At 39.5% G+C, this 72,089-nt stretch overlaps 1 protein-coding gene across 1 annotated transcript; it reads left to right on the top strand.

Annotated features, from left to right (window-relative positions):
• Positions 1-23,715: 23,715 nt before the first annotated feature.
• RNF19B (ring finger protein 19B) lies at positions 23,716-50,439 on the top strand. The gene is made up of 9 exons (XM_053707281.1): positions 23,716-24,261; positions 26,552-26,757; positions 28,033-28,177; positions 28,293-28,455; positions 29,124-29,238; positions 29,320-29,457; positions 46,778-46,985; positions 47,286-47,417; positions 49,671-50,439. Exons 1-9 carry the CDS (start codon positions 23,768-23,770, stop codon positions 50,059-50,061), a joined length of 1,992 nt encoding a protein of 663 aa, XP_053563256.1. The 5' UTR covers positions 23,716-23,767; the 3' UTR covers positions 50,062-50,439.
• The last annotated feature ends 21,650 nt before the right edge of the window (positions 50,440-72,089 follow it).

Genomic DNA, 72,089 nt, shown 5'->3' with positions numbered 1-72,089 from the left:
CGAATATTTATTGCTCTATTTATGCAGGATATTCAAGTGTTCAATTTTCTATATATTTATCTTTTTAGCTATATGTATATGTTGGCTGGGAAACGCGTTGCTGTGTTTTAACTGGATTTAATTAAACTCGTTTTATCTTATCCTCCTTTGCTCTGCGCAATATTTCTTTTTGGCTGGTGTGGAGCCTGTTGTGTAACATTGCACATACGAGAGAGGTAGCCTAGCCTTCCTACACACCTCCTTCCTTGATCCTGCCGATTGGGTCAGACGGACAAAGGCGTTGGTGGCCTGAAGCTCCCGGATTGGCGAGACCCTCCCACGTGACCGGGTTTCGGAGATCGATAGTGAGTCTGCCAGGCGACTAAGAGGTCCCGGCCTGCTGTTGATGGCACTTTTCGTACCGCTCTCTATGTGAGTTGCCATCTGTTTGTTTTAATTGTATCCTGTCCAGACGATATTGTCCGATGTGGCGCCCCCTCTTCTGTTTTTTCAGGACTTACATCTTATTTTTATTGACAATATGGGGATGGATCAAGATTCCCTTCCTTGTGAATGCAATTTTGTGCTTCTTGTTTAGCTATAGAGTGTAAAAATAAATTTTGCTCACTGAGGCTAATGTCTCTCAGGATGAGGCTGTTCAGGCAATGCCACAGCCTTCTCCTTAGATTATTATTATTCTTTATTTATAAAGCGCCAACAGATTCCGCAGCAAGTCCGTGGGTAACAAAGATAATAGGACAATACAATATGAGACACCAGACAAAATTTAACAAACAAATACAGGGGGAATTAGGAGCCCTGTTCCCGTGGGAACTTACAATCTAAATGGGTAGGAGGGTGAGAAACAGGAGGTGGGGACTGCAAAGGTGGGAATGATGTTAGTGTGGAGTTAGATGAGGGCAACTATTAGGCAAGTGGAATTCATTAGTTACTGATTTGGTGATAGGCTTCCCTGAACAAGAAGGTCTTTAGGGAGCGTTTAAAGGAGGAGAGGTTGGGGGAAAGTCTGACAGCTTGAGGAAGTGCATTCCAGAGGGTTGGTGCCGCACGAGAGAAGTCTTATAGTCTAGCATGGGAGGAGGTGATGGTAGAAGAGGCAAGGCGTAGATTGTTGTTGGATCTTAGGGGATGGGCTGGAATATATTTGTTGATGAGTGAGGACAAGTAGGGGTGCTGCATTGGTAAGGCTTTGTAGGTCAGAATGAGAATTTTTGAATTTAATTCTGCTGCAAATGGGGAGCCAGTGAAGGGACTCACAGAGAGGTGCAGCGGATACAGTGCGTCGGGAGAGGTGGATTAGCCTAGCAGAGGCATTCAGGATGGATTGAAGGGGGGAGAGGCGGAAGAGAGGAAGGCCAGTTAGTAGGTTATTACAGTAGTCAAACCAGGAAATTAATAGAGAATGAATTAGCTGTTTAGTAGTTTCAGCAATCAGAAAAGGACGAATTTTGGAGATATTGCGTAGGTGGTCACGACAGGATGAAAAAAGTGATTGGATCTGGGGTATGAAGGACAGATTGGAGTCAAGTGTAACTCCTAGGCAGCGGACTTGGGGTGATGGGGAGATAGTGGTGTCACCAACAGTAATAGTAAAGTTAGAAACTGGAGTAGAATTAGATGGGGGGGATTAGGAAAATCTCAGTCTTGCACAAGTTGATTTTTAGGTGGTGAGAAGCCATCCAGGAAGAAATGCCAGATAAGCAGTTGCTTATGTGGGAAAGGACAGGAGAGAGTTAGATCCAATGACAGAACGACGCGGAGGCTTCCGGTGGGAGGAGTATCGTGAGTGCGAGAGGCTCACGCTGCACCAACGCCATTGCACTTGCAATCGTGCAAACGCCTAAATTTCCATAGGCTGTGAACACTCGCCACAGCCCGGATCCCTGAGAGTGGTTACTGGACCACAGGCGTCTTCAGAAGCCTTCCTCCAGCAAGAGACCGGTTAGCTGCGGTCACATTGAAATCAGCCCATAATTCAGGAGAGGTCGCAAGCCGCACTGCCCGATATCATCTGGGGGCAGGACAGAGTATCCAGTTCGTGACGGCTTTTCCCCGTGTGAGAGGCGTGAAGTCCCATTCTGTGCGCGGTGGTCATTACCGCCGCCCGCCCTGCCGGAGGTCATCGGCTCCACCTGGTTGGAGTGGCCCGTGATGCGCCTGTGATGTGATGACACATCCCTCCCTGGCAAGTTCTGAACACGGTCGGTTGGAACCGCTACTGTGCGCGCATAAGTCCTGGTAGGCTACCGGGTGAAGGTAAGAGGAGGAGGAGAGAAGGCTGGGTAGCAATCCCAAGGTTTAAAGGGTGGTGCGTTATAAAACCCCACTTTTTCATCACAGTATTTAACTGCCTGGCTTGCTATGTTGGTATTTGTACACGGAGCTAATGAGCATATTTGACTTGATATTATCACTATCTGGAAACTAATAAAAGGCTGAGGGAGCAAGAGACTGTGTGATTGCCTTGATCAAGACTTGATTACCTATGACCTCAATTTTTTCTATCACATATCGGCATTAGATGGAACAGTCAAGGGCTATTTAGCTCTACTATCCCTGCCATTACTACTACTAATGTTATCACTAATTTCCATGCTAAGTATTTAAAAGGTATCAAATGCTTGGGACTGGCTGGATGGTGAGACTGTTATAAACGGGTATAGCCCCCCCCCTTGTTTGGGATCTGTCTGTTAATTTTCAGCATCAATTGGAATATTTGACTGATATTTATACTGCTGGTAATCGGAGGTGGTCAGTCTTGGAACATGGTTAATTTCCTACACATCGTCTTTGGTCTCTCCCCTTAATGTACACAAGCATGTTATATGACATCACAAGGGGAGCCTGCTAGTAAAATAATTGTTGATGAAACACATATAAATTCATTTTGTCTAAGCTGCTCAAAAACGGATTGAGAGTCTGCAGCATAGAGCACTTCACGATATCACATTGTAACTATCATACTCCATGCATATGTTTGTATAGGTGTTAACAGCAGCGCCCTGGATCTGAATATCTGAGTGCTAACTGAGGAGATGCTATATATAGATTCTGTGTTATAATAATTTGTTAAGAGTTAACCCAGACTTATTTTAGGTAGTCAGTTTTTTATATGTGTATTGATAACAACTTGATCTACTGTGGTTAAAAAACACTGACTCCCACATAAAATATTGTTTCTGAGTGTAAATACTGCCTAAACTGGGTAAACCAGTGTTACTGGGGCAAGAGGGGTTATAACTGCCTTAAGAGTGCCTGTTACTGATATGTGCACTGCAGAAAAGTGTTCATTGGATATATCTGCTTTATATACACAATTGTAACAGAATCTATATCTTATAAAAGTTAATTAGGGGATTGTACAGCACAGAACAGTGATATTATCCTGTCTGAGGGGCGCTATCCTAGTAACTGATAGCTACTAACAACATCTTCCCAACTATGGTTTATTTTCTAGAAAGTCCTACGAGTTAAATTTGGTACTAGTATTATTCAATGTGTAATCTGACTATAATACCAATGTAAATTACTCATCTAGGTCCAAACGTGCTTCTTTTGCGCCATGAGCTGTAGTGTGGCAAAGAACTAAACCTGATAGACAAGCGGCTTGTCAAACTCTAAAACTCATGACCCACAGAGGGTAGATTGGCTTATTGTCATTGTAGCAGTAGGTTTAGGTATTAAAGAGTGGGCCAAAAAATTTTTTTTCTATTTTTTTTTTGCATCTAGGTGGACCTTCGGTTCTTCACTTTTGCTTAAGCTACTCATTGACAAACACCGCGGTGTGGTTTTCGTATTTTCTTATCACAATATCGGATAGACTATTGGACGGCACTCGCACTTTCACGTGGGATCTTTTCCCCTTAATTAACTTTTCTTATCTCTCACATACTTTTCACTCACCAGAATAATTGTAATCAGTATTCATATACGGTGCACGCACCCCTTCCCTCTTCTTCACTTGGGGTGGTTGTTTTTTTTTTTTTTTCTCTCACTTCACGTTTTTTGCATGTAGGTGATCTCATTATATGGATAAATTTCTCTCACCCAAATCGCACGTAATGCCAGCTAAGATGAAGGATCGGAGGCCCAGGAATAGTTTGGATCCCAACTCTGATCCCAGGCCTGAGATAAGTAATATAAACATAAATAAAGCTGATATTGAAGAAATATCAAAACAAGTCGCACACCTACTTCTACCACAATTTGATCTCATTAAAACGGAGATTTCCAACTTGTCCTCAGAAATGAAAAATTTTACTGCACGGCTGTCAGAAGCCGAGGCTAGAATCTCAGACATAGAGGACTCTGCGTTTAAATCTGATCAACTTTGTCAACAGAACTACACAAGAATTAATGAGCTTAACGAAAAAATTGAAGATCTAGAAGACAGATCGCGTAGAAATAATTTAAAAATTATTGGTCTTCCAGAAAGCATTGAATATAAAGATCTAAATCATTTTGCTGCTACTACGCTTCCACAACTTTTGGGCATTAACCAACAAAATCAGGGTATTGTTGTAGAGAGGGCTCACAGGATAGGTGCTATCAGGCAGTTATCAGAAAATTCTATTCAGAAGAGGCCAGTCATGGTAAAAAACCTAAATTTCCAGGACAAATTTAACATTCTAAGGGCTTACAGAAAGATACAAAACCTGGAAATAGATCAGCATAGAATCTTACTGTTTCAGGATTACTCAGTTCAGACCGCTAATAAGCGCAAGGCAATGGCACCATTCTGTACTGAGCTCATAAATTTTGATCTCCCCGCTAGACTAATCTACCCTGCTAAGATTAAGCTGTTTTTAGATAATGAGTTAATTACACTAAACACACCCCAAGATGCTAAGTCATTTGTAGACAAATACAAAGAGAGGCACTAGCTCAGGAGGATAAGGAGTTTAGTGTATTATACAACTACCGTTCTCTTCTTTTTTTCTTGTTTATGTTCTTATTTCTTCTTTCTCTTATTATCAGGTTCGAATCAGATCTCTGTGTTCTATATAGACTGATGCTTAAGCTGCTCATTTGGTTTTTAAAGATTTATGTATTAGGATCTATGAATTACAGAGGCGACTCAGCGCCTACGGTGCTGGGAAGCTCGAAAGGGGAGTGGGTGGCCGAGGGGGGTCTATTTTTCTCCTTTTTTTTTTTCTCCTCTCTTTTTTTTCTTACAATAACACCAATTAATAATAGTAAATGTCGAATTTAAAGGTTATCTCATGGAATATTGGGGGTATCACTAGCCCGATCAAACGTAAAAGAATATTAGCCCAACTCAATAAATCTAAAGCAGACATAGCTCTTTTACAAGAGACACATCTGTCTGAGCAAGAGCATAGGAAATTGCGAGTGAATTGGGTACAGGAAGTTATTTTTACCCCCTGCGCATCTCGTAAGCGAGGGGTGGCAATTCTATTTCGGAAAAATCTTGAATATCAAATCATGGCTCAAGAAACGGATTCAAATGAGCGCTATATTATTCTGAAATTAAAACTGGGATCATCCATCTACACTATTTGTAATGTGTATGGCCCAAATCACATGGATGAATCATTTTGGGTTAATCTGAAAGTCAGATTATTTAATTATGTAGACACTAACTTGTTAGTGGTAGGTGACTTCAATTTAGTCTTTAATAATATAGATAGATTACAACCTAATCAGCTTGCACCTCCCAGAATCTCGCACAAGGCAACAAGAGTTCTCAAAACCTTTTGCAGTGCACTTAAAATAAAGGATATTTGGAGGCATCGGTTTCCTAGCACCCGCGCATTCACATGTGAATCCAAACAGTACAAGTCATACTCGCGTATATATTTTTTTCTGGGTTCAGATAGAATATTGAGGAATACTAATAAAGTTGAGATTGGAGATTTTACTATCTCTGACCACGCTCCCATATCCCTTGTAATTGGATTAGGTGGCCCCACCTTTGACCCTGTTAGAGGATATACTTTTCCACGCTATCTAACTAACAATGCCGGATTTATAAGTCACATTCGCAATAGCTGGCTCGAATATGCGCTGCAAAACAAACAGTCCACCCATAACTCAGAAATCTTCTGGGAAGCCGCCAAGGCGGTGATCAGAGGAGAAGTGAAACAGTATACTTGTAAACTTAGAAATAAACGACGTCTTAAGGAAACTGAGCTATCTAACTACTTGAGAAATTCCTATAATAGGTACATATCAATTCCTAATGATAAGAACTGGCAAACCTACCTTAAAGCTAAACAAGAATGGGAAAATATTTCACTACAGAAGGCCACTGCTCAGGAACTTCGTTCCAGAGCCAAATTTTATAGATTTGGCAATAAGGTGGGCAAACTATTAGCAAACTGCGTGAATAGCTACCAGGCTCATAAAATCATCCATGCTATAAAGATAGACGGGACAAGAACAACGGATCCTGCTGACATAAAAGCAGGTTTCTATGATTTCTTCAGAAAACTTTACGCCACACCACAGATTGATGTGTTTAACAAAGAGAGGTTCTGGGAATCAATTCGGCTCCCGGTGTTGTCTGTACAAGAGGCTGAAAGTCTTAATCAACCTATTACTAGCGCGGAAGTAAGTCAAGCTATCGACAAATTGAGGGTGGGTAAAGCAGCTGGCCCAGACTTACTCCCGGCTGAACTATACAAAATTCTCAGAGATGAGTTGAACATATATTTGGTAAATATCTTTAATGATTATCTATGTACGGGTAAAACACCATCAAAATACTTTGCAGAATCTAAAATTATTTTGATTCCAAAAAAGGGCAAAGATCCTGAGTTAGTTGATTCATATCGACCCATTTCATTGCTAAACTCAGATTACAAGATATTTACTTCTATCTTGGCACACAGACTTAATTCAATTATGGGACCACTGATCCATGGTGACCAGGTCGGCTTTATGACACATCGAAATGCTGAGGCTAGTATTCGTAAAATCTTTTTACTTATAGATTTTTTCCATACAACATGTTCAGATGGACAGGCAGATCCCGCTATTTTATCGCTTGACTCCCAAAAGGCTTTCGACTCTATCACATGGGATCACTTATTCCATGTCATGAATCAATTTGGATTCAGCGGGCAGTTCTCTAATTGTATTCGGGCCTTATATGCGAATGCGTCATCCGTATTATTGGTGAATGGTTCACCATCAGACCATTTCCCGATTCGGACCGGTACCCATCAAGGATGCCCGATTTCACCCTTGTTGTTTAACTTGGCAATCGAACCCCTTGCGGTCAGGCTAAAAAATCATCTTAACGGGATTCGTTTAGGAGATATCTATTTTAAATTACTACTTTATGCTGATGACCTGCTGCTCTTTCTTAATAATCCACAATCGGAGATTCCTGGAATTTTAGAGATTATTGGCAAGTTTGGGTCATTTTCGGGCTACAAAATTAACGTTTCCAAATCTGATTTGCTCTGGTTAAACCCAGTAGCTCATTTAGACTACGTACCCCCGTTTAATGTGGCAGAACAATACATTACCTATTTAGGCATTAATATCAGCAGAAATCCTGCGGAATGGTACACCCTTAACTATACCCCTTTATTAACTAAGATAGAAGCCGACTTCAGGAAATGGGCACATATACCACTATCACTCACTGCTAAAATTAACTTGATAAAGATGACTATTCTACCAAAAGTGTTGTACATTATGCAGAATATTCCTAATATGCTATCAAATTCAGATTTGAAATTATTGGACAGTTATATTAGGACTTTTATCTGGGGTAACGGTCGGAAACGTATTTCGCTACTTAAGCTGGCTCAACTTAAACGATTCGGTGGATTAGCTCTACCGATATTTTCAATTTACAATAAAATCTGTCTGGCTAAAGTAGCCATGGATTGGCTGACCGGTGGTTCACATGTGGCATCCTTCGATCTGGAACAAAAACTATCCACCCCTTTTCGCTTTGTGCTTTATTACACACCCCCCGTAAAAGTATACCAAGTAAGTTCAAGAAGAAGTATACACTGATAAATGTTATCACAGCCTGGCCATTTATTCGGTCCAGTATGGACGATAATCCTCTTATCTCTGAGGCTGTTCCCATTACGATGAACCCATGCTTTACTCCAGGTCTAAATAATAAATTGTTTAATAGATGGACGGCACAGGGTCTATCCCATCTAATTCAGTTACGAGATCCTGAGAGTACTTCCATATTTCCCTTTTCAGTTCTTAAAAACCGTTATCAACTCAATAACGCAGACTTTTATGCATATTTACAACTTCGACATTGGTATAATGCCTCCATTCAAAACCACACTAGAATATGGACCAATGCTGCCATCAGAATGGGCTTGTCGTTATATAAACTAGGAAAACACTCGAGTAGTTATTGGTATAGAATGGTGCTAACACCAATGGGGGAACGAAACCTCGAAGACATAGGCGCTAAGTGGTCCAATGCTAATCTAGTTGTGGACAGCTTTAAGTTGAAATCAAGTATAATTGCGGCCAAACGGGCAACCCTCTCTGCGTCATGGCGGGAATCACACTTTAAAATACTGAACCGTGTATACACGCCGCCAGCAAGTCTGAATAGTTGGTTTGGCAATCTATTAAACCTATGCCCACGATGCTGTTCTGATAGGGCCGACCTGGTCCACATGTTTTGGAGCTGTCCGAAAGTTTTACAATTTTGGTGCCGTGTGCAATTTTGGCTGAATAAGATACTAAGATCACAAATAGTACTCCACTTGGAGCAAATACTTTTACTGACTGAAGCCTCTGATCACATACAAAATGTCTCCTTTGTTAACACCGCAATTCTGGCGGCTAGATATTTAATTCTGAAAAATTGGAAGGATAAACAAGCACCCACGATTAATAACCTATCATATTTATTACACTCACAATATATCATAGAACAGATGGATAATGTGGACAATGGCCCTAGTCACCAGGGAAGATTTGCTAACAAGTGGTTAGAGTTTATTAATTGGTACAGAATTACCACATAGACTCGCAGGAAATTTCTTCTCAATCTTTTCTCCCTTTTATTTATTTATTTATTTATTTTTTTCTGTTTCGTTGTATTCCCCTGGCCGGCCCCCCCTCTCATACGGACCTTCAGGGCCAGTTATACATCCCAAAACTAATGGACATACTGGTCTAGAGTCTAGAAACTGGTCTGTTTAGTTTCAGCATAGATTGTATTACCAATGCTGTACACTTTCATCCTTGTTCTTTCTTTTCTTTATTATTATCACCTGTAGTGATGTTGATTTTTGGTAAAACTGATTGTGACTGCCATGTTCATGAAACTCTATTGATATACTTTGATAAAATGAGGTTAACAAAGAAATGTGTAATGTAGTAGAACAGACGCTATACGTATACTGCTCTTTAAGTGAAGAATTATGTTGATATGCTATTGCTTTGGCTTTCTGTTTTCCTGTTTTGTTATTATAACCTCAATAAAAATTAAAAAAAAACAGTAATAGTAAAGTTAGAAACTGGAGTAGAATTAGATGGGGGGGATTAGGAAAATCTCAGTCTTGCACAAGTTGATTTTTAGGTGGTGAGAAGCCATCCAGGAAGAAATGCCAGATAAGCAGTTGCTTATGTGGGAAAGGACAGGAGAGAGTGCAGGGGTGGATAGGTAGATCTGAGTATCATCAGCATAGAGGTGATAGTTGAAGCCATGGCTACTGATAAGTATACCCAGTGAGGAAGTATAAATAGAGAAGAGTAGAGGGCCTAGAACAGAGCCTTGAGGTACTCCAACAGACAAAGGCAATGAAGAGGAGGAGTTGCCAGCAAATGAGACAGAAAAGGACCTATTAGAGAGATAAGAGTGGATCCATGAGAGGGCAATATCACAGAGCCCAAGGGAGCTTAGAGTCTGTAGGAGGAGGGAATGGTCAACAGTATCAAAGGCAGCAGACAGGTCAAGTAAGATAAGCATAGAATAGTGGCCATTGTTTTTAGCAGAAAAAAGATTGTTAGTCTTAGTTGAGTGTTGGGGACGGATGCCAGATAGCAGGGGGTCAAGCAATGAGTTGGAGGATAGGAAGTGGGTTAGGCGATCGAAAAACTATTTTTTCCAGGACTTTTGAAGCTAGCGGAAGCAGTGATATGGGGTGGTAGTTTGCAGGAGAATTGGAGAAGAGGGAGGGTTTTTTGAGGATGGGGGTGACCTTTGCATGTTTGAAGGATGATGGAAATGAACCAGTAGTAAGGGAGCGGTTGAATATGTGAGTAAGAGCTGGGGTGAGGGTAAAGAAGGTATTAGATGTTAGAAGGTATTAGATGTGAAGGGATAGGGTCAAGTGGGCAGGTAGTGAGGTGTGAGGAAGACATTAGGGAAACTCACTTCCTTCTCAGTGGTTAGGGGGAAGGTACCTGAAATGTGGTGGAGGGGTGACCGGGGGCGGAGATGGAAGGTTGCAGTCTTGTGGTGGGATGTTACTTTGGGATGGTAAGTGTTTCATTCTAATGACACAATGAGTGCACGGATCATCTAATTACTATTGGGATATTCACCTCCTGGCCCGCAGGAGGCCGGCAAAGAGCACCCACAGCAAATCTGTTCAATATCACCTCCTTCTATCCAACCCCAGTCATTCCTCTTCACCTACGTTAGTGTAAGGAAGTGGTAAAGTTAGGTGTCTGAAAAGATTCTTCAATCAAGTGTTTATTATTTTATTTGCAGTACTAGTATGTGCTATTTTTACTCCAGGGTTGTAGCCGTAGTCCATTTCAGTCTCTTCATTAGAGCATTGGTGGCTTTTAAGCAAAGGGAACTTGTGGGAATAATTCTCACTGCGCCTCCACTCGTATTCAAATAAAAGTTGCTGCCCTTATTATTATTTTCAAAGGTCAATGTGAGAGAAAGGACCTCTCCAAACCTAGTGAGCTGCCCTCTGCTGCCAGGCAGATTTATAGAGATTAAGTGATAATTTATTTTCTAAAGCAGCCTTTAAGGAAAAAGACATGGCACTTTACTATTTCCCCTACAGGGATATTTAATACATTACTCCTAGTGTTGTAAGGGGATTATGTATTGGCTAGTATTGCAGGCACTGGGGGACTTGAGGAGAACTTGGCTCATTTTGGTGGTTTTATTAACGTTTTTGCCTTACGATGTCTGCTGAGACGTTATTTTTGACACGCCCACGATGGGATGGGCTTTGTGTGAGGTAAAAAATTATCTATTGCGCATTTGTTTTTCTCTCACTTCCTGTGTATGGAGGAGAGGTATCTGCATCTTATTGTTTTTCAAGTTTAACTGTCATTTGTTAGCCTGTCATTACTGAAACGCTCCAGTTTGGATTCAGGTTTTAAAAAAATAAAGCAGTTTCTTCTTAAAATAGGCACCTCAGCAAAGCTATTGCTGAGGTGTAGAGGCCTGTTTGATGGTGTTATTAAGAGTGTTTTTATTACGCAATATCTTGTAAAATAAAGCGTTTCGTTTTTGTATTTGTTAAAAAAATAAGCAGTTTCGTTTTTGCATTGCATCAAAAATAAAGCAGTTTCGTTTTAAAATTTAACAGTAACATTTTTTTCTTTATTTAAATGTTCATTAATTTAATTAATTTAATTATTTATTATTTATTCTGTAAAATGGACCAAGACTCTGTTACAGATTTATGTCTTGAATGCTAATACTTGAACCACCAGATACCTTTTTTTCCTCATGTGTTGAGAGAACATTAAATCTTAAGGATAGATTTTTTGAGCCCTTATGTTGTCTAAGACGGATGCTGTCCAGGAGTCTTCTGACAATGTGCAAGATATGCCGCATTTTTCTCTTTAGGTGTCCCCAAAATTTTAGTATCCATTAATTCAGTTCTCTGCGCTTCCTCTCAAGCTCGGCTGGGGTCTCCTTGCAAGACATTGCTTCCCCTCTTGTCTTCTGCAGTTTCTGATGCGTTCGTCTGCTTTTCCCATGCTACAGGGAAAGCGCAAGAGGAAGTCTAAAGAATCAGTGCGTAAGGTATCTGACTCGGTCGTAGGCCTATTACGAATGTTTCCTCTCATAAATTTGATGAGGAGGATTTTTCCGGGTAGCATCCTGAGAGTGAAATCTCAGATTCTGACAGTGTAATTCCTTCCTTGATGCTGAAGTTGTATCCTTCAGGTTTAAGCTGGAACACCTCTGTTTACTACTCAATGAGGTTTTGGCTACTCTGGACAACCTCTGACTCTACTGTCATTGTCAACCCTAAAAAGTATTATGATGTACCTTCCATGCTGGAATGTTTTCCCGTACCAGTTCAGGCTTCAGAAATTATTGTTAAGGAATGGGAGAAGACGGGTATTCCTTTTCTCCTTCTCCTATTTTTAAGAAGTTGTTTCCCATTGATGATTCTATCAAGGAGTCTTGGCAAATGGTTCCCTCCAAGGTGGAAGGGGCAATTTCCACTTTAGCTAAGAGAACTAATATTCCCATAGACGGATAGCTGTTCTTTCTAAGGGACCCTATGGATAAGAAACTGGAGGGTTTTCTTAAGAAAATGTATGTTCACCAGGGTTTACAATTGGCAATCTGCGGTGTGTATTGCTACCGTTTATAGCGCGGCGGCATAATGGTTTGATGCGTTGTCTGATTGCTTCTCAAACAAACATTCCCCTTGAAGAGATCTACAACAGGATCAGGGCTCTTAAATTGGCCCAATTATTTCCATTTCTGATGCTTCCCTTCAAGTTATCAAGTAGATTTCTAGTTTTGCCATTCTGGCTCGAAGAGTTTTATGGCTGAAATCTTGGTCTGCAGATGTGTCATCTAAGTCTAAGCTTTTGTCTATTCCTTACAAGGGTAAGACCTTGTTTGGCCCAGCTTTGGCTGAGATTATATCTGACATTACAGGAGGAAGGGTTATTTCCTTCCTCATGATAAGAATCTAAGCAGAAGGGATGTCAGAGTAATTTTCGTTCACTTTCAAAACTTCAAGGGTACACCTTCCTCTCCCTCTACAAAACATTCCAAGACCTTTCCCCCCAGGGGCAGATTTCTTCTCTCCAAGATTATCTGTAGACAGATAAAAAAAGAGAGGCGTTTCTTACGTTGTGTTCAGGATCTATCCGAAATGGGGAGTGATAGTTCTGTTCCAGTATAGGAGCAGGGTCTGGGATTTTACCCAATCTGTTTGTCGGTTCCCTAAGAAAGAGGGAACCTTCAGACCAATCTTGGATCTCAAGAGTCTAAACAAATTCCTCAGGTACCCGTCCTTCAAAATGGAAACTATTCGTTCCATTCTTCCCTTAGTTCAAGAGAGTCAATTTATGACAACAGTAGATTTAAAGGATGCGCATCTTCATGTTCCCATCCTCAGTGATCATCACAAGTTTCTGAGATTTGCTTTTCTCCACAAACACTTCCAGTTTGTGGCTCTTCCTTTCGGACTAGCTACAGCTCACAGAATTTTTTTCTAAGGTTTCTGGGATCTCTGTTGGCAGTGCTCCCGGTTACAGGGTATTGCAGTGGCACCTTATCTGGACGACATTTGGTTCAGGCCCAGTCTTTTCATCTAGCAGATCCCCACACGGAGATGCTTCTATCCTCTCCTGCTCTCTCACGGTTGGAAGATGAATCTGGAAAAGAGTTCCTTAATTACACCTACAAGGGTAGTCTTTTTGGGAACCATAATATATTCCGTTTTAATGAAAATATTTCTGACGGTGGTCAGAAAATCCAAGATTTTCGAATCTTGTCTGTCTCTTCAGTCCTCTCCTCAGCCATCAGTGGATCAATGTATGGAGGTAATCGGTCTCATGGTAGCCGCCATGGATATTATTCCTTTTGCTCGTTTCCATCTCAGACCTCTGCAGTTATGCATGCTCAGTCAGTGGAACAGGGATTACGCAGATCTGTCTCCGCGAATTAATTTGGATCAGATGACACGATATTCTCTTCCTTGGTGGTTGTCTCAGGATCATCTCTCCCAGGGAACCTGTCTTTCGCAGACCTATCTGGGTGATAGTTACTATGGACGTCAGCCCTGACAGGTTGGGGAGCAGTCTGGGGCCTTCTAAGAGCTCAGGGGACATGGATTTAGGAAGAATCTGTTCTCCCCATAAACATTCTAGAGCTAAGAGAAATCTTCAATGCTCTTCTGGCCTGGCCTCAGTTAGCTTCTGCCCGGTTTATCAGATTTCATTCAGACAACATAACCTCAGTGGCTTACATCAACCATCAGGGTTGAAACTCAGAGTTCTTTGGCCATGAAAGAGGTGTCCAAGATTACTTCAGTAGACAGAGACCCACAACTGTTGTCTATCTGCGATCCACATTCCAGGAGTGGACAATTGGGAAGCGGATTTTCAGAGCTTGATTCTCAAATGGGGACAGCCGGATCTAGATCTCATGGCATCTCGTCAGAATGCCAAGCTCCTGAGGTACGGGTCGAGGTCCAGGGACCCTCAGGCGGTTCTGATAGATGCTCTGGCAGTTCCTTGCAATTTCAATCTTGCATACCTATTTCCTCCGTTCGCTCTCCTTCCTCGGGTCATTGCTTGGATCAAGCAAGAGAGGGCGTCGGTAAATCTCATTGCTCCGGCGTGGCCTCGCAGGATTTGGTATGCAGACCTAGTGGAGATGTCATCTCTCCCTCCTTGGAAACTTCCTCTAAGAAAGGACCTTCTACTTCAAGGGCCCTTTCTTCCTCCAAATCTAGTTTATCTGAAGCTGACTGCTTGGAAATTGAACGCTTAATTTTATCTAAACGTGGTTTTTCAGATCAGGTCATTGAGACTATGATTCAGACTCGCAAGCCTGTTACCAGGAAAATGTACCATAAAATTTGGCATAAATATCAGTATTGGTGAGATTCCAAAGGCTACTCTTGGAGTAGAGCACGGATTCCTAGGATTTTATCTTTTCTCCAAGAGGGTTTGGAGAAAGGGTTATCAGCAAGCTCCTTGAAAGGTCAAATTTCTGCCTTATCTATTTTGTTACATAAACGTCTGGCAGAGGTACCAGATGTTCAATCGTTCTGTCAGGCCTTGGTCAGAATCAGGCCTGTGTTCAAACCTGTTACTCCTCCCTGAAGTCTTAATCTTGTTCTTAAGGTTCTTCAGTAGGCTCCTTTTGAACCTATGCATTCCTTAGATATTAAGTTGTTATCTTGGAAGGTTTTGTTTCTTGTTGCTATTTCTTCTGCTCGTAGAGTCTCTGATCTCTCGGCTTTACAGCATGAGTCTCCCTATCTTATCTTTCACTTGGATAAGGTTGTTTTACGTTCTAAATTGGGTTTTCTTCCTAAAGTAGTTTCATATCGGAACATTAATCAGGAGATTGTTGTTCCTTCTTTATGTCCTAATCCTTCTTCTCATAAGGAACGTCTTCTGCACAACCTAGACGTGGTTTGTGCTCTGAAATTCTATTTACAGGTGACTAAGGATTTTCGTCAGTCTTCTACTCTGTTTGTAGTTTTTTCTGGGAAACGTAAGGGGCAGAAAGCTATGGTTACTTCTCTTTCTTTGTGGCTGAAGAGTATAATTTGCTTCGCCTATGAAACTGCTGGACAGCAGCCTCCTGAGAAGGTTACGGCTCATTCTACAAGGGCTTTTTCCTCTTCCTGGGCATTCAAAAATGAAGCTTCTGTAGAACAGATTTGCAAGGCTGCAACTTGGTCCTCTCTAAATACTTTTTCAAAATTCCATAAGTTTGATACTTTTGCCTTGGCTGAGGCTTCCTTTGGGAGAAAGGTTCTTCAAGCAGTGGTGCCTTCTGTTTAGGTTCCCTGTCTTGTCCCTCCCTTATCTGTGTCCTCTAGCTTGGAGTATTGATTCCCAATAGTAATTAGATGATCCATAGAATCATCGTGTCATTAGAAAGAAAACAAAATTTATGCTTACCTGATAAATGTATTTCTTTCTTGACACGAGTCCATGGCCCGCCCTGTTTTTGATGACAGGATATTTTTTGTTATGTCATAAAGCTCAGGCACCTTGCTGCTTCCTTTCTCTCCTTTACTTTGTCGAATTACTGGGGTTGGATAGAAGGGATGTGATATTGAACAGCTTTGCTGTGGTGCTCTTTGCCGCCTCCTGCTGGCCAGTAAGTGAATATCCCAATAGTAATTAGATGATCCGTGAACTAAGCGTGTCAAGAAAGAAATTTATCAGGTAAGCATAAATTTTGTTTTTGTTGAAAAAGTAGTCTGCCAAGTCTTGAGCACTAAAGGCAGATGAAGGGGGTGGTGCAGGTGGATAGAGGAGAGTGTTGAAAATGGAGAAGAGACGTTTAGGGTTTGAGGAGTGAGAATATATGAGAGAAGTAGTTTTGCTTGGCTAAGTGAAGGGCAGAGGAGTAAGAATAAAGACTGAACTTATAGTGTAGGAAATCGGGTTCAGAGCGGGATTTCCTCCTGGCACATTCAGCAGCACGGGAGCATTTTTGTAGATAGCGTGTTTGCCAGGGCTGGAGCCGACGTGGGTTTTTGCGTATTTGTGGAGGAGCAAGGGTGTCAGGTGCAGAGGAGAGAGTATTGTTATAGTGGTTTGTAACAAAGGTCAGGATACTATGGAAGTGTGGGGGAGGCGTTTTTGAATAAGGTTAAAAACTCTGAGAGGATCCACAGTGTGCAGATTTCTGCAGGTGCTGGGGCGGAGAAATAGGTTTAGCATGTACATTGAGATTATAGGTGAGCAGATGGTGGTCTGAGATGGGAAATGGGTGACAGGTGATATCAGAAAAGGAGCAGATGTAGGAGAATACCAGATCGATAGAGTGTCCATCAGGGGTGAGTAGGGAATAGGGTGGATTGTGAGAGACCAAAGGAGTTGTGAGTGAGAGAAGTTTAGAGGCAGCAGGGGCAGATGGGTTATCAGTGGGGATGTTGAAGTGCCCTAGGATTAGAGCAGGTGTATTTGTAGAGAGAAAGTGAGAAAGCCAGGCAGCAAAGTTGTCAAGGAATTGGGAGGTTGGTCCAGGGGGTGATAGATAACTGCCACCTTGAGGGAGAGGGGGAGAAAATTTGGATGCAGTGGACTTCAAAGGAGGAGAAGGAGAGAGAGATGGATGAGGATGCAGGTGCTGATAGGAGCATGAGGGGTATAGTAAGATTCCAACACCGCCACCATGTCTCTCTGGCCTAGGTGTGTGGCTAAAATGGAGACTGCTGTGCGTGAGAGCAGCAATAGAAGCAGTGTCAGAGGAAGATAGCCAGGTTTCAGTAATTGCTAGAAGATTGAAAGTTTTAGAAACAAACAGGTCGTGAACAGTTGTAAGTTTGTTACAGACAGAGTGAGCATTCCAGAGGGCACAAGAGAGGGGATAAGCGCCATGGGTTAATGGAGATGAGATTGTTAGGATTGCGTGACCTGGAGTTTGTATTGTGATGAGACTGAGCGAGAGTGTAAAAAAAGTGTGGTGATTGCTGCAGGGCCAGGGTTAGGAGAGATGTCACCAGCAGCAAGCAGTAGTAGGAGTGTGAGTGACAGAAGGAGAGAGTGAGACTTGTAGGAGCGTGTTTGATTAGAGACAGGAGAGTTAGATGGGGGAAGTATTTCTAAGGAGGACAGAGTAGTTCATGAGAGGACAGCATAGAGGATGAGAGAAGGGAGGGAGAGATAAGGATAGTGTGGGGATTATTAATGTTATAAGGGCATGCAGTGAGTTTAAGGAAAATGGCAGACAGAAAGGACATAGAGAGCATTGTGCAGGTGTATAGTTAGTAAGGATTACCTGTTAGTGGGGTCTGCAGTTCCCCCTCCAGTTTCTGATCTCCAGTTCTTAACTCTGCCACTAATCCAGAGCCACTTTGAAGCTCAGAGCCAAGGCTTCACAGAGCCAGTACTCAGCTGTATATAGTAGTGAAATTAGAGTTGGAATGATTTGATTCAAGGTAGCTGTGTTACAAGTAGACTAGTTAGGTAGACTGGAGTTACACACTTGTAAATTAGATGGGGGGGGGGGGTAAGAAAATGGCTGGGGGGTGCACACAGAAATTGTACAAAGGGGCTGGTAACAAATATACAGAAAAGTCATAAATTCAGACATCAGAGGAAATGCATACCAGGGTATTGAAAACACATTAAAGGGACGTGGAATGGCAACCAGGGCAAAAAATGCAGAGGAGGAAATGCATACCAGGGTATTGAAAACACATTAAAGGGACTTGGAATGGCAACCAGGGCAAAAAATGCAGAGAAGGAAATGCTTACGGAGGGTATTGAAAACACATTAAAGGGACTTGGAATGGCAACCAGGGAAAAAATGCAGAGGAGGAAATGCATACCTGTAGAGAGATGAGATGACGAAAAGTTAGAACAATGCTTCATTAACTCCAGTTATAATCCAGAGCCACTTTGAAGCTCAGAGCCAAGGCTTCACAGAGCAGTGCTCAGATGTATATAGTAGTTAAATTAGAGTTGGAATGAATGTCCCCAAACCCTCTATGGCATCACATACAGTGCCCTGCAGTTCCTCTCAGACTCCTGGAGAAGTTTATTTGCCTGCAGAAATTGCTGCTCATGTATCTTCTGTGGTATTTGCGGCATTATCTGTTTTTTCCTATGCTAAAGGGAAAAGGCAAGAGGAAAATTTAAAAGATTCAGATAGTAAGGTTTCTGCTTCTCCTTCTGCTACACAGGTTGATATACCCCATAAGTCTAATGAGGAGGATACGTTGGTAGCCTCTGAGGGTGAGATCTCAGATTCTGACAGTATAATTCCTTTATCTGATACTGAAGACGTAAACTTCAGGTTTAAGCTTAAACATCTTTGTGTATTGTTAAAGGAGGTATTGGCTACTTTGGACGACTCCAATACTCCTGTCGCTGTCAACCCTAAGAAATCTAGTAAACGTAATAAATACTATGATGTTCCTTCCTCTGTGGAGGTGTTTCCTGTTCCTGACCGTAGGAGATTATTTCACAAGATGGGAGAATTATTTCACAAGATGGGAGAAGCCAGGAATTCCTTTTTCCCCGTCTCCCGTTTTTTGAAAAGATGTTTCCTGTCGCTGACTCCACTGTGCATGGTGCCTAAAGTAGAAGGGGCCATTTCTACTCTGGCTAAGAGAACTATGATCCATATAGAGGATAGTTGCTCTTTTAAGGATCCCTTAGACAAAAAGCTGGAGGCTTATTTAAAGAAAATGTATGTTCATCAAGGTCTTCAATGGCAACCTGAAGTTTGTATTGCCACTGTGTCTAGTGCGGCATCTTATTAGTGCAACGCCTTGTCTGAATTAAATTTGGTAGAGACTCTTTTGGAGGAGATCAACACAAGATTAAGGCTCTCAAACTAGCCAATTCCTTTTATTTCTGTTGTTACCATGCAAGGACTGGGAGCCAAGATATCTGGCTTCACTGTCCTAGCCCGCAGGGCGTTGTGGCTAAAATCTTGGTCAGCTGATGTTACCTCTAAGTCCAAACTTCTGGCGTGTCCTTACAAGGGTAAGACCTTGTTTGGACCTGGTCTGGCAGAAATAATTTCTGATATTTTGGGTGGAAAAGGGTCTTTAATACCACAAGACAAGAAGAACAGACCTAAAGGTCGTCAAAGTAATTTTCGTTCCTTTCATAACTTCAAAGGAAAGTCTTCCTCTCCCTCTTCCAAGCAGGAACAGTCCAAGTCTTCTTGGAAACCCAGTCAGTCTTGGAACAAGGGGAAGCAATCATAGAAACCTGCAGCTGAGTCTAAGTCAGAATGAAGGGGTTACCCCCAGCCTGGGATTGGATCAAGTAGGGGGCAGACTTTCTCTGTTTTATCAGGCATGGATATGAGACTGTGGACATTATAGTATCCCAGAGTTACAAGATAGAATTCAAGACTCTCCCTCCCAGGGGCAGATTCCATCTCTCAAGATTATCTGCAAACCAATTAAAAGGGACACATTCTTGAACTACGTTCAGGACCTTTCTTTCCTGGGAGTAATAGTTCCAGTTCCAGTAAGGGAACAGGGCCTAGGATTCTATTCAAATCTGTTTGTGGTTCCCAAAAAAAAGAGTGAATCTTTTGACCCATTCTAGACCTAATGTTTTTCGACAAGTACTGTCATTCAAAATGGAAACCATTTGTTCCATTCTTCCTTTGGCCCAGGAGAGTCAGTTCATGACAATTGTAGACTTGAAGGATGTGTATCTTCATGTTCCCATCCACAGGGATAATCACAAGTTTCTGAGATTCGCCTTTCTTGACAAACACTTTCAGTTTGTGGCCTTGTACCAGCTACAAGGGTAGTCTTCTTAGGAACCATAATAGATTCCCTATCTTTGAAGATTTTTCTGTGAGGTCAGAAAATCCAAAATTTTCTCCTCTTGCCTCTCTCTACAGTCTACTGTTTGACCATAAGTAGCGCAATGTATGGCGGTAATTGGTCTGGTGGTCTCTTCCATGGACATCATTCCCTTTGCTTGAATCCATTTGAGAGCTCTGCAGTTATTCATGTTCAGACAATGTAAGGGAAACCATTCGGATCTGTCTCAGAGGATAGATCTAGACCAGTCAACAAGAGACTCTCTCCCATGGTGGATTTCTCAGGAGAATCTGTCTTAGGGCACATGCTTCTGGAGACCTTCCTGGGTGATTGTGACCACGGACGCCAGCCTGCTAGGCTGGGTAGCAGTCTGGGACTGAACACGGGAGTATGCTCTCTCCATAAACATCTTGGAGTTAGGAGCGATTTACAATGCTCTGATGGCTTGGCCTCAGTTGTCCTTAGCCCGGTTTATCAGGTTCCAGTCAGACAATATTACCTCAGTGGCTTACATCAACCACCAGAGTTCCTTAGCCATGAAGGAGGTAGCTCGGAATTATTCAGTGGACACAAGCTCACAATTGTAGTCTGTCTGCCATCCACATTCCAGGAGTGGACAACTGGGAAGTGGATTTCCTGAACAGACAGACATTTCTTCCCGGGGAGTGGGCTCTTCATCTGGAGGTGTTCTCCAGGTCAACCCTCAAGTAGGGGGGGTACCGGAGTTGGATCTGATGGCGTCTTGGCAGAACACCAAATATCCAAGGTAGGGTTCAAGGTCAAGACATCCGCAGGCCGCCCTGATAAATGTTCTGGCGGTTCCTTGGGATTTCGATCTAGCATTCCTGTTTCCTCTGTGTTGGCTCCTTCCACGAGTCATTGCTTGTATAAAACAAGAGAGAACGTCTGTAATTCTAATAGCTCCTGCATGGCCTTGCAGAATCTGGTATACAGACCTAGTAAAGATGTCATCTCTTCCTCCTTGGAGGTTGCCTCTGAGGAAGGACCTTCTAACTCAGGGTCCATTCCTTCATCCAAATCTCGTTTTCTCTGAAACTGACGGCTTGGAGATTGAAAGCTTAGTCGGTTTTTGAGACTATGATCCAGGCTCACAAGCCTGTTACTAGAAAAATGTACCATAAGGTATGGCGTAAATACCTTTATTGGTGTGAATCCAAAGGCTACTCTTGGAGTAGGGTCAGGATTTCTAGGATTTTTTTCCTTTCTCCAGGAAGGTCTGGAGAAAGGATTATCAGTCAGTTCTCTTTAGGATCAGATTTCTGCATTATCTATTTTGTTACACAAGCATCTGGCAGATGTGCCAGATGTTCTATCGTTTTGTCAGGCCCTGGTCAGAATCATGCCTGTTTTTATATCTGTTGCTCCTCCTTGGAGCCTTGGAACCCAATTTTTTTATTCAGATAGAGCATGCAATTTTAAGCAACTTTCTAATTTACTCTTATTATCAATTTTTCTTTGTTCTTTTGCTATCTTTACTTGAAAAGGAAGGCATCTAAGCTAAGAAGCCAGAAATTTTTTGTTAAAAACCCTGGACAACACTGGTTTATTGGTGGGTGAATTTATCCACCAATCAGCAAGAACAACCCAGGTTGTTCACCAAAAATGGGCCGGCATCTAAACTTACATTCTTACTTTTTAAATAAAGATACCAAGAGAATGAAGAAAATTTGATAATAGGAGTAAATTAGATTCTTAAAATAGCATGTTCTATCTGAATCACAAAAGAAAAAATGTGGGTTCATTGTCCCTTTAACCTTGTTCTTAAAGTTTTACAACAGAAACCATTTGAGTCATTGTATTCCATAGATATTGAGTTATCTTGGAAGGTTTTGTTTCTTGTTGCTATCTCCTCTGCTCGGAGAGTCTCGGAACTCTCGGCTTTGCAGTGTGATTTGCCTTACTTATCTTTCTTGTTGATAAGGCGGGTTCTTCGTACTAAGTTGGGTTTTCTTCCTAAAGTGGTTTTCTGACAGAAATATTTATCAGAAAATTGTTGTTCCTTCTCTATGTCCTAATCCTTCATCTCATAAGGAATGTTTGTTGCACAACTTGGATGTTGTGCATGCTCTATCTTCCTACAGGAGACTAAAGATTTTCGCCTGTCCTGTGTGTTTGTTTCTCTGGAAAGCGTAAAGGTCAGAAGGCTACAGCTACTTCTCTTTCTCTCTGGTTGAGAAGTATAATTTGGATGTTTATGAGACTGCTGGTCAGCAGCCTCCTGAGAGAATTACAGCTCATTCCACGAGGGCTGTCTCCTCTTCTTGGGCTTTCAAAAGTGAAGCTTCTATGGAACAGATTTGCAAGGCTGCAACTTGGTCCTCTATGCGTACTTCTTCCAAATTTGATACTTTTGCCTCAGCTGAGGTCTCTTTTGGGAGAAAGGTTCTTCAAGCGGTGGTGCCTTCTGTTTAGGTCTGCCTGTCTTGTTCTCCCTCCCTAGTCCTCTGTGTCCTCTAGCTTGGGTATTGGTTCCTACTATTAATTGATGACGTTGTGGACTCTCCATATCTTAGGAAAGAAAACAAAATTTATGCATACCTGATAAATGTATTTCTTTCTTTCCGGATATGGAGACTCCAGATATGGAGAGTCCACGACCCCACTCTTAATTTAAGAAAGTTATTTTTTACTAAACCTCAGGCACCTTTGTGTTATTCCTTTTTCCATTTCCCTTTGGTTGAATGACTGGGGATTGTGGGTAGGGGAGTGACACTTAACAGCTTTGCTGGGTGCTCTTTGCCTCCTCCTGCTGGCCAGAAGTGATATTCCCACTAGTAATTGATGATGTCATGGACTCTCCATATCTGGAAATAAATTTATCAGGTAAGCATAAATTTTGTTATTACAACTACTCTTGAGAAAGGTGGTTGATCCACGGAAACCAGTTGAGTTCTTTACTTTTAGTGAGCTTTTTAACTAAGTGATTTTATTAAAGTGGAATCTTATCAATGCAAAACAAGATTCTGTCTTTTAATAAAAGCCTGAAAAATGTACACACCTGTTTTTTACCTATCTATATTGGCACTATGTCTTCATTGAGGTTCGATTGACTGAGGATTTCACCTGGAAATTCCATCCCAGAGTCTGAAGTAAACTGCGCTGCCATACCTGAGCAACTTCAAGTACATACATATTACATATACAATTCGCAGACTATCTATATATCATTATTTTATATATTTTGTTATATATAGCGCCATCTACTTTTTCTTTATCCCCCAAAAAACTTGTCTGATAGCATCATGATCATGACCACTGATTTGGAACTGTCTGATCGCTTGACTCCGTCACTCCAGTAATTCCCTTCGAGCAGTCTCAGAAAGAAATTAGAAACCTCTCCGCCCTCACTTCCTGCCCTTACTGAAGTGGGTTTGTTTTGAAACCTAACTTACTTTAGTTAGCGCATGCATTTTTTACTCTAAGGGCAGTGATTTCATCTAGTACCGTGTGCGCATGCTCCGTTCTCACACAAACCGGTGTTCTGCCTCCTGTTGACGTACAATACGCGCAAGCGCAGCAAACAATCCCTGCCTCTGCTTACTTCCTGGTTCGGTGCCTTTGGGGTTCCAGCCATGACGGAGGGCTCCGCGGAGCCACCTCCATGCCCTGGGGCCCGGCGTCGTCGCCTTCTCTTGTCCCTGCCAAATGTGTTCCCTGGCCGTTCGCGCTCCGTGCCAGAGCCCTCTGTTCCATCTCCTCCCCCGTCACCTCCGCCTCCACCCCCGGTAGTGGCCTCAGTTCCTCCGCCACCTTCTTCTCCCGGAGGCCCAGATTCGTATCTGGAGTGCCCACTGTGCCTAGTCCGCCAGCCCCCTGAAGAGCTGCCCGAGTTGTTGAGCTGTCGCCACCGCTCGTGCCTGCGCTGCCTCCGCCAATATCTGCGCATCGAAATCACCGAAAGCCGAGTGAACCTACGCTGCCCTGAGTGTGCCGAACGCTTGAGCCCCCAGCATGTACGGGCTATCCTACGGGACCCTCCGCTCACCCGCAAGTACGAAGAGTTCCTTCTTCGACGATGTCTTGCCTCTGATCCGGACTGCAGATGGTGCCCAGCGCCTGACTGCGGGTGAGACACATAATCAGGGTTTGTAACTGTATTTATATATCTGTGTGCCTAGAGAGGACATTTTAAAAATCTAAATGTAAAAAAAAAACAGGGCTTTAGCACTCACTGCATATCTATCAGGATTGGAACATATATAAAGCTTGCTAATTAAAAGCCACGATTTGTTCATCCAAATATGAGATACATTTCGGATACAACGTTTGCAACCTGTATATAGAAATTAAATCCCTAAATGTATTAAATCAGTGATAGTAACTGTCAGGGAGAAAAGTGTGACAGTGCTATAATAAAATGTTGTAATGTATTATTAGCATATTTTATTATTGCATATATGCACAAGCATCAGTTGGCAGCTATGTGGGTATATCACTCCTCAGTCTTCTCCCAAGACCTATTTAAGGGGCACACCCTGCTGATTTTACTGACCACATGGCTAAAATTAGCCAATGTGAATTTTTTTCAGTGTTTGTTACACAAATTATAATTAAATCAATTTATGTTGAATTATGCAATTAATTTGTGCTTTGGATAGCTTTTAGTAACTTTTATAATTAACATAAATTGTTATATTTCAAAGTATAACACAGTCTCCATCCAACTGCTTCATTATGCCACCCATCTGGCAAAAGTTTCTGTGAGGAACACTGCTCGTGGGTGACTTATCAGCAGACTCAGGAACAGCAATACATTTATTATGGCTCCAAACTGCACTTTAACTCTGTGTTAAACAACTTGTTGTGGGTAGTTGCACACAGACATTTGTGAAATATTGCATTAGCGTATTGTGTTTTATGATTGCATTAAATCACTTTAATAGTAAATATGTATATTAGGAACTGGGCATTCATGAAACATTGATATTGCTAGGCCGTATACTTAGCTATAACATAATTAGGTATCAGTAGTGCTTGTCTCCGTAATAAAGCTTTTACATGGCAAGAATATTCAGAGTTTAAAGGGACACTGAACCTTAAATGTTTTCTTTTGTGATTTAGATAGAGCATGACATTTTAAGCAACTTTCTAATTTACTCCTATTATCAAATGTTATTCATTCTCTTGGTATCTTTATTTGAAATGCAAGAATTTAAGTTTAAATGCCAGCCCATTTTTGGTGAGCAACCTGGGTTGTTCTTGCTGATTGGTAGATAAATTCATCCACCAATAAAAAAGTGCTTTCCAGAGTTCTGATCCAAACAAAAAGCTTAGATGCCTTATTTTTCAAATAAAGATAGCAAGAGAACGAAAAAAATTGATAATGGGAGTAAATTAGAAAGTTGCTTAAAATCGCATGCTCTATCTAATTCACAAAATAAAAATGTTGGGTTCAGTGTCCCTTTAAGCAACCGTTTTGGTAACCTTAAAAAAAAAAAAGAGTGGAAAGAATGCCATTATAATGTGCACACTCATTACATAACCAATGTCACTATATGCCAGTAAACGTTACTTGACTATTTCTTCCCAAATGTATTGCTCTAGCAATTTTTTTTATATATAATTAAGAGGTCAAGGGGATTAAAAAACATTCTTTATTGATGTTGAATGGCCATATTTGTAGTTAACATCAAGAATATCCTTTCAACAGTTCTCTTTAAATATTCTTTTTGCTGTAAAACACGTCATCATTAAAGGGGTGGTAAACCCACTTTGTTTGTTTTTTTCCTCATAAAATGTTTAATGATGCATAACTTAACCCCTTGACAATGGCAACATAGCCTGTGTGTCAGCTGACTGTATTGCTGTTTATTAAGTGCATGATCATTTTTTTATTTTGCATGTTTTTCCTGAAATTTAACTCTCTTAATTGTAGTGTTTTCCGTTTCCTGAATTAGAAAACTCACAATTTTCAGATTAAAATTAGAAACAGGGACAAAATAGAAAATGAGAGTGGTAATGCAAGTTGTCTTACTACATACAGTTAGAAATGGTATATTACAATATCAAAGAGCTTCACGTCTTTTTATGTTTGATACTTTGTCCATAGCCATACATAAATCTCTGTCTCAAGCATAGATATGTGTATATAATCTATAGATCTGTGCTAGTATCTTAGTGGTTGTAACTCTGTACCTTTTTATGATTGTGTACATTTCTTTTCTGGATTCCTGGAACAAAGGTAATGAAACTTGACTGTAACATGTAACTTCAATTTAGTTAAGATGAGTGAAAGAAGCACAGTCCGTATGAGACACTGAAATGCATTTCTTTTTGAGAGAGCTTTTTCTACACCTTTTAATATTTTACTGTATCAGAACATTAAAGGTTGCTGGCTGACATTTACTGTCTTCCAGTTATGCTGTGATCGCCTATGGCTGTGCAAGCTGCCCCAGACTTACCTGTGAAAGAGAAGGTTGTGGAACGGAGTTCTGCTACCACTGTAAACATGTGTGGCACCCCAACCAGACCTGTGACATGGCTCGCCAGCAGCGTGCACCTTCACTGGGGGTGCGCAGGAAGCACCCTTCAGGAATCAGCTATGGGCAGGAGTCTGGATCAGGTATGTTGATAGACTGTGACGTGAGAGGAATTATTTTAACTTAAATAATATGAAACACAAATTTTTATATTTTGTGAATCAGTCAGAGCATAACATTTAAAAAAAATATTTCCAATTTACTTTTATTATCAAAATTGCTTTCTTCTCATGGCAGCATTGTTGCTGAAGAGACACCTAGGTAGGTATTGCGCGTGTTTCAGGAGCGCAATGTGACAGGAAACACTGCCATATAGTGTTCTTAAGTAATGGTAAATCCAAGCTTATAAAAAAAGCTAGGATTTACCATCACTAAAAATAAACATTAGTTTTTTTCTCATCGCGTCCTAAAAAAAAAACCAAAGAAAGTTGCTAAACTCACCCTATCTGTGCAGTAAGTATATCGCTAACTCGGCGCCTCCGGCTGCCCATGGCACAGCGCTCTTCTTCAGTGAAGCTGTGTGTGTGTCAGCTGACATCCTTGCACAGCTGGAGGTGGAAACTTCACCTCATTAGAGAAGTGTTGTGCCATGGGCGGCCGGAGGCGTAGAGTGAGCAATGTATTTGCCGCACAGATAGGGTGAGTGTAGCAACCTCCCCCTTTTTTTTTTTTTTTTTTTTTTTTTTTTTTTTTTTTTTTTAAAAAAGTGATGACAAAAACTAACCATAACTTTACCATCACTTTAACATTGTTAAAAGTATTCTTGCAAAACTGCCATATAGTGCTCCAGATTCGTGCACATGCCTCAGTCTAAATAGCTGCTTTTTAACAAAAGATACCAAGAGAATTAAGTAAATTTGATCATTTAAGGAAGTATGTAATAGTGTAATGGGAATTTAAAGGGATATTAAACCCTTTCATGATTTGTAAAGAGCACGCAGTTTTAAACAACTTTCTAATTTACTTCTATTATCTAATTTGCTTCATTCCCTTGATATCCTTTGCTGAAAAGCATATTTAGATAGGCTCTGTAGCTACTGATTGGTGGCTGCACATAGATGCCTTGTGTGATTGGCTCACCCATGTGCATTGCTATTTCTTCAGCAAAGGATATCTAAAGAATGAATCAAATTAAGTAATAGAAGTAAACTGGAATGTTGTTTAAAATTGTATTCTCTACCTAAATCATGAAAGAAAAAATGTGGGTTTAGTGTCCCTTTAAGAAGGAACGCAAGGAAGTATTTTTTATTTATTTAAAGTTTACACACTTATCTGAATCATGAAATAAATTTTGGTTTTGTCTCCCTTTTTAAATAGGCTGCTTCCATTGATTTGTATGTGTTTTGTTCCTTCCACAGCTGATGACATGAAGTCCTGCCCTCGTTGCAGTGCTTATATCATAAAGATGAATGATGGTAGCTGTAATCATATGACCTGTGCTGTGTGTGGCTGTGAGTTCTGCTGGCTGTGTATGAAGGAAATATCTGACCTGCATTATCTTAGGTAAGTGTGAACTCCCCGTTTAGAAAGTAGTTTTCCAAATTCAATTTTTCTCAATTTTTGGAACCTTTTACCAGTATTTTTATTATAACTTCCTTGTTTCTCCCTTCTTCAAAAGTCCATCTGGGTGCACATTCTGGGGTAAGAAACCATGGAGCAAGAAGAAGAAGATAATTTGGCAGCTAGGCACACTAATTGGAGCTCCAGTCGGCATCTCTCTAATTGCTGGAATTGCCATTCCTGCCATGGTGATAGGGATACCTGTCTATGTTGGAAGGAAGGTAACAATAATTATCATGGGTAGTTTATTTTACTTGTAGGCCCAAACAAACTAAAACATAGAAACTGCTGTAAAGAGAGAACTCTTAGGCTTGATACATATCCAAAATTAGAGCATAGTTGTACCCATGCTCTTGTTTATCTGGGTAAGCCCATTGTTCTTGCCAGTTCATGGATTCTTTAAAGGGGCATAAAAGTTGAAAAAGAAAATGCTCTTGTATTCGAAAATGTCATTATTGCACTATTGCTTTCATATAGCTATATGGTTTACTGTATGTGTAACCCCTTTGAAAGGTTTAGTCAGCTCCAGAGCATCAATGTACTACTGGGAGTTAGCAGAACGCATCTGGTGAGCCATTGACAAGAGACACGTGTGCCTAGTTTGCTGACACCAGCTAGCTCACAGTGCTTTGCTGCCCCTGAGCCTACCTTGGTATTGTTTTCAACATATGATGCCAAGAGAATATGAAGTCAGTTAGATAATAAAAGTAAATTGTGCAGTGTCTTAAAGTTACAAATTCTACCTGAATTATGAAAGTTACATTTTGACTTTCATATCCTTTTGTTTGAGTACCTAGTTGGAAGCCATAATAGAATCCACTAGCCTTTTCGATTTAGAATCATTTTATATTATCCTCACAAACTACATATAAGATTCTACTCTCCACAGATCCATGGTCGCTTTGAAAATAAGAAGACATCCAAACACAAGAAAAACCTTGCAGTAACTGGAGGGGTTATCCTGTCAGTGATCGCATCCCCAGTGGTGGCAGCAGTTAGTGTGGGTAAGTGTAAGAAAATAAACATTTTTACAGGTTATGCTCTGTGCTTTGGCACCCACGTCACCATCTTTTACTTATCCACAGGTATTGGTGTTCCCATTATGCTGGCATATGTGTATGGTGTGGTACCAGTGTCTTTGTGTCGTGGGGGTGGCTGTGGAGTCAGCACAGCCAATGGCAAGGGAGTGAAGATTGACTTTGAGGAGGATGGACCTATTACAGGTATAAGTTTGAACTCTTCAGAAGATTGATGCTCAGCCTATCTGTAAGACTGTATGAGAGCCTAAATATTTCCCTTTACTTGTTACCCTTATAACATATTTGTGTCAGAGGTGGTTGAATACTTTAATTTCTGAAGTTGATGCTGCTATTTTTAGAGCTGGCAGATATTTAAGAGGAGATATAAAATGCACAGAATGGGAGATATCCTATATATTTTGTTTTGTCTGTCAGCTCTTATAGTTTTTACATTAGAGAGAAGAATGAGTGTTGGTTTTGGGAGGTATTTGAAAAAGTTATAATTTGAGTAGGATGAAAAAACAATGTCAGAAGTAGGTTGTGGTTTTCCATTGATCTGAGATTGCAACTGTTTGGCATTAAAGGGACAGTAAACCTTAAAAATAATGTTATATAATTCTGCACATAGTGCAGAATTATATAACATTATTTAAGTGCTATAGTTCTAAAAGCCTTTTTTACCTTTTAATATGTAAAAATTATGGCGCTTTTACAGACCCACTCTCTGCTGAGCGGGTCTGTAATATTTAGTCAGCGCATCGGGCCAGCTGTATAGTCACAGCCCGGCCCGACCGCGCCATAGCACTAAGTGCAGCTCGCTCCTGTGACAGCGCCATAATTTTTACATATTAAAAAGTAAAAAAGGCTTTTAGAACTATAGCACTTAAATAATGTTATATAATTCTGCACTATGTGCAGAATTATATAACATTATTTTTAAGGTTTACTGTCCCTTTTAATAAGCAGGACTCCACAAAAGATTTTTGTCAAAGTTTTTTTTTTTTCTTCTGATACCTAGATTTGCCATAAACTGTATGGAACCACTAAATAATGTAATGTGTTGACATAAAAGCAATTATATCAGGGTTTGATATGTTTAACTTTAAAATCTCCCACCAGTGTCATTATTGGGTGATTGTTTTATATGAATCACCTACCTAATGAACTTACTGTATGGAGGGCATTGGCTCTAAAGGAGCCACTGTACAAGATAGCATGCAACACACACACACACACACACACACAATACCCCATTTGAAAAACAATATTACCCTTTTTTTTTAATTTTATTTAAATGAGGTGTCTTATACTCCACTATTAAAGGGACATTAAACACTAAATACATGCTAGCTAAAATGAAGCAGTCAAAGAAAAGATTAGTATGAGAATAACATGTAGATGTATTTTTTAAAGTTGCATTAGTTAAAATGTTGAGAAAATAAGTATAAAGTTTTACTGTCTATAAAACAATAGGAGCTGCCATGTTGTAACTTAGGTTACCTTCTCTGTTGTGGCCAATTAGGGACAGTTACAAATAGGTCACTAGAGTGTGCAGCCAATGGCTGTGTGGAATATAACAGTGTTCTGCTATTCCATTTCTAACAGGAACTGAAAAGTTAACCATTTCAGAATGGAATTACATGAAAAGGGGACAAAATAAACATTTACTGTCAAGTTTTTTTTTTTTATATATATGTGTGTGTGTGTGATTTATCGTTTTATATTACCATCTCAAAGTGTTTAATGCCCCTTTTAAGGGTGAATAACCCGAAACATTGCATTTGTTGTTGTTGTGTGCCTTGATGCTTTTACTAAGCAAAGAATAAAACAAAGAATTTCTTCTTAAATTTGGTGCTGTGGACGTTTGCTCCTTTTTTCTTTTTTTTTTTTCTTTTTTTTTTCTTCCAACTATGTAGTAGGTGCTCAAGAAATCACCTGTATACTGTTAGTTTTAGGGTGCTCTCGGCTATATCAGGGACCCCTAGCACCCCAAAATAAGCAGTTAAAAGGTACAAGTGACTCCACTGGATAGAGGAGGAGAGGCCTGTCTTTTAACGGATGTGTCGCTTGCTAGGGGGCTATTAGCGATCAACCCAACAGAGCCATAGGGATATGGTACAAAATTTGGAGCTGATTTATTCCCCACAACATAGACACAGCGATATTAGACCCTTTATTTGAATTTTATTTTGAAAGAGGATAGCTTATTTGATGTGAGTTTCCATGTGTCTGTCTAGCTGTCAGGTGGTGATTGTCATAATAATGAAAAACATTTTAGGGGCTTCTGGTTATTCTGAAGGAACCTTTTTATCACTGTTCACAAAAGGGGTGTCATGTCCTTATTGCTGTGAAATAATCTTTCTAACAATCGCCTTCCTCAAGCCTCATTTTCAAATAAATGAAAGAACAGGGCGAGTGTAAAAATGTATCGTTGGTTTTTTATAAATTTCCAATGATTTTTGGTTCAAGTATTTTATTTTAAGCTTGTAGTAACTGTACGTATACACTAAATTAGTGCCTTTATTTATAACATTTGATTGGTAAGCATCTTGTTCCTCAGATGTGTGTGTGTAAATAATAATAATAAAAAAAAAAAATATATATATATATATATATATATATAAAATAAACTTTCATGATTCAGATAGAGCATGCCATTTTAAGCAACTTTCTAATTTACTCCTATTATCAATTTTTCTTTATTCTCTTGCTTTCTTTATTTGAAAAAGAAGGCATCTAAGCTTTTTTTTGGTTCAGAACCATTGAAAGCACTTGTTTATTGGTGGATGAATTTATCCACCAATCAGCAAGTACAACCCAGTTTGTTCACCAAAAATGGGCCGGCATCTAAACTTACATTCTTGCATTTCAAATAAAGATACCAAGAGAATGAAGACAATTTGGTAATAGGAGTCAATTAGAAAGTTGCTTAAAATTGCATGCTCGATCTGAGTCACAAAAGAAAGAAAATTGGGTTCAGTGTCCCTTTAAGCTATTCAAAGCACAAATGAATTGCATAATTTAACATACCTTGATTAAAAGAACATTTGTACAACAAACATTGAAAAACCTTAATAAAGGACCAGTAAATGCAGTAGATTTGCATAATAAAGAAATGCACTCTAAAGACATTGGAACAGCCCTTAGCCTGAACTTCAAATGAGTAGTAGATTTTATTTTTCTGACAAATTTGTTCTGTTATTTCCACTCCTCCTGTATCATGTGACATACATATATGCATTTGTGATAGGCTGATGGCTATTTTGTAACTTCTTGCACATGCTCAGTAGGAGCTGGTGATTCAAAAAGTGTAAATATAAAAATACAGTGCATATTTTGTTAATGGAAGTACATTGGAAAGTTGTTTAAAATTGCTGCTCTGTCTGAATCATGAAAGTTTAATTTTGACTTGAGTGTGCATTTCACTTGTTTTCGCTTAAGTGTCTTAAGTTTTAGCCGGGGTGGTTGGTAAAATAAGCTGAGGGGGGTGTGCCCCATTACATATAGGTTCTGGGTAGAACACTGCCCTCTACCTCCCTTCAGAGTGTCTATACTAAATATGAAGGATGTAGCGGACAACTGCTTTTCCTCCATATTCAGTCTTGCTGACGGTTGGTGTTTCTTAGCTGTGGTCTAGAAGGAGGAAGGCTGTCAGACATGTATGCAGGCAGATTAAATGGAATATAACACACATTTGCAAGCTATTGGCAAAAATTATTGCAATCAACAATTATCATGGACAGTAAGCGGTTAATCTAGCCACCGCTATAGAAGGGGGCTTAAGCAGACAGAATCTATTAAACTGAACATCTGTTCTAAAGTTAAAGGACTTTCTAATTACAGATAGAGTATTAGCTAGATAGCTTTAATCTCGTAATCTGACATCCCACATATTAACAGGTACTCTTGTTATGTTATTTCTGAATCTGTTAATAGCCGGCTACAAGATATTGTTTGTATCCGACTGCTTTATATTATACAAACCACTTACAATGTTTCACATCTAGATACGTGATTCTCAGAGGAATTATTCACACACCTGTGCTATATATTGATATCTAGAGAGTTTTTAAACATGTATCGTTTAATAGTTAAACCAATAAAGATAAAGTAGGAATGGTTAAACAATTATTCCTGTATTATTCAGTGAGAATGTTTTCCTATATAATTGTAGGGGTAAAACACTTTTTTTTTTTTTTTTTGTTACAGACTTTGTAACTCATTTTTCTATGAGCCTCCTTAGTGCTATATTGCCCCCCTAACAGGTGCTTGTTGTCTGCAAAAATATTTGGCACCTATAGGTACTTACCATTTAGTACTACTGTACCTACTATTTTGTTACTATAGTATGCATTTTAGCCAGTCAGTGCTGACCCATAAATAACTCGATGGAAGTGAGCACAATGTTATATATACTGTATGACACTCATGAACTAATGCCCTCTAGTTGTAAAAATGCACTGAGATAAGAGGATACCTTCAATGTCCAAATTAGCATATGGGCCTACCTAGGTTTACCTTTTGACAAAGAATACCAAGAGAATGTGTTGATAAAAGTAAAGTGGAAAGTTGTTTAAAATTGCATGCCCTATCTGAATCATGAAAGTTGAATATTTGTTGACTAGACTGTCTCTTTTTAAATACATTGATACAGTATACCTGAGACATAGTTTTGCAAGCATGGGAAAAGCCCTGGTTTCACAATGTGTGGTCTGCTGAGATCTGATCTACCAGAAGCATTACTATAGCTTTACCAAATGGGTTGGGCCGGTAATTAAGTGTTGCAATTTATTTTCACTGTGCAAGGTTATTTGCTCATTTAGGCTGCAGCCTTCTTTGCAAGCATGTAAATAAATAATTTCTTCCTGTTTTCTGTATAAAGTGTAACAGTGACCAAGGTTTTGTGAAGAGTTCTGTTGATATTCTTTTGGTTTACAAACTATAAATTGTGTCTGTACCATCTGTATGAAAGTGCTTATTTAAATGGTTATTACAAATATATTTCAAAGGGAAAAAGAGGGTGATCTAATAAAATGGTCCCTCTTTCAAATTAGATGTCACTTGTCCCCATAAAATTTCACCATGAAAATGACCTATTAACTTTTATTGCATGTGAGGATCATGGCTCCAGGGAACCCATATCACCTAAAGGCAGCATGAAAAATGCCCATAAGGGCTGTCATGTACTGCCAGGTAGCAGACGATCCCTATAGCAGATTTTGCAATAAATAAACAAGTTTTCCTCAATGGCCTAGTACAATCACAAAAGATCCAATAAGATTCAGATAGAGGGTACTCACAAACAATAAGCACATCCAGGTGCTATAAAGGCTGACTGGAACCTCACAGTTGTCCAGGAAACTGATCTCAGCAATCAGAGATTAGAGGCGGCTTTCAAGGGCTTAGAAATTAACACATGAGCCTACCTAGGTTTAGCTTTCAACAAAACATACCAAGAGAACAAAGCAAATTTGATGATAGAAAGGAAATTGGAAAGTTTCTGAATCATGAAAGTTTAATTTTGACTAGACTTGTCCCTTTTAAAGAGCAGTACACACAAAGGTGTGATGAAACTTTTTTTTTTTTTTTTTAAGGATCCATAATTAACTATGTGTGTATTTTAAAAAAATAAAAAATGAAGATTTTGTTCTATAGAGCCTTCTATACAGGGGGGTCATATTGAGTCTATTCTTGTTTATTCACCAACACCTTAACTGTCAGTACCGTGATAGTGCTCTCTACAATCGATGCGGTTTGTTTGTTTATCGTCGTTCCTCTTATGGGAAGATTGACCACACCCTGAAAAGACATGTTGTTATAACAGAGGGCCTATGGTGTGGTTTGTTTGCTAGCCACGCTAGGTGTTGGTAATTAGAAGACTGCTAATTACCGCTGTTCACCACACTTCTATTATTCCCGTCAGTGAAGGGGTTAATTAGGAATCTTGTAAGGTTTAATTTTAGCTTTAGTGTAGAGATTACCCTCCCACCTGACACTTCCCACCCCCTGATCCCAGTGTAGGATACCCCCTGATTTCTCCCAAACAGCTCTCTAACCCTCCCCCCTCTAACAAGTGCATCTTAGGTACTAGCAGCTGTCTGCCAGTACCAAAAACAAACAAACAAACAAAAAACCTTTTTTATGTAATTTTTACATTTTATTTATTTTAGTAGTGGTCCTACCACCTCCCCTGCCCCCCCCCCCTGCAAGTTAAGGACCGCCCACACCCCTTTTTCTGTAGTGTAGCTGCCCTTTCCCTTCCTGTCACTTTTAATTTTTTTCTGTAGCGTAGGGCCCACACCTCCCGCCGGCACCTGCAATGATAGTTACCGGCAGTAACACACACCATGTCCCCATCTGTAACAATCAGGCATCTGCTCTCATATGGAACCGGAGCACCAATCGCACTCTTGTTCCATATGCGGGCAGATGCCTGGAGCTTAGAAACTTCAGCTGTAACTTAAAGGGACACTGAACCCATTTTTTTTTCTTTCATGATTCAGATAGAGCATGACATTTTAAGCAACTTTCTAATTTACTCCTATTATCAATTTTTCTTCGTTCTCTTGCTATCTTTATTTTTAAAGCAGGAATGTAAATCTTAGCATCCAGCTCATTTTAGATTCAGCACCATGGATAGCTTGCTTATTGGAGGATTACATTTACCCACCAATAAGCAAGCATAACCCAGGTTCTCAAGCAAAAATGGGCCGGCTCCTATGCATCACATTCCTGCTTATTAAATAAAGATAGCAAGAGAGAATGAAGAAAAATTGATAGGAGTAAATTAGAAAGTTGCTTAAATATGCATGCTCTGAATCATGAAAGAATAAAAATGGGTTCAGTGTCCCTTTAACAGCTGAGACTGATGGAGCTTCCTGAAGCTCCAGCGTATATGTAGTTATACGTTGTGCGGTACGATAGGCAAAGTACTGCTTGACATATATTTGTCTTTTTGGGTGAAGGAGTTGATAAAATCAATTAAATTGCAGTGGACTCGTTTCTTAGTCTCCCAAGGGCTGTTTCATCAGGCCTACAAGAATAAAAATATATACCTTTATTAAGACTAACATATTTTCATCCTTAAATCCCTAAATGACATCAAGTGCTCATAAAACAATACCCCAATAACACCTTAATTTAAACGTGTTGAAGTCTCTGCAAAATAACAAAAATAAATTCCAGCATTTAATCACCAATCAGCAAGTACAACCTAGGTTGTGAACCAAAAAATGGGCCGGCTTCTAAACTTACATTCTTTTCAAATAAAGATAGCAAAAGTGAAGAAAAATTGATAATAGGAATACATTAGAGCATGCAATTTGAAGCAACTATCTGAATCATGAAAGATAACATTTGGGTTCAGTGTCCCTTTAACCCCTTAACCGGCGACCCTGTACGTCTACAGGTAATCTGAGCGCTGGAAGCGATCGAGATCGCTTCCAGGAGCTCTAACAGTATTGCAGCGATACCTCTATGTCGAGGCATCCTGCAATACTGTTCCCGACTGCCGGGCCCCGGATTTATTACTCCCCACGAGTGATCACTTCCGGTTTTGCTGCACGTGGAGCCCAACAGTCTAGCAGAGCATCAGAAGTGATCGGACAGGCTTCCGATGCTTTGCTTGTGTGCGGAGTGCCTTGGTGGCTCGAGGCACTCTGTATCTATTAAAATAATATAAAAAATGTAATACATTTTTGTGTGTGTGTATATATGTATATGTGTGTGTGTGTGTGTATGTATATCTATATCTATATCTCTCGTGTAGTTCATTAACAAATGTAGACAGGCCCAGAGGCTTGTTTACCCACAGAAAACCTCTGAATTACATTGTTTCCAATGCAGCAAAGGATTCTGGGTAAGATATGCAAATTAAGTACACAATGACACACCTTTTTACTTCAGTCTACTTTTCAGCAGGTTCCATTTATGCCAAAGTATTGCTGTTCACACAGCTTATAAACTTAGCTAGGGTTAGTGCAGTGATTCATAACCATCCCAGGACAGCTGTTTCGTGGTTATTGCCACTCATCAGCTGGGAGAAGGTTAGAATCACTGCTGGGTGAAGTTGATTCCGGGCAGAAAACAACAACATTTTAAATTAAGGGGAGATAAAAGGTGAGTTTAAAATCCTCCACTACGCACAAAATATAGAAAAAATAACTCATTGTGTAGTTCATTAACAAATCTAGACGGGCCCAGAAAACCTCTGAATTACATTGTTTCCAATGCAGCAAAGGATTCTGTGTAAGATATGCAAATTAAGTATGTTATGAATCACTGCGCTAACCCTAGCTAAGTTTATAAGCTGTGTGAACAGCGATACTTTGGCGTAAAGGGAACCTGCTGAAAAGCAGACTGAAGTAAAAAGGTGTGTCATTGTGTACTTAATTTGCATATCTTACCCAGAATCCTTTGCTGCATTGGAAACAATGAGTTATTTTTTCTATATGTTGTGCGTAGTGGAGGATTTTAAACTCGCCTTTTATCTCCCCCTAATTTAAAATGTGTTTATATATATATATATATATATATATATATATATATATATATATATATATATATATATATATATATATATATATATATATATATATATATATATATATATATTATAAGCCCCATATAGCTCCCCCACCCCCATGAGGCTTCAAAGATGGCAATGCCCAGTGCACCATGGGGCTTCTGGGGGGTGTCCCTAACCTGCCTCATCATAGGGGCAGGTTAGGCTAATCCAATCTGAGCTTTCTCTATAATTTATTTTTTAGTAATAAAATATACATTTCTCTGATCATGTTAATATTTGTAAATATCTATTCTGATCAGTGTGGATCTCCCTCCCTCTCCTTACTTACTTGCGTTTTTGTGGGAGAGAGAGAGAGATCTTTGTTTAGGAGAGAGAGATTTATCTAACATATTTGTTAAAAGTTGTGAGACCCAAAGGTTCTTTTCAGAGCCATTAACCCCTAGCTTGCCAGTGATCACTATAAATCACTGGCAGTAACAGAACTGCACTTTTTTGCTGTCTGCATTTTTTTAGGGGTCATTTTTTTTGTGAGACTCAACGGCTCTTTTCAGAGCCATTTTAGTTAATTTTAATTTTTATGTTAATTTTTTTTCTTTTCTGTGAAAGATAAAATAAATGTCACAGAAAATATATAGTGCTGAGCAGGCATATGCCATCCTTGCATCAGAGTTAGACGCCTCTGTCTGACTCAGACCCCAATTTTGACCCTGCCATATCCTCAGAAACATCATTAGATACAGTTTCAAGATAAAGATGTATCTGTGGTTGCTAGCCCCCCTGCCAGAAGGAGATGTGTTGCTGCCATTGCTGCTGAAGAGTAACGCATCATTACCAGAAGCCAGATATCCCACCCTTCACAGCAAATTCTGGCATCAATATGGATGTTGCAGGATTTACAGGAGGTGTTTCTGGGCGATGATGTATTGGAGAACCCTGTCGCCCAAACTAATTTTATATGCCCATCAGTTCCGTGCTGCAAAGCCGGACTCCTATTTGGCATAACAGCAATGGCCCCCATCAATGTCCCAAAATTAAAAAAAAATCTGGGCATTGGCTATGCTGATGGGCATAATAAAGAAACCCTCCATTCGCTCCTACTGGAGCAGTAGCCCCATCTGCTCTACCCCCATTTTTCCCAGTGTATGTCGAGGAAGAGGTATGAAATGATTCTACATTTCATGCACTTCAGCAACAACAGCCTGTGGCCCCCCAATTTGACAGGCTGTATAAAATCCGCCCCCTTATTACCCACTTTGCTGCCAGGTTTGCAGAGGCTTATACACCTGGAAGGCATATATGCGTGGATGAATCCCTGATTAAAGGGACAGTCTAGTATAAATTAAACTTTCATTATTCAAATAGGACTTTTAATTTTAATCAACTTTCCAATTTACTTTTATCATCAAATTTGCTTTTTTCTCTTGGTATTCTTAGTTGAAACTAAACATAGGTAGGCTCATATGCTAATTTCTAAGCCTTTGAGGGCTGCCTTTTATCACAGGCTTTTTAAATCTCTTTTCAACACAAAGAGACAGAAAGTACACATGGGCCATATAGATAACACTGTGTTCAGGCACAGTGGGTTATTTAAGATTTTGCACAAAACAATGCTAAATTTAAGACAATAGATAATAAACAGTTACAGTCATGTGATCGGGGGCTGGAAGAAGGTTCCTAGATACAAGGTAATCACAGAGGTAAAAAGTATATTAATATAACTGTGTTGGTTGTGCAAAACTGGGGAATGGGTAATAAAGGGATTATCTATCTTTTAAAACAATAACAATTCTATGGTAGACTGTCCCTTTAAAGGGACACTCAGGTTTTATTAAATTTTCATGATTCAGATACAGCATGTAATTTTAAAAAAAATTCCAATTTACTTCCATTAAAAAAAAAAATGTGCACAGTTTTTTATATTTACACTTTTTGAGTCACCAGCTCCTACTGAGCATGTGCAAGAAGACTATACGTATATGCATTTGTGATTGGCTGATTGCTATCACATGGTACAGGGGGAGTGGAAATATAAATAACTTAGAAATGTGTTAGAAAAGAATCTACTACTCATTTGAAATTCAGACTAAATGCTATTGTTTTGTCTTGTTATCTTGCATTTGTTGATTATGCAAATCTACTGTATTTACTGGTCCTTTAAGTATAAGGGAAGGCTGGGATTCAAGCAGTATATTCCTTCCAAGGTGTATAAGCTCTGTGAGAGCGAGACTGAGTATACTCAGGCCTTCCGGGTGTATGAGGGAAAGGATAGCCACCTTGACCTTCTAGGTTGCCCAGAACATATGGGAACCACTGGCAAGATTGTCTGGAACCTGATATTACCCCTGATGAACAAAGGGTACCACTTGTATTTAGATCATTTCTATACAAGTGTCCTTTTGTTCAAGCTACTGTATTGCTTTGATACAGTAGCTTGCGGTACAATTAAAAAGAACCTCACAGGAGCTTTTGGCAGTTAAAGGGACAGTATACACTCATTTTCATATAATTGCATGTAATATACACTACTATAAAGAATAAGATACACAGATACTGATATAAAAATCTAGTATAAAAATGTTTAAAAACTTACTTAGAACCTCTTAGTTTAGCTCTGTTGAAAAGGTAGCTGGAAAGCCCACTGCAAGTGGGAAATAAGACACTCCCCCCCTCCCCCTTCTTTTGCATATGAAAAGACCCTTTACACAAACAGGAGCAAGCTGGAGAAGGTAGCTGACGGTATTCAAATAAAACTTTGGGGCTTGGTTAGGAGTCTGAAAATCAGAGCAATGCTATTTAAAAATAAGCAAAACTATACATTTTAAAAAAGAAACTTTTTTGGGCTATATAAATAGATCATCTACAAAACATGTATGCAAAGAAAAAATGAGTGTATAATGTCCATTTAAGTACAGAGACAAGAAGGATGTATACCTTCTTACCACCATCCACACAGAGAGGACTGTGGAGGTCTCTTTACGTGGCAGAGCTGAGAGCATAATGAAGCCAGTGTGCATCAAGGCGCTTAACTGGCATATGGGTGGGGTTGATCTGGCAGATCAGCTGCTGCAGCCCTACCTAATTATGCGGAAGACAAGGGCCTGGTACAAAAAGGTTGCAATTTACTTAAGGCAACCCACAATGCTTTTTTTGTTTAAAAAAACAACAACAAAAAAACGCAAACCCCGGAATGAAACCTCAAAAAAAAAAATGCAGAGTCTGTACCAAGAGGGGGCAGAGAAAGGACACCATATATTACTGTCCTGATTGCCCTGGACAGCCTGGACTCTGCATTGGGGACTGCTTCAAGTGGTATCATACAATGGTCCATTTTTTAGTTTAGTGGGGGGTTTTTTTAATTGCCAGGTTTTTGTTTGGTTATGTTTACTGTTTGTTTAGTTTTTTTACTTTTATTGTGCCAGATTTTTACATTTTACTACTCCTATTTTTTTTATGAGTTCTAAAATTGGTGCTGTATTTTACCAAATCCCCTGTCTAACCTATGCATGGAGGCATGAGTGTACTCATAGGCCTTGCAGAAAACAACCTGGAGTGTTTTCTTGCAGTAAGCGACAACAGGCTCTCCTAAATTATAGTCAATAAGCAATGTGTGTGTAAAAGTGAAAATTGAAAAATTACCTCTATACACGTTCTCCAATTTTTTTTGGATAAAACGGTTGCATCAAAGTCATCAAAGCACTCCATATACAATAGCTTGAGATGTCAACATTTCAAATATATACACTTTCATGGCAGTAAATAAAAATGGGGTATGCGATAGGCCTATCTTTCTTTTGGGGCCTATCAGAAGAAATACTCTCACTTTTAACTAAAATTACAATTGTAATAGAACCTCCCTAAAATCCTGGCAAACCTATGCATGGGAGCATAGGTGTACTCAGGAGGTCTTGCAGTAAACAACTTTGGCTCTCCTAAATCCATAGCCAAAAAGCAATGTGTGTGTGTGTACAAATAAAAAATACCACCACACGCTTTCTCCAATTTTTTGGGCTAAAACCGTTGCATCAATATGCATGTTCATGGCGATCAAATAAATTGGGGTATATAAAAAGGCCCCTCAAAAGATAGTCAAAGAAGATATGTGAAATTTGAAAAAATCACAAACGCATGTCAGAAGTTTGGCATTGCAAACCCTAAACAACCCAACAAACCTATGCATAGGTGGTATCACTGTACTCAGGAGATGTTGCTGAACAAATATTGGGGTGTTCTTTGGCAGTAACACATAACAGGAACTGAGAATCCATGCCTAAAGTACAATGTGTGTGAAAAATAACACAAAAGTTTGACAAAGACTGGTGGTTGAATTAGTGCATGGAACGTACATGGAATATGGTTTGATGGGGGTAAATTATATTGGCCGGCTTCAGAAATGACCCAAATAGGACATGGGTGCGTGATGACAGATGTGAAAATTCCAAGTTGGGAAAACTGGAATCGGCTCCCTAAAAATAAGGCCTTTTAGGCCCCAGAGAACCCAACAAACCTATACATGGGTGGTATCACTGTACTCGGGATATGTTGCTGAACACATATTGGGGTGTTATTTGGCAGTAACCCTCAACATTCTCAGTAAATGTATTCTTAAATTGCTATTTTGTTTGTTTTTTCCTTCAAACTTTGGCATAGATTGGTGGTAAAATGGTTGCATGAAAAGGAGTAAAAAAAATATATATATGTGAAGGGTTATTCATGGATTCCTGGCAGATATCAGTGTTCCAATGTAACTATCTCTAATTTTGGGGGAAAAAATGGTTTGGAAATAGCAAAGTGCTACTTGTACGTATTGCTCTATAACTTACATCTACAACTTGGTGGTTGTAGATGTGTAACAGATTTTGGGGGTCAAAGTTAGAAAAAGTGTTTTTCCCATTTTTTCATCATTTTATAAAAAGAAGTTATAGTAAATTATAAGATGATTAAAATAATGGTATCGTTAGAAAGTCCATTTAATGGCGAGAAAAACAGTATATAATATGTGTGGGTACAGTAAATGAGTAAGAGGAAAATTACAGATAAACACAAACACCACAGAATTGTAAAAATAGCCCTGGTCCCAACTGGTCAGAAAATTGAAAAGTGCTGTGGTCACTAAGGGGTTAAGACACGAAAAAATGGCATTAAATAGGGGAGGTGGAAAGTCAGCATGATGATGTAGTCAAAAACCCGCCCAGCACAGGATTTGATTGTACAATAGCGATTTACATCTTTAAAAAGCATTCCCATCAGTATTAGTGAGACTAATAAAGTGAGAAACTAGAAAATAACAGTAATAATATAAAAATATATAGTAAATAATAATGGGTATTTGACAATAATAGTTCAAAATCGATACTAAATGTGATAACAATTAACATAACATACAAAACAACTTAAAGGGGCACTGAACCCAATTTTTTTCTTTTGTAATTCAGATAGATCATGCAAGTTTAAGCAACTTTCTAATTTACTCCTATAATCAATTTTTCTTCGTTCTCTTGCTATCTTTATTTGAAAAAGAAAGTCCAGAACCTTGGACAGTACTTGTTTATTGGTGGATGAATGTATCCATCAATCAGCAAGAACAACCCAGGTTGTTCACCAAAATGGGCCAGCATCTAAACTTACATTCTTGCTTTTCAAATAAAGAAACTAAGAGAATTAAGAACATTTGCTAATGCATGCTCTACCTGAATCACAAAAGAAAAAAAATTGGGTTCAGTGTCCCTTTTAAGGTGGATTAACAATGAGAAAACAAATTAAAGGGACAGGAAAACCCCCAATTTTTTCATGATTTGGATGAAACATACAATTTTAAACAACTTTCCAATTTACTACCATTATCAAATTTGCTTCATTCTCTTGTTATCCTTTGCTGAAGGAACATCATTGCACTACTGGCAGCAAGATGAACACATCTAGTTAGCCAATCACATAAGACAAAAATGTGTGCAGGCACCAATTAGCAGCAGCTCCCACTAGTGTAGTGTGTGTGTGTTATTTTTCAACAAGGGTTACCAACAGAACAAATTACATTTGAAAATAGAAACGAATTTAAAAATGTCTTAAAATGCCATGCTCTCTATCGGAATCATGCAAGTTTCATTTTGACTTTCCTATCCCTTTTAAGGGGACACAAGAAATTAAATTGCCAGTCTATTTATTGACTTTATTGGTGCTCTGGGCTGTAAAGGGGATCTCTGCACCCCATCTAAGCACTTATGTTCCTTTCATTCCTTACTAAATTAAAAAAAAAAGAGAGTAAACAGTGTTTATGTATTACAGCACTTTCTTTGCAATTTAAAGGGACAATCTTAATTATGTCTTTACAAACGGTGTATAAATATATCCTTAATTTGTAATTTTATCCTGTTTCTGGTTAGATTAAAGATGCTTGATAGATTATAGACCATTGTATAACCTGTAGACAGATAACCTAAATGTCCAGTGGTTTCCACTGGACTCTGGGTAAGAATATGCAAATGGACCATAAAAATCCCCACATTGCTTTTTTTTTTTTTTGGGGGGGGGGGGTTCCTAATATGTTTGAACCACAGAATTTTTTGTTTCATGGGTTTCTTTGACACTTTTTTTTGTAAAGGCACGTTAAGCTCCAAATTAAACCTTATTCTATGCAAAATAAATGGTTTATGCTTTTGTTTTGCAATAACTTTAAAATTTGTGCTCATACCATTTCCCTTCAGAGTTCAGAGGCATTAGTGTACTGTAAAATTGGTTTCCCCTTAAAGAGACATTGAACCCATTTTTTTTTTCTTTCGTGATTCAGTTAGAGCATGCATTTTTTTTATATATATATCATTTTATTTACATCCAACAATGAGTACAATTCCATAATCACATGAAAACATAATATTAAAATTTATTAGACCAAGGTAACAACAAGAAAATAATAAGGAAGAGAAGACAGTAACAGTCAATCAAAAATAAAGTATATGTTACATATCATATACCCAATTGGCTGTACTAAGCAGTCTGTCTATCTTTTAATAACTCATTGTTGGAATATGGGTTTTTTTCTTTTATTTTTTTCTCCCTTCCCCCTTAGAGCATGCAATTTTAAGCAACTTTCTAATTTACTCCTTTTTATCAAAAATTTCTTCATTCTTCTGGTATCTTTATTTGAAAAGCTAGAATGTAAGTTTTGATGCCGGCCCATTTTTGGTGGATAAATTCACCCACCAATAGTCAAGTGCTGTCCAGAGGTCTGAACCAAAAAATGGCTGGCTCTTTAGCTTATATGCCTTCTTTTTCAAACAAAGATAACAAGAGAACGAAGAAAAATTGATAATAGGAGTAAATTAGAAAGTTGCTTAAAATTGCATGCTCTATCTGAATCACAAAAGAAAATGTTGGGTTCAATGTCCCTTTAATGTGTTACCTGTGACTTCTTATACCAGCTGCAGAGTATAAAATATCTGGGAAATCACTACTTTCAGTCTATTTTCATATATGAAATAGTTTGTTTTTCCGAATTAAAACCACAACCTAATGAAATGGCCTGAACTTGCAGGGAGAGAGACCTCCTTGTGATTACTTATGCTGCTTCTTATTTACATACATTTTCTATTGAGAATACTGCAGTGCTGACATTTTCATTATAGGTGGCAATTTCAACTAATAAAACGGCTATTTCAAATGGAAAGATAGAGGAGCTATTTATAAACCATTTAATACACTTTAGCAGGTAAGATGGATTGTTGAGAACACAGTACACTGTCCCTCATTTATATCGGTTGCTATTTGGCCACAGCAAAAGTGACAACATAAACCTGTTTAAAGGTGAGCTTCTTGAAACTTAGTATGGGTTGATTCTGTGTACATAGATTGCAGGGAAGCAATGGCATTAAAAAAAGATTGTAAAGTAAAAATTACACTTTCATGATTCAGAAAGAACATACCATTTTTAACAATTTTTTTTTTTTTCAAATTTACTTCTCTTATCTATAATGCTTCATTCTCTTGGTATCATTGTTGAAAAGCATACATAGGTAAGCTCAGAAGCAAAGCAGTACTGTGAGCTAGCTGCTTTACACTGTTTCACCCAATGTGTTCAGCTAGGCCCCAGTAGAGCATTTCTCTCCTACAACAAAGGATACAAAGAGAATGAAGCAAATTTGATAAGAAGTAATTTTGAAACTTGTATGTTGTATCAGAGACCCAAAAGCTTTTATTCATGATTGTGGTTCTTTAAGGTCTATTTCTCAACTCTGTGTGTTTATTTTATAAAATGTTTGCCGTAAAGAAGGTGCATGTTATTTCTGCAGACACAAATTCACTGTTTTGAGAACTACAAAACCAATAATATTTGATAACATATTTAAGATTGAAAAATTGCGCAAAATGTTACAGAAACCTTGTATCAGAGCATGACATTGTGAATGGATTAATGGAATTAATTTACTCATTTTTTTTATCTACGAATATACAGCATGTTGCTATATAACTAAAAAAAAATCTATATTTCATGATGAATATCCTGTAGAATGTTTTTTTTAAATAGAAACTATTTTTAGATAGATTTTTTTTTCCCCTCAAAAAGCATTTTATTTATTTAAAAAATAAATAAAAAATGAAATCACAAAAATCAAATTTTTAAAGTAAAAAACAAAACAAATACTTTATTAATTTAAATCACAAAAATCAGATTTAAATAAAACAAAATTGATTTGTATCCATACTGGTTGTTTATCTCCTTTTGTGGGGCTTAAACAAATGGTTCTATTGAAGCAATAGTTCAGTAATATGCTCTTGCATATTAGAGCATTTTATAATTGCTTTGCTATTTTCCTTTAGGTATTGAAGGATAGAGATATGTATAAGTCTTTATAGAAAGAAAAGGGAAATAAGTTAATGTGATGTCATATAGTAGTGGTGGGATTGCTGAAGTCTCAGAAGCAGGCGATCAAGTAAAGCCAAATCTCTTTATGAACAAAATAGCCGATTACCTTTGTGTGATTTTAGATTTCTCTCTCTCCCCAGTGGCAGATGCATGGCGTGCATTGAAGAACCCTAGTATTGGCGAGAGCAGCATGGAAGGTCTGACCAGCGTGCTGAGTACCAGTGGAAGTCCCACAGATGGACTGAGTGTTTTGCAGGGCAATTACAGTGAGACTGCAAGCTTTGCTGCTCTCTCGGGTGGTACCCTGACTGGCGGCATGCTGAGTGGAAGCAGAGCCAAATACTGCAGGTACCTAGACTTAGTACTGTAAAGCTTTATTCTGCGCGTCTCTCCGATTCCTCGGTATAACTCAAGTGTTCTGGGATGGTCTGCACTGCTGAATCATGCTGGAGAAGGAAGTGCACAAGAAGTTATGGTTTATCATTCACTGACTTGGTCTTCAACATAGTTTGTTCATTCTACTGAAGAGCAAATGTTGACCTGATCTGCTACTTACCTACTTGTTGTACAACTATGTGTGGGCTACAAAGAGAGAATATATCAGCCCTCTAACACATGCCCCTTATGCCACATCTGTGTTTGTTGCAGGCTAGAGGTCCAGGCAGATGTACAGAAAGAGACCTGTCAGAAAGACTCTGTAAGCCTTGGAGCTGTAAGTGACAGTGCCAGCACCAGAGCTATGGCTGGCTCCATCATCAGCTCATACAATCCACTAGAGAGGTGAGTGGCATAACCTACTTATTATTATTATTATTATTATTATTATTATTGTACCCAAATTCTAAGTTGGTTTTAAGAATCTTTTATTTCCATTTTGCCAGTTGCGTGTTGGGGATTGTGATTTCATTTTATAATTAACTGTAAGATATTTCAGCCTGCTATTGCATTGTTTTACATAATAACTAAGGGTGTGTAGTGAGATTGTGCTCAGATTAAAACACAAATACAATCAAGAAATGGTGCAAGCTAGGTCAGACTGATCTGTACTGTGAAATGTTATCCCCTTTTAATATGTTCCCAGCGAGTCAGAAATCAACCTCCCAGTAACTGTGATGCAGAGAACAAAGCCCATTTGAAATTGTGTTTTTGCAGCTGCTTGGCAGGCAATTCATTTTTATTGGCTACTTGCCTGAGTCCCATTGTCCATGTAATGTTAATCATTGTTCTTGCTATTCCATTAATTTAGCATTAAGGGGTCGATTTATCAAAGGCTTTCGCCAGCCTTTGAGCCCCTACGCCTGCAGGTTTTCACACAAGAATCTGCACGCCGTATTTAACAAGCAGCGGTCATTCTAACCGGGGAGATTAACAGCTCCTGCCCACGCGTGATTGGCTGTGCGCGTGCAGGGGGCGGGATTGCTCACAAGCGCAGAAAATAGCGCTCGTGTGCAGTGCTGAATTCCTCCAGGAGAATTCAGACCGTCAGAGGCTGCCTCAGCTTGATAAATCGACCCCTAAATGTATTGGAAATTGCACCTTTTTAGTTTTATTTAACAATTTGAAATGAAAATTTTAGTACTTAAAGGGACAGTCTAGGCCAAAATAAACTTTCATGATTCAGATAGGGCATCTAATTTTAAACAATTTTCCAATTTACTATTATCACCAATTTTGCTTTGTTCTCTTGGTATTCTTAGTTGAAAACTTAACCTAGGAGGTTCATATGCTAATTTCTTAGACCTTGAAGGCCACCTCCTTTTCAGAATGCATTTTAACATTTTTTCACCACTAGAGGGTGTTAGTTCATGTGTTTCATATAGATAATACTGTGCTCAAGCACGTGAAGTTATCTGGGAGCAGGCACTGATTGGCAAAACTGCAAGTCTGTCAAAAGAACTGAAATAAAGGGGCAGTTTGCAGAGGCTTAGATACAAGATAATCACAGAGGTTAAAAGTGTATTAATATAACTGTTGGTTATGCATAACTGGGGAATGGGTAATAAAGGGATTATCTATCTTTTAAAACAATAAAAATTCTGGTGTAGACTGTCCCTTTAAGCATTGGCCTTTGTGTATAGAGGGCAATATAGGGATCTGCTCTTCCCACCAGCTCAGCCCATTTGAATGTACATGTGGTTTCAGTGAGCAAATACTACTCATCTAAAACAATAAATATAAAGGAGCAATTTCCTTTGTGTTTAATACCCTGGAGCTAGTATAACAAATCATTGAGAATACATTAAAGGGACAGTCTACGCCAGAATATTTTTTGTTTAAAAAGATAGATAATCCCTTTATTACCCATTCCCCAGTTTTTCAGAACCAACAGTTATATTAATACACTTTTTACATCTGTGATTACCTGGTATCTAATACTCTGCAGACTGCCTGCCCCTTATCTGTCTTTGTTTGTTTGTTTGTTGTTTTTTTTTGGGGGGGGGGTTTATACTTGCATTTTACCCAATCAGTGCTAAATCTTAAATAGCTCCATGGGAGTGAGCACTTTGTTTACAAGGCACACTAGCACTGTCTAACTGTGAAAAAATGGTCAAAATGCACTGAGATAAGAGGTGTTTTTTAACAGTTTAGAAATAAATTTGAGCCTACCTAGATTTAGCTTTCAGCAAAGAGAACAAAAAAAAATTGATAGAAGTACATTGGAAAGCTGTTTAAAATCGCATGCCCTATCTGAATCATGAAGGTTGAATTTTGGCTAGACTGTCCCTTTAAGGGGAAATCAATTTACAGCTCAGTTCCCTTTTAAAGTCAAACATTTTAGTCCTAGGTATGAAATAACCTTTTATTCCTGTAAAATATTTTAAGCATATTAAGTTGTGTATATTTCAATGGGTACTCGCAAATACACAATTAAAAAAAGAAAAATATGCTAAGTATAAAATAAAATATTAGAAATGTGTCTTAGAAGTGAGCATTTCAATAAATGACAGATTACTTTGTGCAAGGCATTCACATAAAACACTAACTTGCTAATGTATAGTGAAATACTAACCTTGTCACATCTGTTTTCCACAGAGAGGTGAATAATCTGGAGATTCAAGTTCATATAGAGGCCAAACCATCTAGGTACCAGCTGATGAGTGAGAGCAGCACAGAGGAATCACTTCATGCCTCAGCCCCTCTTGTGGAAGGAGAGGATGATGAGGCCTGTAGGGACACGGTTGCCCCACGTGATATAACCTTGGCTCAGCCCGAGAGCATCCGCAGTGACCTGGAGAGCTCTGATGCCCAGTCTGATGATGTTCCTGACCTTGCATCAGAAGAATATGACTCCCCACATCTCCTTCCTCCCTCACCTCCAGATGCCTGTCATGAAAGCCCACAGCCTCGCATGTGTGCACATGAGGGCCTCTGTTCCCGTGAAGAAAGCCTCTCTAAAGTGGAGTTCATAGAAGTACAAGTGTAAAGAAATGAATCTAACTACATCTTGGACGACTTCATTTTTTATTTCTCATAATTTTGCTTTTCAAGTGGAGATTTCGAGCTCTGCTGTAAGTGAACAGGAACAGTCTGTGCACAATGCTGCATCCTACCTCTCCCTCTTTAAATGCTTTATGTCAGATAGACATTAATATCTGTTTTGCCCACTACTTTCCTGTGCTCCACTCACTGTGATGGGCCTGCGTCTTGCTCTTGTAAATTCTTCTAATTTATTGTCTTTGGTTTGCTGTATAGAAAAATTATTTGATTTTATTGAACATTTTATGGGGGGGGATTTGGGTTTATCATTTTTTTTCCTTTGTAAGGAATTGGTGAGCAAATAAAACTGGATGGAAATATTTTACATGTGGTGCATCATGCAGCTAATTAGTAAATGTGTGTAAATTGCATAACAATTTACATCAGTTACAGTAAATGTAACAGAATTTGGACAACCAAGTATTTTCTGAAGGTTGAATACAGATCAAGTTTGCCCCAACAATCAATTCAGACCATACATCTGCAGGTGAAACATAGTAAGTATGGAGTGGAACCTGCTTTTTATGGGGAAAATGCCTTACTTGACGGTGGTGTGACGAGGTGGATCGTGCTTATCTAGAGTTGTTGTTTTGGGTACCTGATAAGCAAGCTGTGTGGAAGGTACAGAAGGAAAGCAGCATGTGATGTGTAGCTTTGTGTGCCCAAATAAATCTGATTCTAGCGAAACAGACACTGGTTTTAGGGATATTTGCATATTCTGCAAAGAAAATTGCTGTTAGCAAATAGATCACTGTGATGAGGTTTCCCTACCACACTGGACCTTTTCTAACTTACTGAAGGATAAGCAGTTTTATTTAGTGGCCATGTGTGCAAGCCTGAAATCTACCAATAGGTCACGCTACATCTAAGCATTGTTCTATAGCTGCTGCTTTTTCAGGAAGAGCGTTAGTGAGGAGACTTAATTCATAGCCTGTTTTGTTGCTAGAGCAGCATGCAATTTTGTTTTCATTTTCTTCTCTCCCTTTGCTGCGTTTCAGATAATAGCTGTACTGGGACTTGGATTGCATCAGAAAGGCCTTATTTAGACACTAGCAAACAGCCCTTTCATGAATCACAACAAGCCTTTAATGAGTTCTTATTTGTGTGCTGGCATTAATAATGTTTTTAATGTGCAATGAATAATCTCAAATTTAATTGTAGTCCGGTTATGCTGCGTTACAGTGTTCTTAGGATTTGTTGCGTTAGTGACACCATAGTCAATTTTAACTTTAATGATTCAGATACAGCACAGTCTTTCCAATTTACTTCCATTATTTTATTTTGCATAGTCTTTGTATATGCACACTTTCTGAGGCATCAGCTCCTACTGAGAATGAGCAAGTCATCAGTGTTTATGATTGGCTAATATAGGTCACATGATGCATGGGGCTGGCAAAGGAGGAAAAATGTATGCTATTGCATTGTGGGTTTTTAAATTAGGCACTTGATTATGCAATTCTACTGTATTTAATGGTCTTTTACACAGGCAGTGAAACATATATTTTTTGGAGTATAGATTTAAAGGGCAAGTCAACCCAAAAAATATTCTAACTCTAACCTCTTTAGATAATGTATATAACGATTAGTTCTGCAAACTGTAGACCAATAATGTAAATATAGTGTGTAGATATTCGTGCATGCGCAATGCGCTGTTTTTTGTCAAAGGGGGCTTTTTCAGGTAGGAAAAAAACGCTCGGTAGCATAGTGGTTCCTACATGCGGCGGAAGTTTGCTTAAACTCTGGGACCGCTGAGCTATGGAACCGATGAAAGGAAAGCACACTGCCGCATATAGGAACCGCTATGCTACTGAGCGTTTTTTTTTTCCCTACCTTCAAAAGCCCCCCTTGATGAAAACTGCGAATCGCAGGAACGAGCCAGATAGCTAAAATTCATTCAATGGAAGATGATGACGTAGGGAAAGGAGGGGTAAGGGGGACATTTAAAAATGGCCGAAGGAGATCTAGTAAGTTTTTTTTTTTTTTTTTTCTTGCACACTATACAGTATTTACTTCATTATTTGGCTACAGTTTGCAGAACTATACGTTAAATACATTATCTAAAGAGGTTAGAATATTTTCTTGGATGAATTTTTTTCGCATTGTGCTTACAAGAACGCGCTTTCATAGTCTCCTACGAGAACCTTTTGCGGGTGCACAATGTTAGCGCTCTACTTGTAATCTAGTTAATTATATCATGTAATTAATACACCATGCATTTTTTTTAAATGTCATTAGAGAGACATCATGATTCAGTTAGCGCATACAATTTGAAAAACTTTCCAATTTACTTACAGAAAGCAGAAAGATGTCAGTTTTACAGGAGGGAGATTTAAAGGAAGGAGGAGGGTGTTATACTGGATAGAGGAGGGAGGGAGTTTTACAGTAAGAAGCATGGCGTTTTTAAGATTGGAAGAGGGTGCAATTTGTCATAAAATGGACATCATACTAGCACTTACCAAAGAAGAGTGTATTTTTTTTAATTTATTTTTTACAGAGGCCAGTCAAAAACCCAAATTCAAAAAATTCTTCATGCCACATACCATCATTCCCCTTAGCTTCTAGACTCTGAACGTCTTTCCAGTCCATCCTTTAGTCACCTTAGCATATTTTTCTTACTGGGGCAGGATTTTACATTTATTGGCTTGTAGTGGGTGCATTTATTTACATCTTTTAGGCTTTTATAAAGATGTAATTGTCTACAGCTTGTGATCAGGCTGAAAAAGTGGCAGAATACTGAGCGAAGCTGCATTCTGCTGGTTAATCACCCACCCGGAACATGGGGAAAGCCAATATCTTTTCCGATCCACTGCCTCTTTAGTGTGACCAGAGACTTTCAGAACTAGTTTATGTATTTAATGTCAGTGCAAGTAAGAAACATAGTGGTCCACTGCTGGAAGATCAGAGACAGGAGCGATGGCTGGAAAGTTGCAGGTTTGGAAACAGTCTGCCGCAAACAATGTAGGATTGGAGGGATTTCTTCCATTGGTTCTTATAGGCTATCTCAGCCAATGGTGATAGGCCTGTCTAATTAGACTGGACATCATCTATGTAGTTCTCAAGCCTTGATCATTTCAGTCAAGCCATTAGAATACAGGTAGTAATTAGAAGACCCTCCAAAAACATGATACAAAATGAGTACCAAAATCAGAGACAATGTCCAAAGGTAATCCATATAGTCATATACAATGCTGGATAAAGAGGAACATGCCAATTCCTGATAGAAGAGTAATCAAGATAAAGGGGAAAAAAATATGTCTCAACCCAATTGACAGTATTATTCTTGGACCTAGGCAGATTGTTGATAAAATTTATAGACTATTAAGTCTAAGGTTAATAAGGGCTGGGAAAGAATGTCTACAGGACATCTCCTAGGCACCATGTTGGCAGTATACTGCAGGCAGGAGATAAGATGCTACACCCTTCAGGGGGCGGAGTTTGGCCATGCTGGGACAAGGCCACTCAGTGAGTCTACTCTGTGGGGCCAGAGCTCCAACTACTGAGTATCCAGCAACTTGGGACCTAAAGAAAGACACCAGCCGGTGTGGGAACAGTTAGGGATTGTGGTGATCACACTCCCGCGATCTAGCTTGCCTCTGATCGCTTGAAAACAGGATCAACAATCACGCCCAGACAGACCTGCTGCTGCCATCTTGCATGCTTCATGCAGCCACCGGAAAGCCGCTTTAACATTTAGCAGCAGGTACCTGTGTTTAAAATCTGTCCCAGTCCTGTGCATTCAAGCCTATACATTGTACCAAGGCTTATAGTCACTGCAGGTTTACTAACTGCTACAAGCTATAGCCCACACCAGGCAATATAAAGTGACATAAGCCCTACCTACAGTAACACAAAGCTAATGGTCATTATATCTTAATGAGGATTCGTTCCTCTAGCCCTTTCTACATACCAGCAGCATGGTTTAAATTTTAAGATCCAGCTCTATCCACATAGTGCAAATGTTCTCAACAGTTATTGCATTGGGAAATGCTTAACCCCTTAAAGGGACACTAAACCCAAAAAAATTCTTTCATGATTCAGAAAGAGAATGCAAATTTAAACGACAATCCAATTTACTTCTATTATTTATTTTGCTTCATATTTTAGATATCCTTAGTTGAAGAAAAATCAATGCACATGGGTGAGCCAATCACATGAGGCTTCTAAGTGCTGCAACCAATCAACAGCTACTGAGCCTATCTAGATATGCTTTTCAGCAAAGAATATCAAGATAATAAAACAAATTAGATAATAGGAGTAAATTAGAAAGTTGTTTAAAATTGCATGCTCTTTCTATATCATGAACGAAAAAAAGTGTGTTTCATGTCCTTTTAAGGACAAGGCCATTTTTTTATTTCTTTCATGTAATTGGCAAGAGTCCATGAGCTAGTGACGTAGGGGATATACAATCCGACCAGGAGGGGCAAAGTTTCCCAAACCTCAAAATGCCTATAAATACACCCCTCACCACACCGACAATTCAGTTTTACAAACTTTGCCTCCTATGGAGGTGGTGAAGTAAGTTTGTGCTAAGATTTCTACGTTGACATGCGCTTCTAAGCATTTTGAAGCCCGGTTCCTCTCAGAGTACAGTGAATGTCAGAGGGATGTGGAGTATCACCTATTGAATGCAATGGTCTTCCTAACGGGGATCTATTTCATAGGTTCTCTGTTATCGGTCGTAGAGATTCATCTCCTACCTCCCTTTTCAGATCGACGATATACTCTCATATACCATTACCTCTACTGATAACTGTTTCAGTATTGGTTTGGCTATCTGCTTTATGTGGATGGGTGTGTCTTCGGTAAGTATGTTTTTTATTACCTAAGACACCCCAGCTATGGTTTGGCACTTTATGCATTTATATAAAGTTCTAAATATATGTATTGTACTTATATTTGCCATGAGTCAGGTTCATGTATTTCCTTGTGCAGACTGTCAGTTTCATATTTGGGGAAAATAGACATTTTTAAGAAATATTTTTCTTACCTGGGGTTTAGTCTTTTTTTCAAAATTGACTATTTTTTTTCTTGCATATTGCGGGCAGTATTAGGCCCACGGGTGCGCCAAATGCTAGACTTTATTGCGTCATTCTTGGCGTGATTTTTTGCCGCAAAAGTACGTTTTTTGACGTAAGTTCGTCATTTCCGGCGTTGTAGTTGACGGCGAGTCTTTACACATGGTTGCGTCGTAAGTGACGCGAGTGTGTCATTTCCGGACGTTGTTGGCGCCCAAACATTTTCAGTTACGTTGTGCGTCATACTTGGCACCAAAATTTTTCATTAATTTTATACCCCATTGCTCTTTGCCTCTTGCCTTTCTCTGTCAGAGGGCTATGCTTTTTGCATTTTTTCCCATTCCTGAAACTGTCATATAAGGAAATTGATAATTTTGCTTTATATGTTGTTTTTTCTTTTACATTTTGCAAGATGTCTCAATCTGATCCTGTCTCAGAAGTATCTGTTGTAACTTTGCTGCCTGACATCGGTTCTACCAAATCTAAGTGCATTTGTTGTAAGATTGTGGAAATTTTATCTCCAAATGTCATTTATAATAGTTGTCATGATAAACATTTACATGCAGATAATGTGTCCATCAGTAATAGTACATTGCCGGTTACAGTTCCTTCAACTTCTAATGTACATGATATACCTATGAATTTTAAAGAATATGTTACTGATTCTATTTAGAAGGCTTTGTCTGCATTTCTGCCTTCAAATAAACGTGAAAGGTCTTTTAAAACTTCTCATAAAGTTGATGAAATTTCAAATGACCGACAACATAATGATTTATCCTCCTCTGATGAGGATCTATCTGATTCAGAAGACCCTTCCCTCAGATATTGATACTGACAAATCTACTTATTTAATTAAAATTGAGTATATTTGTTCTTTGTTAAAAGAAGTCTTAATTACTTTGGATATTTAGGAAGCCAGTCCTCTTGACGTGAAGACTAGTAAACGTTTAAATGCTGTTTTTAAACCTCCTGTGGTTACTCCAGAGGTTTTTCCTATTCCTTATGCTATTTCTGATATGATTTCTAAGGAATGGAATAAGCCGGGTACTTCTTTTATTCCTTCTTCAAGGTTTAAAAAAATCGCATCCTTTGCCAGCAATTTCAATAGAGTTTTGGCAAAAGATCCCCAAAGTTGATGGGGCTTTTTCTACTCTTGCTAAACGGAATACTATTCCTATGGAAGACCGTACTACTTTTAAAGAGCCTTTAGATAGGAAACTTGAATCTTATCTAAGGAAAGGCTATTTATATTCAGGTCATCTTCTCAGGCCGCCAATTTCTTTGGCTGATTTTGCGGCTGCTTCAACTTTTTGGTTGGAGAATTTAGCGCAACAAGAATTGGATTCTGACATATCTAGCATTGTTCGCTTGCTGCAACATGCTAATCATTTTATTTGTCATGCCGTTTTTGATATTATCAAAATTGATGTTAGATCCATGTCTTTAGCTATTTTGGCTAGAAGAGCTTTGTGACTTAAATCTTGGAATGCTGATATGACATCTAAGTCTAGATTACGATCTCTTTCTTTCCAAGGTAATAATTTATTTGGTTCTCAGTTGGATTCTATTATTTAAACTGTTACTGGGGGAAAGCGAGTTTTTTTTTTGTCTCAGGATAAAAAAAAGGCTTCTAACCGTTTTCGTTCCTTTCGTCAATATAAGGAACAAACCCTAATCCTTCCCCCAAGGAATCTGTTTCCAATTGGAAGCCTTCCTCAAACTGGATTAAATCCAAGCCATTTAAGAAACCAAACTCAGCCCCTAAGTCCGCATAAAGGTGTGGCCCTCATTCCAGCTCAGCTGGTAGGGGGCAGATTAAGGTTTTTCAAGGATGTTTGGATAAATTCTGTCCAAAATCAATGGATTCAGAGCATTGTCTCTCGGGGGTATCGAATAGGATTCAGAGTAAGACCTCCTGTGAGAAGATTTTTCCTCTCACGCATCCCAGCAATCCAGTAAAAGCTCAGGCTTTCCTGAAGTGTGTTTCAGACCTGGAGTTTTCAGGGGTAATTATGCCAGTTCCTTTTCAGGAACAGGGTCTTGGGTTTTATTCAAATCTATTCATTGTCCCAAAGAAGGAAAATTCATTCAGAACAGTTCTGGATCTGAAAATTTTGAATCGTTATGTAAGCGTACCAACTTTCAAGATGGTGACTATAAGGACTATTCTGCCTTTTGTTCAGCAAGGACATTATATGTCCACAATAAACTTGCAGGATGCATACCTTCATATTCAGATTCATCCAGATCATTATCCGTTCCTGAGATTCTCTTTTCTAAACAAGCATTACCAATGTGTTGCTCTTCCATTTGACCTAGTAACAGCTCCAAGAATCTTTTCAAAGGTTCTCGGTGCCCTGCTCTCTGTAACCAGAGAGCAGGGTATTGCAGTGTTTCCTTATTTGGACGATATCTTGGTACTAGCTCAGTCTTTACGTTCTGTAGAATCTCACACGAATCAACTTCGAAAACATGGTTGGAGGATCAATTTACTAAAAAGTTTCTTGATTCCTTAGACAAAGGTCACCTTTTTAGGTTTCCAGATAGATTCAGTGTCCATGACTCTGTCTCTAACAGACAAGAGACTTTGAAATTGGTTGCAGCCTGTCGGCACCTTCAGTCTCAGTCAATCCCTTTAGTGGCTATGTGAATGGAAGTTTTAGGCCTCATGACTGCAGCATCGGAACGCGATTCCGTTTGCTCGTTTTCACATGAGACCTCTCCAGCTTTGTATGCTGAATCAATGGTGCAGGGATTATACAAATATATCACAATTAATATCCTTAAATCACAATGTTCGACACTCTCTGACGTGGTGGTTAAATCACCAGCGTTTAGTTCAAGGGGCTTCTTTTGTTCACCCAGCCTGGACTGTGATCTCTACAGATGCAAGTCTTTCAGGTTGGGGAGCTGTTTGGGGATCTCTGACTGCACAAGGGGTTTGGAAATCTCAAGAGGCGAGATTACCAATCAATATTTTAGAACTCCGTGCAATTCTCAGAGCTCTTCAGTTTTGGCCTCTGTTGAAGAGAGAGCCATTCATTTGTTTTCAGACAGACAATATCACAACTGTGGCATATGTCAATCATCAGGGTGGGACTCGCAGTCCCCAAGCTATGAAAGAACTATCTTGGATACTTGCTTGGGCGGAATCCAGCTCCTGTCTAATCTCTGTGGTGCATATCCCAATCTGTCTCTAGAAAGATTTATTATCGAGTTTGGAAGACTTACATTTCATGGTGTTCTTCTCATAAATTCTCTTGGCATTCTTTTAGAATTCCTAGAATTTTACAGTTTCTTCAGGATGGTTTGGATAAGGGTTTGTCTGTAAGTTCCTTGAAGGGACAAATCTCTGCTCTTTCTGTTTTATTTCACAGAGAGATTGCTAAACTTCCTGATATTCACTGTTTTATACAGGCTTTAGTTCGTATTTAGCCTGTCATTAAATCAATTTCTCCTCCTTGGAGTCTCAATTTGGTTTTGAGGGCGTTGCAGGCTCCTCCTTTTGAGCATATGCTTTCTTTGGACATTAAACTACTTTCTTGGAAAGTGTTGTTCCTTTTGGCCATCTCTTCTGTTAGAAGAGTTTCTGAGCTATCTGCTCTTTCTTGTGAATCTCCTTTTTCTGATTTTTCATCAGGATAAGGCGGTTTTGCAGACTTCATTTAAATTTCTTCCTAAAGTTGTGAATTCTAACATTAGTAGAGAAATTGTTGTCTCTTCCTTGTGTCCTAATCCTAAGAATTCTTTGGAGAGATCCTTACATTCTTTGGATGTGGTAAGAGCTTTGAAATATTATGTTGAAGCTACTAAAGATTTCAGGAACACTTCTAGTCTATTTGTTATATTTTCTGGGTCTAGGAAAGGTCAGAAGGCTTCTGCTATTTCCTTGGCTTCTTGGTTAAAGCTTTTGATTCATCAAGCTTATTTGGAGTCGGGTCAGGCCCGCCTCAGAGAATTACAGCTCATTCTACTAGATCAGTCTCTACTATGTGGGCTTTTAAGAATGAAGCTTCAGTTGATCAAATTTGCAGAGCGGCAACTTGGTCTTCTTTACATACATTTACTAAATTCTACCGTTTTGATGTATTTTCTTCTTCTGAAGCAGTTTTTGGTAGAAAAGTTCTTCAGGCAGCTGTTTCAGTTTGATTCTTCTGCTGATGTTTTAATTTTTTCTTGTTATTTAAAGAATAAACATATTTTGGGTTGTGGATTATTTTTTCAGCGGATTATGGCTGTTTATTTTTATGAAAAGATAAACAAACGTAAGCGCTTCCCGTCTGTGAAATATTGTACAAATTAATAAATTATTACAGAACACTTAAAATCAATAATAAATAGATGCCAGGTGAAATAAAGTGCCAAAAATAAGCAACAAACAAATAGCAACCAAAGTTTCTATAACCTGTTAGTTACAGGATAAAAGAATGCACTGCAGGTAAAAACCCTCTGAGATCCCGGCACACGTTTCAAATAGTGCAAAATGGATTCGCCTGACCTTGAATTGAGTTGTTCCAAATCTGAGCCGTAGTCACAGATAGTAGAAATGTAGGTTCTATGTCACTTATTAAGCAGTGCACAGGTCCCTGAAGGTAAAATCCCTTTTTTCTTCTGTTATGTGTGATCAGTCCACGGGTCATCATTACTTCTGGGATATAACTCCTCCCCAACAGGAAATGCAAGAGGATTCACCCAGCAGAGCTGCATATAGCTCCTCCCCTCTACGTCAGTCCCAGTCATTCTCTTGCACCCAACGACTAGATAGGATGTGTGAGAGGACTATGGTGATTATACTTAGTTTTTATGACTTCAATCAAAAGTTTGTTATTTTAAAATAGCACCGGAGCGTGTTATTACTTCTCTGGCAGAGTTTGAGGAAGAATCTGACAGAGATTTTTTACTATGATTTTAACCGGAGTCGTTAAGATCATATTGCTGTTCTCGACCATCTGAGGGAGGTAAAGGCTTCAGATCAGGGGACAGCGGGCAGATGAATCTGCATTGAGGTATGTGGCAGTTTTTATTTTCTGAATGGAATTGATGAGAAAAGCCTGCCATACCGTTAAAATGACATGTATGTATACACTTCAGTATTCTGGGGATGGTATTTCACCGGAACTACTGTGTTAAAGGTCACTAATCCTTTTAATAACTATTCTCATGTTAAACGTTTTTGCTGGAATGTAGAATCGTTTACATTGCTGAGGTACTGTGTGAATAAATGTTTGGGCATTATTTTCCACTTGGCAGTTTTTTGCTTTAATTGTGACAGTTTCGTTTCTCTTCACTGCTGTGTGGGAGAGGGAGGGGCCGTTTTTGGCGCTCTTTGCTACGCATCAAAAAATTCCAGTCAGCTACTTTTATATTTCCTGCATGATCCGGTTCATCTCTGACAGATCTCAGGGGTCTTCAAACTTCTTTGAAGGGAGGTAAATTCTCTCAGCAGAGCTGTGAGAATTCTTATAGTGACTGTGTATAAAAAACGTTGTTTTGGTTTTCTTATGTACAAATTTAATTAGTGCTGTTTTTTTTTACTAATGGGAACAAACCTTTGCTAAAGGTTGTGTTGTTTTAAAATTTGATGCAATAACTGTTTTTCAGTTCATTATTTCAACTGTCATTTAATCGTTAGTACCTCTTTGAGGCACAGTACGTTTTTTGCTAAAAAAGATTATAACCAAGTTGTAAGTTTTTTTGCTAGTGTGTTAAACATGTCTGACTCAGAGGAAGATATCTGTGTCATTTGTTCCAATGCCAAGGTGGAGCCCAATAGAAATTTATGTACTAACTGTATTGATGCTACTTTAAATAAAAGTCAATCTGTACAATGTGAACAAATTTCACCAAACAGCGAGGGGAGAGTTATGCCGACTAACTCGCCTCACGCGACAGTACCTGCATCTCCCGCCCGGGAGGTGCGTGATATTTTGGCGCCTAGTACATCTGGGCGGCCATTACAGATAACATTACAAGATATGGCTACTGTTATGACTGAAGTTTTGTCTAAATTACCTGAACTAAGAGGCAAGCGTGATCACTCTGGGGTGAGAACAGAGTGCGCTGACAATGCTAGGGCCATGTCTGATACTGCGTCACAGCTCGCAGAGCATGAGGACGGAGAGCTTCATTCTGTGGGTGACGGTTCTGATCCAAACAGATTGGACTCAGATATTTCAAATTTTAAATTTAAATTGGAGAACCTCCGTGTACTACTAGGGGAGGTCTTAGCAGCTCTCAACGATTGTAACACTGTTGCAATACCAGAGAAACTGTGTAGGTTGGATAAATACTTTGCGGTACCGGCGAGTACTGACGTTTTTCCTATACCTAAGAGACTAACTGAAATTGTTACTAAGGAGTGGGATAGACCCGGTGTGCCGTTCTCACCCCCTCCAATATTTAGAAAGATGTTTCCAATAGACGCCACCACTCGGGACTTATGGCAAACGGTCCCCAAGGTGGAGGGAGCAGTTTCTACTTTAGCTAAGCGTACCACTATCCCGGTGGAGGATAGCTGTGCTTTCTCAGATCCAATGGATAAAAAATTAGAGGGTTACCTTAAGAAAATGTTTGTTCAACAAGGTTTTATATTACAACCCCTTGCATGTATCGCGCCGATTACGGCTGCGGCAGCATTTTGGATTGAGTCGCTTGAAGAGAACCTTAGTTCCTCTACGCTAGACAACATTACGGACAGGCTTAGAGTCCTTAAACTAGCTAATTCTTTCATTTCGGAGGCCGTAGTACATTTAACCAAACTTACGGCTAAGAACTCAGGATTCGCCATACAGGCACGCAGGGCACTGTGGCTAAAATCCTGGTCAGCTGATGTTACTTCTAAGTCCAAATTACTTAATATACCTTTCAAGGGGCAGTCCTTATTCGGGCCCGGTTTGAAAGAAATTATCGCTGACATTACGGGAGGTAAGGGCCACGCCCTACCTCAAGACAAGGCCAAAGCTAAGGCTAGACAGTCTAATTTTCGTCCCTTTCGGAATTTCAAAACAGGAGCAGCATCAACCTCCACTGCACCAAAACAGGAAGGAGCTGTTGCTCGTTACAGGCAAGGCTGGAAGCCTAACCAGTCTTGGAACAAAAGCAAGCAGGCCAGGAAACCTGCTGCTGCCCCAAAGACAGCATGAACCGAGAGCCCCCGATCCGGGACCGGATCTAGTAGGGGGCAGACTCTCTCTCTTCGCCCAGGCCTGGGCAAGAGATGTTCAGGATCCCTGGGCACTAGAGATCATATCTCAGGGATACCTTCTAGACTTCAAATTATCTCCCCCAAGAGGGAGATTTCATCTGTCAAGGTTGTCAACAAACCAGATAAAGAAAGAAGCGTTTCTACGCTGCGTACAAGATCTGTTAACAATGGGAGTGATCCATCCGGTTCCGTGGTCGGAACAAGGACAAGGGTTCTACTCAAACCTGTTTGTGGTTCCCAAAAAAGAGGGAACTTTCAGGCCAATCTTAGATTTAAAGACTCTAAACAAATTCCTAAGAGTTCCATCGTTCAAAATGGAAACTATTCGGACAATCTTACCCATGATCCAAGAGGGTCAGTACATGACCACAGTGGATTTAAAGGATGCTTACCTTCACATACCGATCCACAAAGATCATCACCGGTATCTAAGGTTTGCCTTCTTAGACAGGCACTACCAGTTTGTAGCTCTTCCATTCGGATTGGCTACGGCTCCAAGAATCTTCACAAAGGTTCTGGGTGCCCTTCTAGCGGTACTAAGACCGCGAGGGATTTCGGTAGCTCCGTACCTAGACGACATTCTAATACAAGCTTCAAGCTTTCAAACTGCCAAGTCTCATACAGAGTTAGTTCTGGCATTTCTAAGGTCGCATGGATGGAAAGTGAACGAAAAGAAGAGTTCTCTCTTTCCTCTCACAAGAGTTCCATTCTTGGGGACTCTTATAGATTCTGTAGAAATGAAGATTTACCTGACAGAAGACAGGTTAACAAAACTTCAAAATGCATGCCGCGTCCTTCATTCCATTCAACACCCGTCAGTAGCTCAATGCATGGAGGTGATCGGCTTAATGGTAGCGGCAATGGACATAGTACCTTTTGCACGCCTACACCTCAGACCGCTGCAATTATGCATGCTAAGTCAGTGGAATGGGGATTACTCAGATTTGTCCCCTACTCTGAATCTGAATCAAGAGACCAGAAATTCTCTTCTATGGTGGCTTCATCGGCCACACCTGTCCAGGGGGATGCCATTCAGCAGGCCAGACTGGACAATTGTAACAACAGACGCCAGCCTACTAGGTTGGGGCGCTGTCTGGAATTCTCTGAAGGCTCAGGGACTATGGAATCAGGAGGAGAGTCTCCTTCCAATAAACATTCTGGAATTGAGAGCAGTTCTCAATGCCCTTCTGGCTTGGCCCCAGTTAATAACTCGGGGGTTCATCAGGTTTCAGTCGGACAACATCACGACTGTAGCTTACATCAACCATCAGGGAGGGACAAGAAGCTCCCTAGCAATGATGGAAGTATCAAAGATAATTCGCTGGGCAGAGTCTCACTCTTGCCACCTGTCAGCAATCCACATCCCGGGAGTGGAGAACTGGGAGGCGGATTTCTTGAGTCGCCAGACTCTTCATCCGGGGGAGTGGGAACTTCATCCGGAGGTCTTTGCCCAAATACTTCGACGTTGGGGCAAACCAGAGATAGATCTCATGGCGTCTCGCCAGAACGCCAAACTTCCTCGCTACGGGTCCAGATCCAGGGATCCGGGAGCAGTTCTGATAGATGCTTTGACAGCACCTTGGAACTTCAGGATGGCTTATGTGTTTCCACCCTTCCCGCTGCTTCCTCGATTGATTGCCAAAATCAAACAGGAGAGAGCATCAGTAATTCTAATAGCACCTGCTTGGCCACGCAGGACTTGGTATGCAGATCTAGTGGACATGTCATCCTGTCCGCCTTGGTCTCTACCTCTAAGACAGGACCTTCTGATACAGGGTCCATTCAAACATCAAAATCTAACTTCTCTGAAGCTGACTGCTTGGAAATTGAACGCTTGATTTTATCAAAACGTGGTTTTTCTGAGTCGGTTATTGATACCCTGATTCAGGCTAGGAAGCCTGTTACCAGAAGGATTTACCATAAAATATGGCGGAAATACCTATACTGGTGCGAATCCAAAGGTTACTCCTGGAGTAAGGTTAGGATCGCTAGGATATTGTCTTTTCTACAAGAAGGTTTAGAAAAGGGTTTATCAGCTAGTTCATTAAAGGGACAGATTTCAGCTCTGTCCATCTTGTTACACAGACGTCTGTCAGAAAATCCAGACGTCCAGTCCTTTTGTCAGGCTTTAGCTAGGATCAAGCCTGTGTTTAAAGCTGTTGCTCCACCATGGAGTTTAAACTTAGTTCTTAACGTTTTACAGGGTGTTCCGTTTGAACCCCTTCATTCCATTGATATAAAAATGTTATCTTGGAAAGTTCTGTTTTTAATGGCTATTTCCTCGGCTCGAAGAGTCTCTGAGTTATCAGCCTTACATTGTGATTCCCCTTATCTGATTTTTCACTCAGACAAGGTAGTTCTGCGTACTAAACCTGGGTTCTTACCTAAGGTAGTCACTAACAGGAACATCAATCAAGAGATTGTTGTCCCATCCTTGTGTCCAAATCCTTCTTCAAAGAAGGAACGTCTTTTACACAATCTGGATGTAGTTCGTGCCCTCAAGTTCTACTTGCAGGCAACTAAAGATTTTCGCCAAACTTCTTCCTTGTTTGTCGTTTACTCTGGACAGAGGAGAGGTCAAAAAGCTTCTGCTACCTCTCTCTCTTTTTGGCTTCGTAGCATAATACGTTTAGCCTATGAGACTGCTGGACAGCAGCCTCCTGAAAGAATTACAGCTCACTCCACTAGAGCTGTGGCTTCCACTTGGGCCTTTAAGAATGAGGCCTCTGTTGAACAGATTTGCAAGGCTGCAACTTGGTCTTCGCTTCATACTTTTTCCAAATTTTACAAATTTGACACTTTTGCTTCTTCGGAGGCTATTTTTGGGAGAAAGGTTCTTCAGGCAGTGGTTCCTTCTGTATAATGAGCCTGCCTATCCCTCCCGTCATCCGTGTACTTTTGCTTTGGTATTGGTATCCCAGAAGTAATGATGACCCGTGGACTGATCACACATAACAGAAGAAAACATAATTTATGCTTACCTGATAAATTCCTTTCTTCTGTTGTGTGATCAGTCCACGGCCCGCCCTGTTTTAAGGCAGGTAAATATCTTTTAAATTATACTCCAGTCACCACTTCACCCTTGGTTACTCCTTTCTCGTTGTTTCTTGGTCGAATGACTGGGACTGACGTAGAGGGGAGGAGCTATATGCAGCTCTGCTGGGTGAATCCTCTTGCATTTCCTGTTGGGGAGGAGTTATATCCCAGAAGTAATGATGACCCGTGGACTGATCACACAACAGAAGAAAGGAATTTATCAGGTAAGCATAAATTATGTTATCTTCACTGTCAGTGACTTGTAGTGTTTGACATGGGTGCTGCTCTGTGTGTCAAAAGGGTCTCCGGTGACACTTTCGCTTAAAGGGACACTGTACCCAAAATTTTTATTTTGTGATTCAGATTGAGCATGAAATTTTAAGCAACTTTCTAATTTACTCCTATTATCAATTTTTCTTCATTCTCTTGGTATCTTTATTTGAAATGCAAGAATGTAAGTTTAGATGCCGGCCCATTTTTGGTGAACAACCTGGGTTGTCCTTGCTGATTGGTGGATAAATTCATCCACCAATAAAAAAGTGCTGTCCAGAGTACTGAAGCCAAAAAAAGCTTAGATGCCTTATTTTTCAAATAATGATAGCAAGAGAACAAAACAAAATTGATAATAGGAGTAAATTAGAAAGTTGCTTAAAATTGCATGCTCTATATGAATTACAAAAGAAAAAAATTGGGTACAGTGTCCCTTTAAAGAAACTGTAAGAAAGAAAGAGAGACAAGAACACACAACACTCTCTAAGAGTAAACGTTTTTACTGAAAAATATAAGCGCAAATAGAAAAATAACGTACAGGCATCATTGTTCTCCCCCTGCAAAGGCTCTGAAACAGCTGACCGGCTGCAACACGAACGGATCGCACGCTGAAGGCTCTGTAACAGCTGACAGGCTGAAGGACGAACTCGGTATATGCCGCAAGATCCCAGTGTTTCCGGCAGCACTCATTTCACCACTGTCGTGGGGGAGCTATCTACGGTGATATTTTCACTAATTGCACATATTGTTTTTAATCCTGTACGTTATTTTTCTATTTGCGCTTATATTTTTCAGTAAAAACTTTTACTCTTAGAGTGTTGTGCGCTCTTGTCTCTTTCTTTCTTACTGTTTATTTTTATCCCTCCCTCTCTAGTGACTCTTGTGTGGAGTTCCACATCTTGGGTATTGATATCCCATACGTCACTAGCTCATGGACTCTTGCCAATTACATGAAAGAAAACTAATTTATGTAAGAACTTACCTGATAAATTCATTTCTTTCATATTAGCAAGAGTCCATGAGACCAACCCTTTTTATGGTGGTTATGATTTTTTTTGTATAAAGCACAATTATTTCCAAATTCCTTTGTTGATGCTTTTTACTCCTTTCTTATCACCCCACTACTTGGCTATTCGCTAAACTGAATTGTGGGTGTGGTGAGGGGTGTATTTATAGGCATTTTGAGGTTTGGGAAACTTTGCCCCTCCTGGTAGGAATGTATATCCCATGCGTCACTAGCTCATGGACTCTTGCCAATATGAAAGAAATTAATTTATCGGGTAAATTCTTACATAAATTATGTTTTCTTACCCTTAAGGACTAGGGCTATTTTTACATTTCAGGGCGGGTTTTTGACTACATCATCATTCTGACTTTTCACCTCCCCTATTTAATGCCATTTTTTTGTGTCTTAACCCCTTAGTGACCACAGCACCCTTTCAATTTTCTGACCGTTTGTGACCAGGGCTATTTTTACATTTCTGTGGTGTTTGTGTTTAGCTGTAATTTTCCTCTTACTCATTTACTGTACCCACACATATTGTATACTGTTTTTCTCGCTATTAATTGGACTTTCTAACAATACCATTATTTTCATATCTTATAATTTACTATAATTTGTTTTTTTATAAAATATAATGAAACAATTGAAGAAAAAAAACACACTTTTTCTAACTTTGACCCCCAAAATCTGTTCTACATCTACAACCACCAAAATCACCCATACTAAATAGTTTCTAAATTTTGTCCTGAGTTTAGAAATACCCAATGTTTACATGTTTATTGCTTTTTTTGCAAGTTATAGGGCAATAAATACAAGTAGCACAATGCTATTTCCAAACCATTTTTTTCTTCAAAATTAGTTAGTTACATTGTAACACTGATATCTGGAGGAATCCCTGAATATCCCTTGACATGTATATATTTAAAATATTTTAGTAGACAACCCAAAGTATTGATCTAGGCCCATTTTGGTATATTTTATGCCACCATTTCACCGCCAAATGCGATGAAATAAAAAAAAATTGTTCACTTTTTCACAAACTTTAGGTTTCTCACTGAAATTATTTACAAACCGCTTGTGCAATTACGGCACACATGGTTGTAAATGCTTCTCTTGGATCCCCTTTGTTCAGAAATAGCAGACATATATGGCTTTGGCATTTCTTTTGAGTAATTAGATGGCCCCTAAATGCAGCTACGCACCACACGTGTATTATGTCCAGCAGTGAAGGGGTTAATTAGGGAAATTTTAGCTGTAGTGTAGTAGACAACCCAAAGTATTGATCTAGGCCCATTTTGGTATATTTTATGCCACCATTTCACCGCCAAATGCGATGAAATAAAAAAAAATTGTTCACTTTTTCACAATTTTAGGTTTCTCACTGAAATTATTTACAAACAGTTAGTGCAATCATGGCACAAATGGTTGAAAATGCTTCTCTGGGATCCCCTTTGTTCAGAAATAGCAGACTTATATGGCTTTGGCATTGCTTTTGAGCAATTAGAAGGCCGCTAAATGCAGCTGCGCACCACATGTGTATTATGCTGAGCAGTGAAGGGGTTAATTAGGGAGCTTGTAGGGTTAATTTTAGCTTCAGAGTAGAGATCAGCCTCCCACCTGAGACATCCCACCCCCTGTTCCCTCCCAAACAGCTCTCTTCCCTCCCCCACCCCACAATTGTCCCCGCCATTGTGAGTACTGACAAAGTCTGCCAGTACTAAAATAATTTTTTTAAAATATTTATTCTGCCTTTTAGGATCCCCCCTTAGCCCCAACCTCCCTGATTCCCTCCCCCTCTAGTACCCAGTTGTCCATATAATTCTGTTTGTTTTTTTAAATAAAATAAAAAAACCTATTTTTCTGTAGTGTAACTTCCCCCTTCCTGGATCCCTTTCCAAACCCTTTCCCCTTCCTCTCTCCTTTCCTTGAGTATAATGGCCGTGTACATGTGCGCGTGCGCTACCAAGCCCAGCCTCCTTTCGTGCTCACGGACACTTTCATCACAGGATCCGGAGCATGCATCAGCGATGGGCCGCCCACCCGCCTTCCAGCATTGGCTCCCACCCACCAACGATCAGCACCAACAGTGGCCCTCTCTGCATTGACAACTCTGCAATTCTATTTCTGCAGTGCCCCACACGTGGGGCATGCAGAAATAGCGCAATCTTGCTATTTTGAGCGAGATCGCAGTAGAGAGAAGCCCAGGATTGCAGAGACGTGCAGGGTACGTTGCTGGTCCTTAAGGGCATAAGGACCAGGTTAATAATACAAGTCAGCCTGTGGATTAACCCCTTAATGACAACTGACGTACCAGGTACGTCCTGCAAAAACTAGCAGTTAGTGACAATGGACGTACCTGGTACGTCAGTTGTTTAAGAGAGTGCTGGAAGTGATCGCAATCGCTTCCAGCAGCTCTCAGGGTATTGCAGTGATGCCTCGATATGGAGGCATCCTGCAATACCTTTTAACAAGCCTCTGATGCAGAGAGAGCCACTCTGTGGCCCTCTCTGCACCGGTAACAATGGTGCTGTGTTCCGGGGGGAAAGGGAAGCAAGGAGGCGGCAGCGTGCGTGCACGTGGGGGGGGGCGTGCGCGCATATTAGCCACTGACACCAATGGAAAAAAATAAAAAGTTCAAAACATTAAAAAAAAAAAAATATATATATATATATAAAAGGATCTGGGGGGGGGGGTTGGGGGTATTGAGGGGGGGCTGCTACACTACAGAAAAGTTTATAAATATTTTTGGGGGCAAAAGTTTATAAATATTTTTGGGGGCAAATTGGGTACTGGCAGACAGCTGCCAGTACCCAAGATGGCGGCAATTAAGTAGCAGGGAGGGTTATAGAGCTGTTTTGTGGGGGATCAGGGAGGTTGGGGGCTAAGGCAGGGCTCCATTACAGCAGAATACATTTAAAAAAAAAAAAAACTCCTTTTATTTAGTACTGGCAGACTTTCTGCCAGTACTTAAGATGGCGGGGACAATTGTGGGGTGGGGGAGGGAAGAGAGCTGTTTGGGAGGGATCAGGGGGTGGGATGTGTCAGGTGGGAGGCTGATCTCTACACTAAAGCTAAAATTAACCCTGCCAGCGCCCTACAAGCTACCTAATTAACTCCTTCACTGCTGGGCATAATTCACGTGTTGTGCGCAGCAGCATTTAGCGGCCTTCTAATTAACAAAAAGCAATGCCAAAGCCATATATGTCTGCCATTTCTGAACAAAGTGGATCCCAGAGAAGCTTTTACAACCATTTGTGCCATAATTGCACAAACTGTTTGTAAATAATTTCAGTGAGAAACCTAAAATTGTGAAAAATTTAAAGGTTTTTTTTATTTGCTCACATTTGGCGGTGAAATGGTGGCATGAAATATACCAAAATTGACCTAGATCAATACTTGGAGTTGTCTACTACACTACACTAAAGCTAAATTTATCCCTAAAAGCTCCCTATATGCTCCATAATTAACCCCTTCACTGCTGGGCATAAAACACGTGTGGTGCGCAGCGGCATTTAGCGGCCTTCTAATTACCAAAAAGCAACCACAAAGCCATATAAGTCTGTTATTTCTGAAAAAGGGGATCCCAGAGAAGCATTTACAACCATTTGTGCCATAATTGCAGAAGCTGTTTGTAAATAATTTCAGTGGGAAACCTAAAGTTTGTGACAAAATTTGTGAAAAAGTGAAAAAAATTTTTAATTTGATCGCATTTGGCGGTGAAACGGTGGCATAAAATATACCAAAATGGGCCTAGATCAATACTTTGGGATGTCTTCTAAAAAAAAATATATACATGTCAAGGGATATTCAGGTATTCCTGACAGATATCAGTGTTCCAATGTAACTAGCGCTAATTTTGAAAAAAAAGTGGTTTAGAAATAGCAAAGTGCTACTTGTATTTATGGCCCTATAACTTACAAAAAAAGCAAAGAACATGTAAACATTGGGTATTTCTAAACTCAGGACAAAATTTAGAAACTATTTAGCATGGGTGTTTTTTAGTGGTTGTAGATGTGTAACAGATTTTGGGGGTCAAAGTTAGAAAAAGTGTGTTTTTTCCATTTTTTCCTCATATTTTATAATTTGTTTTATAGTAAATTATAAGATATAATGAAAATAATGGTATATTTAGAAAGTCCATTTAATGGCGAGAAAAACGGTATATAATATGTGTGGGTACAGTAAATGAGTAAGAGGAAAATTACAGCTGAACACAAACACCACAGAAATGTAAAAATAGCCATTGTCATTAAGGGTAAGAAAATTGAAAAATGTTCCGGTCATTAAGGGGTTAAACTTTTAAAAATAGTGAAATCTAATAATATCTGTATTATGTTGTAACATATCTGAATTTGCCAAAATTCAACCATTATTTTATGGTATCCTGGGAAAAGGAAACTATACAACACATAATATGAATAAATAATATTGCATCTTCTACTGTGCAGCCTTATTTCTCCTTTTAACGCTACATTCCTATAACAAGGTCTCCATCTAGTGCCCCAAAAGAGAATTACAAGCTCTATATTTTAATCTTTTACAATTACAATACTGTCCTCAAGAAGACAAACAAACCGGAAAAGTCTCTTAAAGGGACATTCAACCCAAAATTTATCCTAAGTTATTCCTATAAAGTAGCAAACGCTTATTATTGCTAACTATAACCCACATTTTTAACATATCTCGTTTACAAGTAATAGTACTTTTTGCGCCTCTGTGGGTTTAAATTGTCTGCCTGCCCCCTCCCCTATTCTGTCATCAGTGTCGTCATCAAACGTGTAATTGCAGTTACTTTTCGATCTTGCACATTCCTGCGTTTTTGGCGCATGCGCAATGTGCCGATGTTATAGACAGTGATGCTTTCTTGGATAGCCTCTCATAATGAATATCCTGACAGCTTTTCAAGACTAATAATCACACTATCCTTTAATCGTGATTTAGAAACTAGGCAAAAGTTTTGAAATGAGAGGAGGGTTGCTGACTTGTTAAAGGGACACTGAACCCAAATTTTTTCTTTTGTGATTCAGATAGAGCATGACATTTTAAGCAACTTTCTAATTTACTCCTATTATCAAATGTTCTTAATTCTCTTGGTATCTTTATTTGAAATGCAAGAATGTAAGTTTAGATGCCGGCCCATTTTTGGTGAACAACCTGGGTTGTTCTTGCTGATTGGTGGATAAATTCATCCACCAATAAAAATGCTGTCCAGGTATCTGAACCAAAAAAAGCCTAGATGCCTTCTTTTTCAAATAAAGATAGTAAGAGAACGAAGAAAAATTGATAATAGGAGTAATTTAGAAAGTTGCTTAAAATTTCATTCTCTATCTGAATCACAAAATAAAAAATTTGGGTTCAGTGTCCCTTTAAGTTTCCTCTCTGTGCCTCCTCCCCTGAAACGATTGCATTCCTCTATCATACAACAGAAGCTTATTCTTGCTGCCGCG

The sequence above is a fragment of the Bombina bombina genome, chromosome 3 (assembly GCF_027579735.1).
Source record: "Bombina bombina isolate aBomBom1 chromosome 3, aBomBom1.pri, whole genome shotgun sequence".
NCBI lineage: Eukaryota > Metazoa > Chordata > Amphibia > Anura > Bombinatoridae > Bombina > Bombina bombina.
The sequence above is the reverse complement of the archived record's forward strand: the minus strand, read 5'-3'. Positions and strand labels throughout refer to the sequence as shown.

Coding starts and splice junctions, on each gene's coding strand:
- RNF19B (XM_053707281.1), top strand. CDS start 23,768: ATGACGGAGGGCTCCGCGGAGCCACCTCCATGCCCTGGGGCCCGGCGT. Junction 24,262..26,551: donor TGCCCAGCGCCTGACTGCGG/GTGAGACACATA, acceptor ACTGTCTTCCAG/TTATGCTGTGATCGCCTATG. Junction 47,418..49,670: donor TCATACAATCCACTAGAGAG/GTGAGTGGCATA, acceptor TGTTTTCCACAG/AGAGGTGAATAATCTGGAGA.